At 40.8% G+C, this 72,089-nt stretch overlaps 1 protein-coding gene across 3 annotated transcripts; it reads right to left on the reverse strand.

Annotated features, from left to right (window-relative positions):
- Positions 1-7,257: 7,257 nt before the first annotated feature.
- Positions 7,258-33,538, reverse strand: VLDLR (very low density lipoprotein receptor). 3 transcript variants are annotated; one of them, XR_009280680.1, is made up of 20 exons: positions 33,173-33,538; positions 29,081-29,200; positions 28,004-28,126; positions 27,016-27,138; positions 25,342-25,713; positions 25,113-25,235; positions 24,905-25,027; positions 24,327-24,446; positions 24,124-24,249; positions 23,576-23,747; positions 23,051-23,275; positions 22,778-22,896; positions 22,261-22,400; positions 22,006-22,147; positions 21,545-21,691; positions 20,536-20,625; positions 20,067-20,144; positions 19,786-19,955; positions 12,792-19,465; positions 7,258-10,559 (listed from the first exon to the last, which is right to left on the reverse strand). XR_009280680.1 is itself a non-coding variant. In XM_058864207.1 (19 exons), the coding sequence occupies exons 1-19, from the start codon at positions 33,384-33,386 to the stop codon at positions 19,430-19,432; spliced, it is 2,763 nt and encodes a 920-aa protein (XP_058720190.1). In that variant the 5' UTR covers positions 33,387-33,538; the 3' UTR covers positions 7,258-19,429. The 3 variants fall into 3 exon arrangements, 2 of the variants coding, with proteins under 2 accessions (XP_058720190.1, XP_058720191.1); XM_058864207.1 differs by having other exon boundaries at positions 7,258-19,465; XM_058864208.1 differs by lacking the exon at positions 20,536-20,625 and having other exon boundaries at positions 7,258-19,465.
- Between the last annotated feature and the right edge of the window lie 38,551 nt (positions 33,539-72,089).

Genomic DNA, 72,089 nt, shown 5'->3' on the forward strand with positions numbered 1-72,089 from the left:
CAACTTATCCTTGTGGCATTTTTACTTGTTGCTTTGAGAACAGTTCTCCCAAAAGGTTTTAAAACACTTAAGTGACTAGGTAAAACATCTCCAGGTGTGTAAAATCTAAACCATGCAGCAGTCCAGAAAAATGAAGTATAATGTCTTTCATTATCCTACTGTGCCATCCTGTCAGTTGGTATGTGTACCACCAATTCAACAGCCAAGCTGAAGTACCCTTGTAGGACCTGGCTATCTCGAGACTCCATATGGCCCTTCCTCCTTCTTGCAGCACATAACCTAAATATGTAATAACTCATTCACCATTACACTGAGAATCTGTTACTAGAGTGACACAATTTCTGCAGAAACAAAAGGCGTTTTGGGGACTTCTGCATGATGTTCCCCTCTGAATCCAGGCTCTCAAAAAAAAAAAAAAAAGAAGTTTTGTTTCAGCATGCCTCATGGTATGAAATAAGTAATTCATAGGAGGATGAGCCTTCATCACTCTACATCTTAAAAATAACAGAGATCTCTCTTCAGGAAAGAAATTTTCAATTTTGGAAAGAGAGTTTATCAGCCTTCCCTCCTGCAGTAAGGTCATCTTTAATCCACTGAATGCTATTAAAGAGCAAACTAAGGTCTAGATTTTTTTGGCTGATGAAATACAGAAGAAAAGGAAGAAGGCATTTCAAAAGGCAAAACTGAAAAAAGTAGAGTGATCAGTGCCTCCCACCACAGGTGCACACTTGTCATTCGTGAGCCTCAGGGTAAGAGGGAGTCAGAAGCGCTTTCAATTTGCCATATTTGATTTCACTTCTGAGAGTAACAATCTGTTCAGGGACTCTAACTGTGATGCTGGAAGTATGTCAGATTTTGGGTTTGCATTCATGAAGGATTTGGAGAAGAGAACAATACAATACTCATCCTAGCAGTGTACTCAGAATAGCCTGCTACAATTACCTGTTTGGAACAGGATTTCAAATGCAGTAATTCTTGAGGTAAAATGTGTCATGAGCAATTCATTTTCTTTGGCCAAAATGTGATGTTCCCTATGTAATTTGGAACCAGGAGAATGCATAATGAAGGGCCTGCAGGGCATAACATAACCTGAAGAATCTTTATGGCTGGTATAGTGCTGAGCAATCTTCAGACAAATCATTAAAGATGAATGATAAACTGGTTGAAGAGAACAATGATTCCAGTAAATGTTGATGTATCAGCCAGAGGAGTTCAGCAGACACCTCAACTATCCTGTCATTTGAGAAAGGATTTTTTTGGCTGTGAGTCACAGAACCATCTAGGTTGGAAAAGGCCTTTAAGGTCACGTCTAACCTTTGACTGATCATCACCTTGTCAATTGGAAAAGCAGGTCAAAAGTTCTTGAAAGTGTGTATATTTTTTATACTCCCTTGAGAACTGGATGGATATGTAGAATTCAATATTACTAGGCTTTCTTTATCTGTAACATCCAAGTTTGAATCACCAGTTTCTTATACAAAAGGTTAGTACAGGAATTACAACATACTTTACAGCCTTTTTCTCTCCTGCCAGCTGAATGACTGAGAATTGTTCAGTCTGGTTTCTGTGAGGTATAAAAATATGATGCCATTAGATCTCATTAATAAGCTGCTGAGAACCACACTCCACAGTAACCAACATCACAATTTTCCCAGGCAGTAAATCAGCACTACTCCATTAAGTTTAAAGGGCTCCAGCTAATTTACACCAACTGAGGATATCATGCTGTAAACTTAGGCTCCCACAGTGTATGGGTTGCTTCATTCATCACAGAACCACAGCTACCTCCATCTGGCAGAGAGCACCTATTCAGATCCTTAACACTGCACAATAAGGCACAGTAAGGCAGGAAATGAATAAGAACATGAGGCCCTTGTGGGACTGTATGCTGCATGAACATTTTTTGAACATCATATGGACTTCAGTCAGGGTTTTCACGATTCAGCCACTGTGTTTGGGGATGGAGTAAAAGAGGTTAAAATCTCTGCAGGATCATAAGTTACATATAATGCAATGATATATCTAATATAACTATAGGCCAGTGTAGATCCTATGTTAGTCCATTTGTGCAGCTTTTGAAATCTGTCGGAAGTTTAGTACACAGTATAAAAGATTTAAAAATGCAATATTGCAACATTTCTGGCTGTTGTAAACCTAAAATGAAGGATCATATTAAAACTGCAGCTGAATGAGAAAGCATTTCTCATTAGGCTTTTTGTTCTCCTCTAGCTTTTTCAGGGTAATTTAGTTATGCTCAGAAAAGAAAGAAATTATAATTCAAAATTTATATAAATAACAATTATTTCTACTGAATTAAGGCATTTCTAACTTAGATAGTAAATTTTTCTAGTTTCTAGCCTTTAGTGGGGCTCCTGCTTTTAAAGATCAGTATCACTACCCTGAAGGAGAAAGCCTTAATGGAATTTAGAAGTCCTTGTATAGACCATTTAAACATCTGTGAGAGAATACAGATATACATATGGGCCAACCAAAAATTTGTCTTTGTCTTCCACTTGCCCAAGTTTCAGAAACCAGTTCTTAACAGAGCTGTTGATACTACTGTACCCAATCTCACCTTTCCAGAAGGGCTGGTCCCTGCTGCTTTGCTCATCTGTGATAACAGGGCAATACTACCTGGATAGTAGGCACTGAAAGTAGGCAAAAAAATTAACAAACGGAGCCTCTTCTGCCACATTCTTGATATAAGTTACATAGAATACATATGACCCAACTACTGGGAAGTTATTTAAGAGAATAAGGAAAGGTTCCGGCTGTGAGGAGGAAAGAACTATTTCTTACCTTTTTTTTTTTTTTTTTTTTTTTTTTTAATAAAAAGAAAAAAAAGTTGTCTAATTTTTGAAGAGTTTTGAAGGCTGAGATTTGTGAGTGGAGTAAAAGGTGAATCCTGGCAAAGGGGTGGGGAGGGTATAAGACATCTATGTGTGGAGTTCCTACTAGGTAGTTCTTTGTTTGAAGTATGAAAAGTGAAGTGGTTGGTATTTACAAAATCAAGGTTTTCGACAAAGAGACTAAAAGAATTTTACAGATGAAAGTAGCAGGGAAGACAGAAAACTTACAAGGAATAATGCAATAAAAATAATCCATTAAGAAAATACTATGTGGCATACAGCATCTGTGACCTTAGTGTATCCCCAGGAAGCTTAACAGCAAATCTTAGGTTCTTAAGTCTAACACCAGTAGGACACCAGACTGTCCTCAAGGGGCAACTCTATTCTAAGCTCCAAAGGTCCCATTACAAATGGAAAGAGAGGATCTTGCTGCACCTGCAGGTAGATTCCCTGCTTGAGCAGCAGATGTTTGTGAGACACATTCTTAGTAGTTATCTCATTACCAGTCCTGTTCATTAAAATACAGCTGCATCAGTACTAATATGGAAAATTCATTATTTGATTGTGCTATGGACTCTTTTGGCCTGATGTTGAAAAATGCTTTTCCAACTTTAGTTTCTGATGCTTGCTTCAATACTATGGCTGCTTTGGTTCCCATTTTTCCTGTTATGTTTTGACCAAAAGTATGCTAACTTATGGACTCTTTAAAAATGACCATAAGTCTGCAAAACTTCAAGAGCACTATTGTCATGTTTTTGCTGGGGGAAAGAAGCTTGGAGAACTCCTAACGTGGGTGCCCAGCTCTGCCCCTCCCCTCCTGTCTTTGGAGGAAGTATTTTAATATTTCTCAGGACTCTGGTGTTTGGAATGATGCCTGAAGGCTTCACTTTGTGGCTCTAAGGATTGTGATAGGCAGTTCAGTTAATAGATCTAGTCCTGAGTATGGAAAACATGACTATTATTATAAAGAAAAAACCATCTTTTTCAAGAATGTTATGATTTTGTATTTTGCCTGAATGTTATTTTTTATATTACACTCTGTTCCAAATGGACTGGAAATCCTCTAAGGTAGGATTACTTTTCCTGTGTCTATCCATTATTTAGTACAATGTAGCCCCACTTTTATAGCAGATTTGGGTTATGCTGAAATGTCAATAACATTAAAAAAAAGATAATATTCTTATATTCATTTTCCCTGCTATTGTGCAATAAGCTGAGAACTCAGTTTTCAACATGTCCTAACTACCTAATTGCTGATTTCTGTCTTGAAATGAGCCTCTTCAAATTTACAGACTTCAGATGTGCCTCAAATTAAGATGTACAGTGGCCACACAGCAACATTAAAGTGATAGGATGTGACAAAACATTTTTATCAAGGTGAAATGCAATGATTAATGCTGAATTGAACAGGAAAAACAACTGTGCCCTGCTACAAAATTCTCAGCGATATAACTTAATTTTGTTAAGAGGAATTCCAGTGTGATTTCTCAGCTGAGAATTGTCTACACTTGTGGGAATAAAAGTTGTACTCTGACTCTGGACTCAGGAGTTCCCTGCTGGCTTGCCCTCTGCAGAACTTTGTCAAATGTGAATTTCTCATGTGAGATCTCCCATTCAGGAGTTGTTTAGACATGTTATTGAGTCTAATTAAAGGATAAAAGGACTGGCAAGACAGGGAAATGAATGAGAGGAAAATGTACATCCTGTGATTTCCAGTTCTCTGTTAGCTACTAGTCGGAGTGCAAATGGCCGCTGGCTATTCAGTGATTAGACAGTACCCAAAACAGACAGATTTCACAGCTTACAAGTTCTGTTTTAGGTTGTATCACTAACACAGATCTATTCTGACTCACGCCATTAGCACCTAAGATTTCATGCAGCCGCTGTCGCTCAGATGATTGCTGCTGTTTCCAGAGTTTGAACCAGGCAGTTCAACCCCTGTTCCTGGTGCTCAATTCTGCTGCCCTTTGCAGACAGACAGGAGGGTGTGAAGGCACTGGGCCTTGCATAGCTGAGGCTACAGGTGCTGGAGATGTGGCACAGATTACCAAATATTATTTATTATTATATTTATAAGGAAACAAAAGGCTAAACTCGCAATGCCACACAAGGAAGTCTGATAGCTATGTAGATAAATAGGGTTGACTGAGTTTTGTAAGAAAGATAGACTTTGACTTTAGCTGTATGAATATGTGGTAGGCAAAATGGCTCAATAACTTTAATAATAGGTCTGTACAAATGCAGTATACTCTTTCCTTGTTTTCTTTGACAGCCACAGGCTGTAACCTTAGACTAAGAGTTAACCACAACATTCTCTGGGGCCCTAGATGTTCTTACATGTGATGCATCCATAAAATTAAGTTTCAAGACCAGAAGAATTTTTAATGATCAGCTTTTGTACTGTGATAGTAGCTACATGAAACTCAGCTAAGGAATAGGGGCACACTGTGCTTTCCTAATATTTTAAAACCTTTGGTTAGGGATACATCAACACTTTTCAGTTCTGTATGTAACTAGCTGTAAAACTATGATTTGCAGAGGAGGATGAACAATTTAGATTACTTGATATAAGCTTTGGAATCTCTTTTCCTATTTTCTGCTCCAGTTTTCACGATGGTCAATTGTGGAGTAAGAAGTGTTATTATTGCTACTACTGTGGTTTGGCTATCACTGTGAAAAAACAAGTCAGCAGCAGAATTTCTTATTTGTGATGGTGCTTCAACACTCCAGCATTCACCAGAAGGTGCAATAATAGGCACTGACAGCAGAGACCCTGAAGATTTGGCTGCCAAATCACATCACTGGAGTGATGAGACGAAGTTTACAGCAGAGGAAATGACTACTTTTTACAGCTAAAATTTGGGTTTTTTTTTTACAAGCCTTATATTTTCTTGGTAGAAAAATGTCTTTTTAGACGAGAAATTATAGCCTGCAGAAAACATGTGCTAGTAAGTTGATTAATTAAAGATTACATTCCCTGAAAGCAACTGTTGTGTCAGTCAGATTGGAAATGAGAGAATATAGGAAGTATGGCTGAAAGGCTGGGGGATATAATAGATGGTGGATACAATTGATGGTAGATATAATTCATGGTAGTAAAGGTTTCTGAAGGGCCTGGATTTACTTGAACAAGCCACAGTGTAGCAATAGGCCAAAAAATTTGGAGATTCTTCTTTTTCAGTAACCCAAAGAAGTTTAATTCATTAAGAGACAAACAAAGCCATCCTGGGTATACAAGTGTGTAATTTTCCCGTCAAGTGTCTGCCAGATAGAAAGACAGACACCAAAAGCCAGTGTATTACAATCCCCTGCTAAAGCCTAACATACCCTGGGTCTCACTGAAAGAACCATGGCAGAGGTTTTAAATCTTGCCATTTGTACTGTGCTTTCTCAGGTAACCTCTGGGGACTGCTGCTTTTCCCCAGGCAGAAGTGATAAACCAAAGTGTCATTCCCAGGCCCCCTGCCTGCAGTTGGAAATGGCACAGAGAGCCCTGAGCCCCATTAGGGAGGGGCCATGGTGGAGCATTCTCCTGCCTCTGCCTTGAAATGTGCCAAGCTCCAAGCTCTTACTGCACCCATTTGATATTCCAGGGTTGGCTTAGGGGAACCTAAAAAAGTCACTTGAAACTGCTCTTTGTGTGTGGAGTCAGCCATGGGGATCTGTGTTTCACACCTTCCTGGGCACCAAGTTGCAGTGTGATGCTAACACAGAAATGCTCGTCTTTAACGGCATGCTTGGATGGCTGTTCAGGAATTGCAATTTTTCACTAGGTGTCCTGGTAATTAAGAAACAATAATGCTGGGAGATTTATAGCTGATGAGGTCAATAATAATTGCAATCCCTTTCTCAGGCTGCTGCTCAGTGGCTGAGGGCCACTGAAGCCCCAAAACAGGTTGTATGTAGTTATATGTGATGAGCCAAAGATGTGTGTGTTCTCTTGAATCTTTCTCTCATGATAGAACCAAATAGAAAGAATCCAATAAACTTTCTGTCTGTAATTATGTGGATAAATAGTTTCACATGTGGAAATCCCTCACACACTTTCGCACCTGTCAAGGGACACCCACCCTACTCTGTCAGGAAGAAAGTATACCTACTGCCTCCCTGAGGGACTGAGATTTGCAGTAGCAAAACAGCTCATAGATTTTCTGCTTCAGGGTCTTATTTGCCATCTTTGAATTCCTTGAGCAGAAAAACTCCTTCAGCAGGAAAGCCTGGTTTTTATTCAGCTTCATAGTACAGTGTTTGGCCTCAGTTACCAGTTACAGGACCCAAACCCCTTTTGTTAAAAAAGTAAAACCTCAGTTTAGCAACTTTACCTCAGCTTGTCTAAGAAAGACATATAATCACAAGAGAATCGACCTGGTACAGAACAAGCTCTTGAAAAAGAATGTACAAATATAGGAACAATGAATATTGAATATTTTAATTCAAAAAACCAATAACTTACTATATTTAAAACATAACCTAAAATCAAAATAGTAGAAACCAAAATAGGATGGTCTCTTTATTACAAGTAGCACTTGGTGAATCCCTTTAAATCACAGGAAAGAAAATATGTTTGTACACATGGTCTTTGGTGAAAAAGAGTGGAAAATGGTCTAACATCCTCTGATGCAGAATTAAGCATACAGATTAACACTCAAGCATAACAGTTCAGAGGAAGTATTATAGGTTGCCCCACAGCATAAGGTACATCCCTGAGCCTGGGAAAACCCATTAACATGAAAGACAATGGAAATGCTAAACTAGGAATTTATTATCTGCTGCTTTTCTTTCCCTTCTTTCTTATGGTGGAAAATAGAATATTAATGCAATATATGAGAACAAATTGAAAAGGGACAGACAGAAAAAACTATTTCCAGCTGTTCTAACAGCACTAATTTACTCATTTGTCGGCTTGGCTCCCTTTAAATGGAACATTCCAGCATTACTTTTGAGCATGACATAACCACACTTAGTGTGTGTGTGTGTACGTGTGCATGTGCACGTGGAGAGGGCACATTTTGGAAGCAGCATCACACTGCAATTTCTTGATTTTTTTGGCAGCTGGAGCGTAACATTGCCTTTTAAGTAGATTTTCTTGCATTTAATTTGTTGGATTAGCATAACTAAAATGGTGGTCATAGGACAGAAAAACATTGTGTCTCTGTCTTCTTTTCTTTCTTGGCTTGCCCTCTGACAGTATTGTATTTCACTGTCTGCCAGCTGGATGACAGACTGCCTTATGAAAATTTATCATGTTGCCCTCCATGGTGGACAAACAATGTGTCATGAGGAAAGTATCCATGATGTCATAGTTTTAGCCTCTGGTGGATCTACAGCACAAAAAAATAAAGATATAGATATAAATAAATATACAGATATTTAAAATAGATATAAATAAAGATATAAAACAGATACTTACTTCTCTGTGCAAGCTTCCTTGCTCCTGTCAGCTGCTGGCTGACATTGTTATATTTGTTAATTTTTTTCCATTAAAACATGTTACTCTGTTACATACCAAAAATTAAATCATATTCTTTTCTTACAACAATCATTTGCTCTGTTTCATGGGTCTTCATATTCAAATACAGGGGTTTTTTTGGAAGCCCTGACATGATAGTTTGGAAGAACCATGATAACGTCTCTTTCCGCTTGTTAAATAGATGTATTGCCCAAAACAGTTTATGTCTCATAATAGTGCTGGACCCACATGTGCATCTGAATACATCAGAAGATAAAATTTTGTTTCAAATTATTTTTTTTAGTTTCCTTTTTCTTTTTTAAAGTAACACAGATAATTCTATCCATTTGAATATTTAAACCTATGAAGTTGTCCTTTATCACTCAGGGCAGTTTGAATTTTAGAATGTCACTATTGAAATATGTCATATATGTTTTCTTTGCATAATTTCAAGTAAGAGAATTCCTTCTGGCATTTGACACCATGTGGTAAAAATAGATAACTCAAACCAAAAAACCAAAGAAAACTCGCCTTCGTTTCTTAAGGGTGGATCAAAATTATCCTTGAAGAGAAGGGCTATTCTAAACTCAGGGTGTGTCCTTAAAGCTTCACTGGTTTCTTAAGCTGGTATAATTGTGGCAAACCCTATCGACTCAAGCAGATTAAATTGTTATGCAATAAATATACACTCCAGACCTTCACAGCATCACAGACATTTTCTCCTCATGCAAAGACTGCTGCTTCCTGCACAGAGCAGTCAACAAGACACCTGAGGCAGAAAAGCTTTGCTGTTAATTTAACCAATTAATCTCAGTAAAATCTTCATAACCACTACCATTTAGGCTATTCTGTTCCTGGAGATTTTTCTTCTGTAAAATATTTCATGCTGAACTTAGTTAATTTTTACTTTCAGGCTATTGCTTTGGCTGTGAAGCTGCTACTTTGAGGAAAACAGGTTCTAGTCCCAGGGTTCCATCTTCTTGTGAATGATTGTGGAAGCACAGTGCTCTGGACTCCACATGATCAAATCTCACACGTAGGGTCTCAGACACAGAAAATTATGTTCTTATACTGTTAAAAAGGAAATTGTATCTAACTCTGAAGCAGTAACCAATTAAAAAACCTCCTATTACATGGTACTCCTTTTTGTAATCAGTGCCATTCCTTTTCCCCCTGTATCTAAAACTAATAATTTTGTTCTCATTTTGTTAAAAACAGGGCAAACTTCCATAAAAATTCAGGAAGAAAAAATTGTTCTGCCTTAAGTGCTACACCTGATGCCAATTGTTGTGCCTAGGTACAGTCATGCATGTATCTCAGTATGGGGCTCTCCATCTTTAGTTTCATGAAGTGAATTTTAATAAATTGTAGTAAGGATGCGAATGACAATACGACAAAATTTGCAGCTTGTTTTACATCAGATGAGCTATTCTGTTTTGCCTCTTGTATAATCAATTGTCTGTACACAAAAGATAGAAAAAAAGCTGGTCAAGGTTTTAGTGCTGTTCAGCTGCCCTTTCGCATGCCCATTAAATTACTGCACAAAGCAGACAACAATGCAGATTCAAGCCCTGAATCTTGTGTTAATAACTTGACTGCATAAATGGGTCTCCAAGTTTTGTTCAACTGTTTTTAAAGAACCACCATAGAGTGATGAAGACTTATTTGGGTGCTGGAGTGCACAGCTGCTGCAGGGAGGAGGGGGAGAGACAGCACACTTCCTCAGAGCTTGTCTGTGTCTGGCACAGGTCCCAGCTGCAAGGGAAGGAACCGAGCAGCTGTACAATCTTAGTGCTCCTTTGCTTATTCAGGGCTGTCCCAATCCCCCAGCACAAACAGGACCACTCAGCACAGGGTCTGCCAGGCTGCAGCAGTGCTCTGGGTGAGTGTGATCTCCTGCCACACCATGCTCCAAATCTGTTCAGTTCTCCTGCAGGCATATCTCTGCTCCTTTTGTATTACTGCAGAAGGGAAAGGGGATAGAAGCCAAGTTGTGAGTGGTCTGTCAACTTACCAGTGAAATTTATTTCTTCAGCACATGAACTTGAATGCTTAACACTGTTTGCAGAGAAGTAAAAAAACCTTTAATTGCTTTGATATCATCAACTATATAGGGGTGACATAGCTTCCAGCAAAAAGATGTCTCTTCTCACATTACTGACTCTGATGTCTTGCTTCCTATGTCACTGATTATCCAGGACTGCTCATGTTTGCTAATTACTTCAGGAGTCTGTTGAGAAGGAAGATCAGCACTGTAGAAACTAAAAATGAAAGCTTCATGTGGCAGTATTAACACAAAAATGAAACATTTCTTCATGACTCTTTTAAAAAAGACCAACTACAGTGGAAAAAAATGCCTACTTCCAGGGAGAAAGCAGTGCAGGATTGGAACCAAAACAGGCAAAGACAGGGAACCATTTATTTACATGTTCAGTACTACAGCTTTATCAAAGAGCTAACAAATTACTGATTTTTTTAATCAATTTTTTTTATGTCACCAGTCAATTTTTTAATAGCCCATTTTATTCACTGTCCTCCTTTAATGCAGCAAAGGATGGACAGGTTGATACAGTACATCCAGCTTCTTTGCCTAAAGACAAAATGGTATAGGGATACCTGTGTTGAACTGATTTTCACTTTTTTTCTTTGGGATGAATAAGCTAATCAGCCCAAGACACTTTCCTTTTCCTCTCCTTTAACTTACTTAATATTTTGATAAATTCTCCACCTTTTTGGGACATAGATGGTTTAACCCTATCACAATGTAAATATCACAATCACAGCAAGGTATTATAATTTCTGTTAAGTTTCAGAAAAATTTTGACTTAAAAAATATTCTTAGTAGCATAGTCCTATAAAACTGAATGGAAAAAATTGAAGGTTGGCAGCATTACACCCTCAAGGCCTTTTCTCACACTATTAGATAGATGCTTTTGAAAATGTATTTATGTTATGAATGCATGACCATTACAGTATGCATGTGTATGAGACTTCCAAACAACATAAAATAAATTCAGATTATTGTTGAATTTCCCATATTTCCCATGTAACCTGAATATATGCAAAGTATGAGTCTTGGAGCTGCTGACTGAGCCTGTATGTCAACAACAAAAAAAAATCAGTCTTTATATAAAGCTAACAGTCAGATTCTGAAACACATTTCTTTTTATTGAAAGCATTAGGCCAGTTGTGCCAAAGAACTCATTCTTATTCACTATGATGGCTGACATCTGCATTTGAGTCCGTTTCATTTTTCAAAGAACAGTGCCTTATTTTGTGTCCTTGTACCAGAAAGCCTTGTCAACTTATTGCTAAAAGAAACTAGCATCATAAAGATATGTTAATCAAAACTGAGTAATAAAGTCTGATCTAAGCTGCAAACTCAAAACTTGCCCAGCCAAGCAACCTGATTTAACTTTGAAAGGAGCTTTGCTCTGACAGTAGGCTGTACAAAATGACCTCCAAGGATTTTTCCATGGTTATTTGAAATCCGGTTAATGACACAATATTTTGTGCTTGCTCTGTTTCTTTCAAACATGCATCTTACTAGTGCAGTAAGTCTAGCAGATTGGATGTATACACAAGTGATTGGATTAAACTCCATATATATGGAATTTCTATTTTCTCTCTGCTTTTCAACAGCATGTTTAATGCAAAATATTAAAACAAGAAAGTAAATATCCTTATGGTGCACAGCTGTCATTTAGGAATGGTACTCCACAATTCAATGCCCCCACCGAGACTCTCCCAAACCACATTGCCATTCACTCCCCTCATTCCCCCTTCCCCTCCCGCTTCCCACTACAGCAGGATGGAAAGGAGAATCAGAGGCACAAAAAGTTAAAATTGGGTTGAGGTAAGAACAATTTACTGGAAACAGCAATGAGATAAGAAAATGAACAGTAACAACAATATTGATAACAAAATGAGTAAGACAGAGAAATTATATACATGGAAAGCCCATGAAATCTCAAACAGCTCTTCCCCACCATGCTTTCTCCCAACCAGAAATCTCACTCTTCTTGGAAGAGAGTCCCCTTTGCCTGCTGCTGACAGTGATCTGAGGTGACACGTAAAACATTAAGGCCTGGCTACTCCCGCTCTCTGCTATTGCCAAAGATTAACCCTGTCCTTAGCCAAAACCAGGACAATCACCTACACTGCCAACCAGAAAAAAACAGAGGCAGAACACCAGAACAACTCACCTCAGGTCTTTGCTAAAATTTGGTTAAATGATGGCATTGGGCATGTTTAAGTGAAATCTGCTTGTACGCGTGTGCATCTGTGTATGAATACAGCTATGCACATGCACCCACCGCTCCCCATGAGCTTTACAAGCTCTGGTTTATATTTGCAATAGCCTCATGACTTGGTACAAGCGGGAAAGAAGCATAGAAGAAATTTGCAGGAAACAGGAAGCAAACAGGAGAATGAGTGCAACACGCTTTCCACTTACGTAGCACATGAGATGTGTAGTAGTCTTTCATACATACCTAATCTGAAGGCAGCTTCCACTCCTTACCAAGTGCAGGACTGTATCAACTAGTCGTACTTCCAAGGTCCATGAGGCTTAAACAATCAAACACGATGGACTGGCGTACAGAGACTCTGGAGTGCCAAGGGATCCTGTGACAATTCCTCTTTGTAGCTGTGTCAGCTTGTATGTTTAAGATAAATTGCTGAACAAGGCATTTTCTTCTGTCCCAGGCGGACGATTTCTCCGAGTTTTGTTTCCTCTCTCAAATAAACTGGGCTCTCTGTCAGTACACTTCTCTGTGTACTGCTTCTAAAAGCAAACCGTAAGCTCCTAACAAGTCAAGCTATAAATTTGCCAAGATGAAAACGCATTGATTTGATTTCCTTCCTATTTGTAATAAATACAAAGAACCAAAATTAAATCATTGGTAATGCATATTCTGTACTACTGCCTGGTAATGGCCCTTTTAATCCCCATCATTTTCAGAGCTGAGCTGTGCCTAGCTGGTCTTCTGGATTTTCATTTATAGTCACACTTGAGAATGGTATTTAGTACAGCTCATAAGTTAACAGCTTGCACTGAATAGGAGTCCTATGCAAGAAGAATTAATATGGCAGCTTCACCTTTGACTTAAACTGACTTTATGCTCTTGTCTTCAATGTATTGCTCCACTTTTAATATTAATTTCTGATAATCTTAAATAACACAGGATATCTTTCTGCCTGATTATCAGTCCTTGATCCTTTGTTTCAACAGATGGATGAGGCATTGCATGCTGCCCTCAGAAGAGGGCTGGAACCTTTCCAAAAGACCCAGACTTGCTGGCAGGGACTCCTTCAAGGAGCACCTAAGGATGTTGCTGCAGGCCTAATGGAGGCCTCCCAGACTGTGTATACTGTTTTGGTTGCCCTACCTTTTGCACCGTGAGCAGTGGGGGTTCTGCATATCTTACTTTTGTTCTTGGATTTACCCATGCAGTTGCTTCTGATTGCTATGAATTTGGGCCAGGTTCCATCCTGTGAACTATGGTTAACACAAAGGCCTTATTTTATGGTATTTTATTTTATACCTTATTCTATGAGTCTTCTAAAAACAACTGAAATAGGAAGTGCAGGCAAAGCGGAAGCTGCCACATAGCTAAGCTCATCAGAGGAACTGGAATATTCTCTAGTGAGGACTGAGCTCCTCCCAGCAGACCCCTGGCTCAGCCTTGCCTCTTCAGGCGGAGTGTGAAGCTTCACTTCTTCCCTACAGGCTCTGGAGATAATTAATTTACACAAGTTGTGATTATTTCAAGTCTTCACTGATTCAATAATGTGATTGTTAGGCTCCTAATGACCAGGCTGTCTGCTTGACTTCCTTCTATTCTGAGGTAATTTAAAGGCAGTTTTATTTTCTCAGTTGCTCCTACAGTACCACATAAAAAACTGCTACTTAGTGTTAAATTAACTAACTGCTACTGTAGTGTCAAATGAGAAGAACAAAATGAATGTCAGGTCCAATTATTAATGCTACATGTCACAGCCACTTGCAGAGGCCATACTCTGGAGTGGATCCTTTTAACTACTGAACACCGAAAGAAAGTGTTGGGGTAGTTCCTAGTGAAAGTCATGCCTATCATGCTTATACAGGGAGCACTAAACAGCCTTCTGCTATAGATTCTTGGTGGTCAAGAAGGGACCCTTAGATGCTACCATGTTACTGGGAACATCCACTGCTTGCCTGTGACATCTGAATTACAAAGACAGCTAACAAAATGTTAGTTTTCAGCAGTCAGTGGGTATTTGCATCTGAAACTTAAGATGGTGAAAAATGGCTTTTTTTGAGTGGTTTTCCTCTCAGATGGATGCACTAGATCAAATAGAGAAAAGCAGATCTCATGACACCATTTGAATTATGCTCTCTGTAAGCAAGCAGTTTTACAACTTTTCTTTCTCTGCATTCACTTACATAAATTAAACTAGCAGTGCAAGCTGCCAGAAAGACAAAGGGCTATGAAGAAATAATTCTTCTTATATGCTACAATCTGCCAGCTATCCACTTCTGTCCAAGCAACTCTTCAAACTCCATTACTCAGACAAGATATATCTATACTACAATTACAAAATCACCAGGTTTTACCTTGCACCAGGAATTTGATAATGTGTATGGATCACAACCAACACCTTATACATAAAGTTCTATGGACATCCTCCAAGTCCCTCTGCCTCCAAATGACTTCAACCTATTCTTCCACCAAAAAAAAAGCTGGGAGAGAGGGGCAGTGGGTTGAACACTGCCTAATTAAAGAATTATCAGTGCTTCTTCTAGTAAAGCTGGAATGACCAAGCTGCTCCAAGTTGTACTGAGGCTTCATTAAGGATCATTATTTGTAGAAAGTTGATGGGATGAACTTTTTTTACCTCTAGAGGCACTAGCCAAAAACTCAGAAACCCTCAGTATTTGTCACTTAGGCAGTAGCAGGCACAACACGCTATGGAATTACCAAACCACAATCTAGCTTTCAAGGAAGTCTTTATTTAAATGCTCATATGAGCTCTCATATATTTAAGGGCCTGGAAAAGGAGTAAGATGTCTAAACCACACTTCTCAGTTGCATCTATCCACAAAGGGGACATTAGAACATGCAGCACTGTTTCTAGATGGTTGTGGCATTGACTGTACACAATGATCAGCCTTTCCAAGAGGCCTTTCAAAAACACTTCCCACTGGAAAGAAACAAGTCCTCTGAATGTTAATCTTTTTACATTGCTATCCAACTATTAAGTTTAAGTCTATGCACTGGCAGTACGATAAAACATTCCATATATTTTGAAGTTTTTCTCTAGGAAAGGATGTCTAGGAATGAGGGAAAAATTACCTAAAAACTGTCTACAGTTTCTCTACAGAGGACATCTCCACAGCAAAAATCCATTTCTATGAAATGCGTTTTTCCCAGTCATTTGTCTTGATTTAACGCTTAGTGTTTCCTATCTTCAAGTAATTAATTACCTAGCAAAGAGTGAAGTTTGCCTTCAGTTACCTGTTTAGGTTGTTGGGGTGGAGGGGAAGTCTCACGTATGATATGAAGCATTTTTCATTGCTTGACAGCGGTGTGGAAATGTCCCAACCAGGGCTGTGCAAGAAGAATTAAGACCATCAGTCATTCTTTCCACAGGCAGTCCTTATTTTAGATGTTTAACAGCCTGGATATTCAGTAGCTTAACTGGTTGCGCAGCCTGTCTGTCCCTCCCCTGCTCTAAAGAACTTCTCATTTGATATGGGTAAATTTCAAAGCTCTTTCAAGAGAGGAAAAGCAAAAGCCAGCAAGCCAGGAATGTATTAAGTTGGCTTTTACAACATAGCAGTCAGACTTCTCCAGACACCTTCTTCCAGTAAGTGACAATACCAACCACCATTGTGAGCCAGCTCAAAGAAGGAACAGGAGATATTTCTCCACAGACATGCTGTGCCATATCTACAGGAAGTACTGGGAGGCCTCCACCTGTATCTCGGTTGTGAAGTGAAGAGAGCTTCTGCAGCTGTATGCTTTTTTCCTTTATCTGAGGACCCCCACACTATTTCTTCCAGGATAAGTCTTTGTTGCTGTACTTTTATCTAGCAAGATTCAGCACCTACATAAAAATAGATAAATGCGTCTTCACTTTTTCAGGATAGATCTGATTGGAAAAAAGGTACGTTCATTAGAAACGTAGGCAAATACAAGTTGGGTTGGAAAAGAAAAATTGTAGGTAGCTGTAGAGGAACAAGGTCCAGAAGTGGAAGAAAATCACATGAGCAGCATCAATTCCCTTTATGTTAACTTCCCTCTGAGCAATAATGTAAAATATTTACAGTGCAATAAAAACAAAGGCAGATCAAATAAGAGGCAAAAAATGTGGGAGCAGAGGGAGTGTATTAAGAGAAATTTGCATATTTATAAGGGAAAGAAAAAGCCAGATTCAAATTTAGCTTTGCACTTACACTGGCCAGCAGATACTAAACAGAAATAAACAGTATTTAGAACCAGAAGTCTTATATATTCTTCTGGGAAGCAAAAACTATACCATTACCTTGAATACTAGCTAGTCATCTATAAGCAGAAAGCTCTTCAGAAGCAATATAAAGTCAACTTAACAGCAAAATCTGACCAAAGAGGTTATTAATGTCCCATTGCTCTGGGATACCACAAGACTGCAGAAGAGGAGCTGAGACAGGGATGATGCCTGAGAATTCCTTTAGTGGACACCAGCACAGCCACAGGGTGCTGCTGTAGGAGTGCTCAGTACAGCTGTACCACCTTAACTACACGCCAAAGGAGTCATATGATGAGGAGTACAACAAACACTTCCAGATGGCAGGGGGAAAAAATTCTGTTCAAAGAGAGGAAGGTATTTGTCATTTCAGGTTGGATCAGTTTTTATAGAAGGAATCCCTGACCACTCTCTAAGCCTGCTGTGGAAGTACACAATGATTTCATAATACAGAAATGAAGAGGGGCAGGAAAGAATAAACCTAGTGAGACTAAAAACCAAACAACATTTGCAAATAACTACAGGCCATCTTATATAATCTCCTGCTACTGCCTGATATTCCACACTTCTCCCTCCTGTCATATGAAGCCATGGGAGTTTTATCTGGTAAAGTGTTAAGTCCCCTTTAGAGTATAGGAACAAATTTGGTTTGTCAAGCCACTATATTTTGTTCAGCACATTGGAGTAAGTCAGAAAACTTTACTCCAATTCCTAGAGCCCACAGTGTCTGTAAAAAATACCTCAGGTTCCCAAAACAGACTTAAGTTGCTACCTCAAATAAATATTAACCTCGGGAAGAAAAGTCTTTTACTTACTGGTCTTTCCTTACACCATTTGGTATGATACTTGTAAGAGCAACAAACATCAGCAAAATAGAGCTGCTCTGTACGAAGACTGGGTAGGCAGAGCATTTTGCCCGTAATTAGCTGCCATGTGAATCTACAATCAACCATCTGACTGAGAATTATGTTTGAACACAAATACTTCAGAGTATCCAGAGTTAGAACTGAAAAAGATGAATTCTACCCCATAACTAACAAACCTCACATATTAGGCAGCTATGAAAGGCACTTTATCCCAAAAAGTACATGGTAAAATAGATACAGTATTGCTAGCCAGAAACTTTAGAGGCCCCCTTACATCCTAATCTTTGCAACACAATTTAGTCCACATGAGTTCCAGATATCTTAAATGTCTGCAGTCAAGAGTTGCCAGATATAGATGGTTAGAAGCTTCAACTCACCGAACAGTGTTGAACTTGCTAGAAACAACTTATTTTAAATCTGCACAAGTTGGCAGCTATCCTCATCTGCTAATAAATGAGGCAACAATACAAGAAGACCATTAAGAGAACAGACCCCAGCTGTAACTGCAATGAAAACAGGCATTAGAAGCAAGCCTAGGAACTTATCCAAGTTCTGACTTGATGATTTTCATTCTTATTATTTCAGAGACATTGACTGAGAATGATTTAACATGCCATCACTAAAGCACAACCAAGAAATTATTGCTTCTTCCAAACTACATCTTACCCTTGAAACTGCATCCCTCCCCACCATAAGTAATTTTTTCTTACCTTGAAGGGGGAAGGACTAGCAAGAGTCAAGTAGCATGTCATACTACAAAAGTTATGGGGAGTTAATTGCCAGCAGCCTGACACTGCAAGGACCCACACTCACCTGTCAGACCATGCTCTGACCCATCTCCATTTCACATATCTGTCAATGCTGCCTTTCAAAACCTTGCAGTAGCAGTTGAGTAATTTTAGCCAGCGTCAGTCCTAACTTAGAAGATCAGCCAAGCTTCTCCTTGTGATAGGAGACTCACTCTGTCCATTACTCTGCATAGACTATCAGTCTCAAGAACAAACATGCCACCTGGCAAGTGTCTTTGCTGCCTAGAATGCTGCTGAAATAACTGAAGAAATACTTCATGATCTAGCTAGCAGTGGTAGTGCAGCCTACTAAAGCTTTCAACTTAGGAGATACATCCTTTTACTTCGATGCTAACATAATAATCAAGAACAATATTTCAACTGCTTGACTCATTTTATTTTTATCCCCTTGGCTGCATTTGAGTTTTACAGTGGTTTCTTAAAGATCATTCATTCTTGTAGGCCTCTAAGAGGTAATGGACAAGATTGTTTCAATCATACATATAAAATTACTTTTGTTTACAAATTTTTGGCAATCATAGTAACCCGTTTTTTCCTATTGCCATTGCCCCAATCAATGAAAAAGAGTGTGTACAATAATTTACATCTGAAGTATCTCAAAGTGCTTGATAGTGATTTTCCAATAGTTATTTACAAGTGGCCTATAGACATATGTACAGGTGTTACAAGTTGTGGCTGGAATATGGCTTTCTATGGAAAGTGCTTTATATTTGGTCAGTGATGTCACTGACTAACCAACCCAAGGGTTACTGATAAAACTGTAACCGCTAACAGCTGAATTGTTGTGGACAGGTATTTACAGAGTTGTTAAGCTGTAGAAAATAACTATTTACACAAGTGTTCCATAAATACAGAAAGTATCTTCTTTCTTCCAAGAACGGAGGAAGTCCTTCAGCCACAAACCTGGTTACTATCCCCAAAGAACATAAGACACAAGTAAACTGAAAGTGATTGCTGATCCAGTGCTCACGCCATATCATCATCTGTGCTGACAACAGATATCTGTAAAAAAATAAGTACAAGTTGGCTACAGTTGCATTAATGAAAGACATAAGGCAACACACATCATGGCTAATTCTGCAGGCTAGTGACCACATTCAGCACAGATTACTCCAAGCTGGGTACAGACACTAGCTACCTACCACAACTTTAACCTTGATTATAGGTAAAGTTGTCAGATGATTCACCCCAGTAGTTTGTCTGCAGCCAGGAGCTTTCAAAGGCAGAGACCTCTCCTAAACTCAACTCAGATATCCTTTGGCAGTCTTTCTCAAAGTATTAACCTGGAGTCTCAGGCGTAACAGGTTAATAGGTTTACTTACTGCAGGGTAGGTGTGTCCTACTGAACCACTGTGTCTTCCAATATCAATTGTGAGGTCCTCTTCTGTAGTTTTTAGGTAGACTGGATTATCAAAATTCATACTTTTCATGTTCTTGTGCTGCCAGTTACGCCACATGAAGTAGCCAGCTGCTGCAGCCATCATCAGCAATACTACAGGAAGACAGATTGCAAACATGGAGTAGAGTCAGGTCAAGCTCCTAAGAGTGCTAAGACTCCTAAGACCCACATGGGGTCCCAAAGCCTAGTAAATGTTGTACTCACCAGCAGGAAGAATGATCCAAGCTGCTGATGTTCTTCCAGCTGCAGCTACTTCAGAGGTTGTACCACTAGTGTTGAATCCTGCATGAGAATTTGCCGCAGTGAGTTTGTGTACTGACAGGCAGGCAGGCTGTCATATGCAAGCATTCCCCAAACCCAGAAGCTCCTATTTGATTAGCTTCTCAGTAGCACACTGCTAGAACAGCCTAACATGCTTCATCCTGTATTAGTTGGAAGCTTTCTTTATTGCTTGCCTTCTCTGAGCACTCCTGGGATTTCATGGAACCCACAGGTTCCACATTGTCCTGTGAACTGAATCTATGTAACACATGCTCCAGCTGTTACACTACACAAATGATCTGGTCTGTGTTCTCTACTCGCATGCAAAGGAGAAAACTTCCAAGTAGGCTAGTTGGTCAGTTTGCATTTAATTTCTCTAATGTTTAGCAGTGTGAGTTATTGGGACCAGTACCTCCAGGAACTAGTCCAACAGTTGGAGATTTTTCTGTTGTGCTGGTATCTTTAGCCTCAGTGTAAGCCACAGTTGTTCCAGTACCTGAAACTAATTATAGATCAAGAACTAATTATAGATCAGTAAATCCTGAAGTTCTGCAATGGCTTTGCTATGAGAGCCGTGATAGTGAAGGTTTAGCAGATGGCAAAAATGATCATGCAGCTTGTTAGCATCACTGGGAACACTGACATTAACTATTTCACTAGCACACCCTCAGCAGAGAGTTCTTAATGGCAAGTAGTTCCAAGAACAAGGCCAGACAGCTAATGAGAAAATAATTACAGGCATTTAAAGTCACAACAGTTGTAAGCCATCCCACCCCTCACAAAAGGTTTTCTGAATAAGGTTTTAGTTTTACAAATTTACTGGTTAGGTACAACCCTTGATACCCATATCAACCTTTTAGAGCAGCCAAGGAAGGCCAGCATCCTTGCATTTAGCACTCTGTGGCTGTCAGAATCAACATGCAATATAGTCAGTGGCACCTTGGAGTTTCTAGTTCCACTCTACTGGACAAAGTAAACTTGCTGCTTAGTCAGTGCTGACAACAGTAGCACAGCAGCAAGTTCATCTGGACCAAAAAAGTGGTACAAACCTCCTTGGATAACAACATTAGCTAATCACCTTTTGAACACTGTATTTATATGTACAGCCATGATAGTTTATACCCCTATTTTATAAGAGGCCGAGTTTTGTCCTTGTGCTTGCTGTCTGCAGAAAGTCATGGAGGTACAAGGCCCTATTGCAAATGATGATGATGCAGAAGTAAAGCATGGACTTTAAACAGCAGACTCTGAGGGCCATATTAATGCGTAAGATTCCCCCCATCCAAGATGTAATTACATCAGATTAATTTTAGCAAAGCTGTCAGCCTATAGTACTGTATTTCCTTCCCACTAACAGGTTCAATACTCTCCAACTCTTTTCCCCATTCATCCTGGGAAAGATCCTAGTTGTGTTACAGTACCTGTACATCTCAGACCATCCTCCTGCAAGAAGTACCCAGCAGGACATGCACACGTGTACTTTGGAGAATGTTCATTTATCTGAGGAGCAGGAAGGCACAGGTAGCTACACCCTCCATTTGCCATGTTCTCTTCACACCAGTTCCTACCTGTTGGTACAGCAATTAAGGAGTGAAATAGAGTGAGCCTTCACGCTCCAGGTCTGCAGCAGAACTATTTGCTCAGCAATTGTTTTAGTAGAATTACTCCTCTCAGCTGGTTATAGATTTGTATCTGCTCTGCCCAAGAAAGGGCAATTGCAACTAGACCTCTCAAACCCCATGGGGCTGCCTGTGTTAGAAGCTCCAAGCAAAAGTAGAAATGGACAGCTATACAGTGAAAGGATACCACTTGCCACCATCCAAGGCAGGGCAGACTTCCTATAAGTATACACTGACTTAATTATAGATTGTATTGAAATTACCTGAAGGCTGAACAAGTTCATGATACACAATGATGTCCTGTGCATCATTGAGGTTGTTCACTAGGGTGATCAACTCGGTTCCAGTAAATTTGTTGGCACCATAGACTGCCTCATTCTCTCCGTCAATCCAGTACACACGGTCCTAAAAGACAATGTCATTGCATCCCATCACCTCCATGATACCATCAGCCCCATCATTCCTGCCACATACCAGCAAGAGGATCTTTGACAATGACTATAGGAAGTCATTCTTACCTCAAAGATGGTTAGAGCAAGAGGATGAGGAAGGAACATATGTGATTTCAGCACAATTCTACGATCCTGGCCATTCAAGTCCACACTTGACAGCATGTGCAATTTAGAATCAAGCCAGTACAGGCGGCTTTTTACAAGATCTAGGAGGGGGAAAACACCAAATATATTTAGTGCCCACATGGAGGAAACCTCCAAAACTTGTTGCAAGAGCTAAAACATCCACAGGTTTGAGAATAGTGGCAGTGCTGCCCTAGTTTCTTACCACTCCAGGATACAGAGGGCTGCTGCCGTGATGCCTATGTGGCCTGTGCCTCAACTACAATATAGAGCAGTTCACGGAAAGTTACTATTTCAGTATCTGAGAAGTGCTGATGCCTGTTGCAATGCCTTCAGGCATACAGAAGCTTCCCTTTCTCAGAAGCTGAAAATAGTTCTCTGAAGAATGACCTTGGCTTTTTTAGCAAAAAAATTGCTAAAGCTCCAGAATACCTCTGGCACAGAGACAAGTTCAACATACCTAGAGCAATTCCATTAGGCCATTGGATTTCTGTTGTCACAAGCTGCTGTCTGTCAAATCCATTCATTCCTGCTTTTTCAATTTTTGCTGGCTCACCCCAGTCTGACCAGTACATAAAGCTGTGAAGCAGAATTTATGTTGTATGATGCACTATAGTACTGTGTAGTATCACTCTTTATTATGACCAATAACTAACAAAGGCCACCTAAGTCATTTATCAGAACATGTAGTTGGTAGGTCCGCTCTTTTAAAAGAACCTGGACAAATACTCACCCAGAGATAGGATCTACAGCAATAGAAGCTGGCTCTCTCAGCTCAGAGAGAAACAAAACCTTTCTTTTTGTGCCATCTAGGGTAGCCACTGAAATGGTCTTGGCAGTTGAGTCAGACCAGTAGATGTTCTTATAAACCCAGTCAACAGCAATTCCTGCAGGGCTGTGTATGTTGTCCAGGATTCTGATGTGAGTTCCAACTTTATCACGGGTATCAATAGAAGCACTGGAATACAAGAATTACTCACTTTCAACCACTTCCTCCACAGATACTATCCCTTGGCACACCACAGCAAATACTGCCAAGTTTTCAGGCAGAAGATGTATGTGGGACTTTCCAGAGTGCCTTTTGTACAAATGTAGCAGCAGTTACTAGGAAGCAGTTACTAGGAACTTGCATCAGCTGTACTTTGTCTTTAGGCCACCAGGAATCCAGTTTTCATTACCAGAGATTAGGGAAATAGCTTGGGTAAAACACTGGATGGTTTAGGGAAGTACACTAGGTTAAGAAGCTAAGCCTATTTACCTGAAGATTGCTTTTTGGCTGAAGTCTGCCCAGTAAAGTTTTTGCTCAGCAATATCAGCATCTAGAGCTATAGAGTTTCTTAGCTGTTCTACAAGCTGAATGTATTCTTTTCTCTCAAGGCCAATCTTCCTGATGTCCCGGCGGTTGGTGAAAATTAGACTTGGCTCTTTCCCTGTGAAAAGAGTTTAAGTGTTATCTGTACTTCTAGATATTCAGTCACATGCTTTTCTTTTACAAAAAGTTTTAAGTCATCCTATTTAGTATTTGCCATTCCACACTTGGTAGCAGATGCTGACAGAGGTCTTGGCTGTACCATACCTCATCCTTTGCTCCCTCCACAACTTGATGGGGAAAATCCTCCTGCCCAGGGAGCAGATACAAGTAGTTTATGTAAGTCAGCTTTAAGAATAGTATCATGGCATCATTCAAAGTGTTAGTAATGACCAGTAACACCACAACAGCTAGTGTAAAAGCCACAGTACTATAAAGTGCATCACGTGCTCACTTGTTTTAAAGTGGGGATATAAGAACCTTAGGTCAACACTCACCAACTGCCTTGCACACCCCAGTAGCAAGATCCATCTGATAGCCACGGCTACATTCACATTTATAGCCCCCTTTCAGGTTGATACAGATCTGACTACAGATACCAGGGTTCTGACATTCATCAATGTCTGTAAAAACAAAAATTTCATTTATGTTCACTTCCATTATCATCAGTAGAGTCCATGTTAAACTACTAGATACTTGCCTCCACAGGTTCTCCTGTCCAAAAGCTCAAACCCAGCTGGACAGTCACATTCATAGCCAATAATGAGATCTCTGCAGATATGAGAGCATCCACCATTGTTCACCAGACATTCATTTACATCTAGAAAAGAGAATTGGCCACTTCTGAGAAGGCATGCATGTTTAGTCTTACAGCCTTAGCCATAAAACATTTCACCAGGTACACATCTATTTCCTAACAATGTCTGCCGCATCTGATAAACTATTCTGGCACTTGAATTCATATGCAAGAGAACCATCTGAAATTCACATACACTCAGCTGTCAGCACCTTCTATGTGTTACAAGCAGGCAGCAATAAAGATTGAGGCTCCTGAAGTTTCAGTGTTTCTAATGCATTCAAGTGCCTTCTTGGCTACAGAGAAATCATCCTATCAGCCAGTTTGGCTAGGATAAAATGAGCCTATTAACTAGGCTGGTCTCAGTTGTAAGTTTGTCATCAAGAAGTGCCAATGGGCATTCCAGCTGACATCTGACAACTCAGAAGCTATATCCAAGTACATCTAGTAGTCAACATTGTGCAAAGAGTTTATTCACTTACTACACTCCTTGAGGGGCTCATCACTCCAGTCCTTGCAGTCTCTCTGCTGGTTACACACTTTATTGATATCTATGCATTCTCCACTTCTGCACTTGAATTTGCCAGGTCCAGCGCACTGAATAACTGACATAATGAAGATTGTAAGGGTGATTACCAGCTTCAACAGATATTCTGCAAAGATTTTATTCTTGCTCAGTTCCACACCTACCATTGTTACAATTTGCTTCATCTGTGCCATCGAGACAATCTCTCACACCATTGCACTGCCTACTCCCATGGATGCAGTTTCCATCTTCACATCTGAACTGGTCTGGTCTGCAGGTCCGAGAAGCTGAGGACACAGCCATTAGAGACTTTTACTCCTGAGATTTACTGAAGCAAAGGAAATCAAAGAGGAATCAAGCAGTACCTCCTAGAGAAGGAACAAGTCAACTTACGGCAGTTGATTTCATCACTTCCATCCTTGCAGTCAGGATCTCCATCACAGCGCCACTTTTTGTGGATACATTCACCTGAGCCACACTGTACCTCACTGGCAGAGCACTTCACAGAAGGTGCAGGCTGACGGCCACATTGCTCTAGAGACTCATCTGAGCGGTCAGAGCAGTCAGCATCATCATCACACACCCAGCTGAGTGGGATGCAGGTCGAGCTCTTGCATTGGAACTCATGAACTCCACAGGTAGGAGGTGCACACTCCAGCTCATCACTACCATCACTGCAGTCATCTTGACCATTGCAGACAAAGCTCTTGGAAATACATTGCCCACTGCTGCATGTGAAGTCTGCTGGACTACAAGTCACATTGCCTGGGGTAATGGGAGTAAAAGAAATTAGCACATTATCACAAGAAGGCTGACTTTTGTGTGAAGGTATTTTGTTTTGCAGCTGTTAGCTGATAGAAGATCAGCATCCTGTATAAGGCAATAGGGAAGCTTAAATGACCACCTACAGGACATTTGGGTTCCACAGACCAGCCTCTTTGCCATTGGACATTGTAAATCCAATCTGATAGGCGTCAGATTTGAACTACTGAGTGAAAATTATCTTCTGAAGTAGCTAGGTTGTCCTACTCTTCATATTGCAAGTCTTTCAGAGAACAGGGTCTAACCTTGTCAAAGACAGAAGGTAAGAGAATTGCTAACTCAAGAGTACAGACTAAGATTAAGGTAGTCTGATGGTCAGCATGTACTGCAGTTTGAAATGAAAGTGTTCTGAGCTGGTCCTCAGGACAGCAGTGACCCATTTGCCTGGACCAGTGGGGATAACAAATTAAGATCTTGCCCGAGGTGATCCCATGGTTAAGCACACGCATGCAATTTATGTCAGTACAAATTATGCTGGTTTAATAGCAATGTAGCTAACAGCTCAGTATGCCTAGGCTCACAGTTTTATCAGCTTCATTAGAAACACTGTCTGTAGATTTACTTGTAGATAAATGCATTAGTTTGCTGAGTAAGTTGGCAACGCCACAGACACATAGCAAAAGTCTGGAGATCTGTGTCTTATAAGGCCACCCAGGTAAGCTGGTTCTAATGGAACCCAGCCATGTGGCTTTGGTTACAACAAATATTTCTGAGGACACCTCAGAAAACTCATATATATGCAAATTCTTTTGAATAAGCCAGGAATTCTGCACTCTAATGCTGTAAGTGGCAGCTCTACTTGTGTACCAGCCTGAAGGTTCTCCCCCGTTGCCACTCAAACACCAGAAATCCAGCTTCACAGATATTTCAGGATAGGCCTATAAAGTATATCAGCTATGCCCCTAGCTAAAAATTGCTCCTCTTCTTTTAGGAGACAATTTGTTAATGTAAGCAGCAATTTCAGAAATTCTCCAGAGAACAAGGTCTGACAGTTGGCTTGCCAGGTGACTAAGCCTACCTATGGCTACTGCCAAAATTAGCAAAGAAAGACACACATCAAAAAGCTGACATTATTGTAGCTCTTAACTTTGCAGGATAGAGGAGTATTAGAAAAAGTTTGCTTTAAGTGTCTGCAAAACAAGATGAATGTACAAGAGATACTAATACTATCAAAAATTCATCTCCCCAGCTAGCTCCTTTCCAGATAAGTCAATTTCAATTAACAGCCACGATTTCTCTCCTTACCACAATTCTGTTCATCTTCTTCACTGTCACAGTCTTTTTCACCATCACATTTCCAGGACACAGGGATACACTGAGTTGACTGAGGACCACAGCTGATTTCATTTACCCGGCATGTTCTCGTATCTATTAGAAAAAAGCTTAAGTTCAATCTAAAGGCTACTGATCTTGGGTTTCAGCATTTGTGCTGAAAACTGAGACTGAAAGGCTTCAGGTCTGGACAAAGTTGCAGTTATTTAGATGCCTAAATAATGTCTGTATAAATTGATGGAAAAGGCTATTCTATTCTGTAGTGTTTAGTTAAAAAAGATATTTCCAGTCCCTAAGAGATAAGTATTTTATGGGAACCTTTGTTGTGGTAGCTTTGTGATTGCACTCTAGTTATACTACAGCAGCTTGAGCTACAACAAGTACTAGTAGGGAGGAGTAATGCCAAAGTGCACTACGACTTGGAGCGGAGTATTCCCTACCGTGGCTCCTATTGATACAGGAAAATGACATTTCCTTTATTTTATTTGCTTGGTGAGTTATGATACTTCGGACCAGAGTTGCTAATCCTGGGACCTCACAGTCAAGCCTCTGCACTACTGCTTCCCACAGCCAACATGTAGTCAGATACTCAGTCCCTATGTTAGCTTTGGTAGTATTTGGACTGCAATTGCCAAGTAGCTGCCTTGGAGAACAGTAATCACTTGGACAAACCACAGTGATGGTCAGGCCTGCCATGCTCTACTTGCTGCTTCTGACTGTGAGCAAAACCTGGTACTTGTTATCTCTTACCAGTACAACTGCAAGACTGCCCACTCAGTTCTGCATCTTCTTAAGCAGTGAAATGTCTCCTCAAGACCCTGACAAGGCCAAGCACTTAGGAAGGTGCTCCCCAAGACAAGTTCATCCTTGTTTTAGGAGGAGAGCCAGACTGCAAGCAGGCAAGAAGTCAAACTGCTCCTCCTCACAGGCCTGGGGACACCACCATGCCAGGTACACTTACGGCACAGTTCGGAACTCTCATCAGACCCATCCTCACAGTCCGGATCCCCATCACACTGCCATCTGTTAGGCACACACTGACCACTGAGGCACACAAAATCAGATTCGGCACACGTCTTCTTCACTGCAAGGGAGAAAAAGACACTTGTTTAGAGACCAGAGCTTAGCTTATTTATTGCTAACAGGGATCAGCTTCATGGCCCTAGAAAGTTATTCAATATCTTTGGTTCATGGATGCCTGGTGTTGTCCCCTACCAACCCAGCAAACAGTGCTGCTAAACACTTCCTACAGAGTTATTCTGTGCACAGAGAAACATTTATATTCATCTAATCAGGCACTGAAGGACCACTGTTGCTAAAGAGACTAAGCAGGTTAGTCTATATTAGCTGCTGCTTTGAACAGACTTGAGTTAAAATAAGACCTATTGATATTAATATTTGGGTTTTTAACTCTGAGTTTATAGTCAAGGCATTTGATTTGTCATTACAGAAGCATGGTACTATGTAACTCTAGGGTAATAGTTTAGATCTGCTTAAAGAGACTGGCCCTTCAACCATACCAGTGATGGATATAGAGCATGCTTTGCCTGGTCTCCAAGTAAATCTAGTCATCTATCTTGGCTTCTATGTCTGCTTAAAGCAAGGGCTGGCAGCCAAAGCTAGACTTAATGTTTATAGGAGACACAGCAGAATCACTTGCACATATAAAACAGGACTTTTAACCATGGAATAGCCAACAGCAGAGCGCTAATGGCAAGTATTTTCTATTATGTATTCAAGAAACAACTGAGAACAGGCTTATATTCTGTTCCTGTCAGTCATCACTCTCACAAGTGAAGAATTTTGGTCACAAGCTTTGTCTCAGCTGCCAATTTCGGGAGAGTTAGATAACACTCAGGAAAATTCAATTGCCTCAGATGGATACAAGGAATCAGAAGTGATTATTCTAAGGAATTTGTCTTTGAAGTCTGACTGCCAGAAGTGCTGGACAGGACAAGCATCTCTCCAGCTATCCAGTGTTAAGTCCCCACTTCCAACTAGCACACACTACTACAGAGGTATTACATTGATTACTTACCACAAGCACTTTCATCACTGCCATCTGAACAGTCTTCATCACCATCACATTTCCAGATTTGAGGAATACAACGTCCATTACCACATGCAAACTGGGATTCTTCACATTTTGCTCTTGCACCTTCAATGAAAAAAAGAACCTAAGCCTTGATACTGTTAAGCAGTATCTTTTCACTTTCCCCACTGATCAAGAAGCTACCCAGCCTAATAAAGAGCATAACATCCACATGAAACCAGATCTGAGCTCCAAATTTTGCAATCACCTTATTCAATCATGAAAGTAGAGCCAAAAGCTTTCCTTCACAGTACAAGTGCAGAGTTTAAGCACCACAACCATCCACCTGCCAAACAGCAGCAAACAGTCTCAGTGTTATTCTTACTGTTTTCTTCTTCAAGACAGGGTGAAGACTTGAAAAATGTGTGCCCACAATTACTTCTGCTGCCTTGCATCTAGCATCGCATTCTCAAAACTCTTCAAACTTTAAGCAAACTGGGTTTAAATTTGATTAATGCCAAGCTGGATTAGCATTTCAATGCTCTGCTGCTAACACATTACAGCAGAATCCCCACGACATCTCTAAAGGTAGCTTAGATAACTACTTTGTAGCTGAGCAAGTTTTCATGCTTTATGTTACTCCTCAAACAGCAGCACCCAGAGAGATTCTCACACACTAATAAGAAGTGTGATGCTAAAAGAGCAAAGTAATGTAGCACTTCCTTCTGGACGAAAGTCCATTGTTTCACAACTGGTAAATCTTGATTTGTTAGTACGCTTGAGTAAGGTACTGCTTTCTGCAAGATCCTTGGAGTGCATTTTCCAGAGTATCTTCAGCTCTATAACTGTATGACCCCCATCCCTCAAGGGAATATGCCTTGTCTTGGAAACCCTGTTATAACTGTCACTAAAAGCAGCAGCCTGCATCTTCAGCAGCTAAGCCAGAGCTGTTCCACTTAATGCACGCAGGCAAGTGTGTAAGATTGTGCATCAGCATTGGCTGCACATGCCTAAAGCACGATGCAAGACTCCTGATTCTTCTTGGTTTATCACATCATTTAGTGAGGGTGCTTTGTCCTGGCGTTCCAGAGCTCAAAGGACATCAGATTTTAGTAGAGCATTATTTGTTATTTTATATCCTCTCTGTATGACATGCAAAACGCAAGACAGTTTCCAAGCAGAAGGAAGGTACTCAGCCATTTTACATTATATTGGCTAGCCACCACACATGAGGCACTCACAAATGCTGGACAGTATAAGCAAGAATAACATAAGAGCAATTCTATCTGCTGAATATCTTCTATAAATCCATGATCAAGATGTGAAACAGAATCTTACTGAGTTCTGCTAATGTTTAGTAGCCTTACTGGAGAAGTAAAGCAGTAACCCAGTTGTTTGAACAGCTAGCAACATTTTTCATGGCAAGTGTGTTCAAAAAGCATCAAAAATCAGAACACCAGCTCTTGTGTATACTGTTTCCTTTCCTGGTTGAGAATTACACCAGCATGTGCTTTCTAACTGTGGTTTTGTAAAGCTACTACTACTGCTTGGTCATGGTCTGTCAATCATTTGGCTTTCCTTGTGCAAGACAGCACACTGCAGCCACCTAAGAGTGGGAGTAGATGCCACAATTAGAAGCTTGTTCTAAACCTAATACCTTGCTGTCCAGAAACCTCTAGAAGGTTAGAGTTGTGAGCCCTGGTCATGTATTTCAAGTTTTACTGTACTACTACATAAAATATACAACTGATTCCTGCTAGCTTTGGGACTTTCTCATCTAGGCGCTCAGAGTCAGAACAGTCAACCTGCCCAAAATAGCATACAGAGATATTAGACTAAGCCTGCCTCTAAGGAGACCCCAAAATAACTCCATGGTCCTTAGTTAATCTATTTCAAGCTAGAATAACCAGAAAAGGCTTGCTGAGGCTGCCTAGTGCATTGTAACTTACAAATGAAATATCATTTTGACCAAATGCTACAGGGAAGCTACACACAAACTGAAACCACAGAGCTTGGAGTAACAGCTGTAACTTTACAATTAGAATCCTAACAACAAGACATTGCTTCTGCAGCTGACACCAAGTGAAATGTCAGAGCAAGTCCTTTTAGTCCATAAACAAGTAAAAAAATCGACAAGACCTAACACCCACACAGGTGCACAAAGGTAAAGGTCAGCATCTGCTACTGGCTCCTGAAGATGTCTGTCAGACTCTAACAACCACTTGAAATGAGCTTCAGTTAAGATGGCTACTTACAGTCAGTAACTCTGATTCCCTGTTTTACACCAAGCACCGTTCTATGTCATGTAACCATTTAGTTAGATTAGATACTACCAGTCTAATCCACTGCTATTTGAAGCAATGGAGTCATACCACAGTTGCAGTTTCAGTCACTAGACACCTAATGATTTTTGGATCAGCATCAATTAGCTACTAATTCAAAGCCTCCCTTTATGTGCTTTTAACATAGTAGAAGCACCTCCACACATTTTCTCTTTCTTTGGAATACGTCAGAGCCTGTGATTGTTAAGATATTATTTTACTGTTCCCTAGGTAACTGCTTACTAGAAGTTGGCCCATAAGCAGCAATGGGTGTGGGGCGAAGGAGCACAGTTACACTGACTACCCAAGTTAAACTACCTTTCTCTGTATCTCTGCTATCACTGCTAGTCTCAGCCCCTTAAGCAAGTTGCCAGATTACTTGTCTGGGCAGCTTCAAACATGTGACACTTGTGTACTGTCATCTGACACCAAGTCCCAGAAAAGCTTCCAACCGTGATTGGGAAACGTTGTGAGAGCTCACACAGAACTAGCTTAGACTTCTCCCAGACCCTGGCAATTGCAACTATTAGCAGAAGAGAGCTGATGGGGACACTAACTCAAATTGAAGGAACAATCAGAATAACTTGGCTAGCTAGCCTACTAATTACCCTCCACTGTGTATCTCTTGCAATGATTCCTGAGCACAGGACAGTAGCAGCTTCACTGCCAGCCAGCTTGGTCCTTCATTCCACAGCTGTTTAACCATGCCTGTTGTGGACTAGGCATGGGAGTAATCTACGTGACTGGGAGACGAGAGGTGACTAGGCAGACATTTCTTCTCTCTTTGTATGAGGACTGGATACAAACAACAACATGCTGGCAGTGGTCTACCCGACATACCTGGTGTCTGAACTATTCCACACTTATAGGAAACACCGCCAAGATCACTTACACCTTTAGAACAACAGTCAGGAGATTTAAGACCCATACGACAATGTAGACCTCAACTGACCTCCTCCTACCTGGGAGAGCAGGCTGGAGCTCAGCTTCTCAAGGAAGAAAGGAGGCAGACAAATGACTACCTCAACTTAAGAGTAAAATGTTTTTAAATGACCATCCAACTGGCTCAGTGTGCAGGACCCCTGCCAATAGGGGCAACAGCTTGTACGCCGGGAGGCAGCCCTGGAGCTGGCCACGAGCAGCGCTACTGGCGAGCGAAGCCCCGGCAGCGGAGACCCAGCGCCGGCAGGACTAAGCCTGGCCACCAGGTGGAGATCCCTCACGCTGGTTACCCCGGACCCTGAACTAGAGCCATGCCAACACCGCTGGGTAACACAAAGCCTAAGTTGTACCGCAGTTTGACAGCACCCTTAGCGCCGCGAGTTTCCCAAGCGCTCCTCTTTCTCCCCCCAAAACAGAGCCCCAATCCTTCCCGACCCTCCGCGTCAGCCCCAGCCCTCAGACCCTCCCTCTTAGCATCGATCAGGAAGCCGGGCCCCTCCCGCAGCAGGCGGGTGGCTCCCGGGGCTCGGTCCCCCCTCACAGCTCCCGCCGCCCCGGGCCCCGGGGGAAAGGCGGCGCCTGGCCCGGCACGCGGGGCGGCGGGGCCGGCGCGGCGGCAGCGCCCCCTGCTCACCCGGGCCCGCCCCGCTCCCCCTGGGACAGCGGGCCGGCAGCCCGAAAGAGCGGGAGAAAATAATGCGAAGCAAAACGATAGGGTGGTAGGAGACGAAATCGCCGCGGCGGGCAGCGGCGGGCAGCGGCGGGCAGCGGCGGGCAGCGGCGGGAGGTGCCCCGGCGATCCGCGCCCCAGCCCGCTCCCCAGTCCCGCACTCACCGTCGGCGGCGGCGCGCAGGCAGCCGAGGGCGAGCAGCAGCAGCAGCGCCCAGCAGCGGGGGACCGCCCGCCGCCCCGCGCTGCGTCTGTCGGCTGAGGCGCTCGGGTCTCCGTGCTGCCGGTCCAGCCACATCGCCGCGCCGGGGACGGGGTGCGCGGGCAGGCAGGAGCTGCGGGCGGAGAGCCGAGGAGCAGAGGCGGCAGCCGGAGACATGCACGAGGGGGGAAGGCCGTCCCCGCGGCGCTCTTATAGCAGCCGCCCGGCCGCCCTGCGCGCCCGCTGGTGACTCACGGCGCCGCGACGGGCCCCGGTTGGCTCCCGCCAGCGCCGCCCGCCCCCGCTACCTCCTCCGCGGCACCTGCGGCCGCCGCGACGCGCCCGCACACCGCTCGGCGCGGCTCGGCGGGGCACGGGCGGCGCGGTGAGTGGCGCTGCGGCGGCGCGGAGCGGTGCGGTGCTGCGGGCAGAGCCCCCCGCGCCCCCCCGCCCGGCCCTCCTTCCGCAGGGCGGGGACGGGCACGGTGCGACCCTGCTGCCAGAGCCCGCACCGGGGCGGCGGAGCGCGGCAGTCCCGGCGGCAGAGGGTCGGGAGGCGCGGCGGCAGCGGCCGCTTTGTTTCCCTTGCGTGTGCCCAGCGCCGCTGCCGCCGGCCGCGGGGAGGGGGTCCGGGCGTGCCGAAAGCCGCGCTGCGCCCTGGCTGCCTCCGAAACAGCGTTTCTTCCAGGCGGTGCCCGCCGCTCCATGCTCACATGCTCGCGTGTTTGTGCGGTTTTCCCTCCCTCTGTAGCGGAACTTGATTTAAAAAGAAGCAGGCGCGGCTCTAGAGGAAGAAAAACACTTCTGCGTAATCCGATCGAGGGATCGTAGTTAATTAGTAATTTTACAGAACGCTTTGCCAAAGTCGTGTAATTGCGAGCTTAGCCTTTTATTTAAGGAGGACAATTGGTAGTTTTATACCACGTTTGTAGCGTTTTATACATCCAGTTATGTCTCGGTGAAATATAGATCGAAGAGAAGGGCTGGTAAAATGCAAAGTTGCGTTTGTACACGGGACTCTTAGAATTCGGAATTGTGCCTCCTAAAATATTGTGCTTTTTGAAAAGAAGTAGTATTATAGACTTGCTAGTTTATGGTGGCACTGTGTGCTGTGCTTTTAATACTCTTGTGCAGGTATAAACCTCAGCAAGCATCTCCATCCAAAAATGACGAAAAAACTGGTTGCTATTTCTTCCCTTGGGAAATGAAGTCTTGATTATTTAGCCTAATACTGTAAGTCTTTTTCAGTAATATGAATGATTCCTCCGGTGAAGCGAGTATGTTTGATTTTCCATGTTTCCTCAATGCCATAACATATTTCTTTGTATGTTTTTTGCAGAGTGAAGCTCTTTTTGATTCACATCCAGTTATATCATGGCTACACTAAAGATGAATCATATTACTGCATGAATAACTTTGGAGTGGATTATCTCTTGCAGTTCATGTAATGAATGACTTTACATGTCATCCAAATGGGGAAAGCGTTGATGTATCAGAGACTTGTTTAAAAAGCCAAGATTTGATTTCATGTAACTGAAATACATCTGGGTTTTATATTTCTCACATGTGTGTAAATATGAAGAGAGCAGTTCTTAGTGTTTGCCTTCCTACAGCCCTTCCACCTCATGGCCTCAGGGGCAAAGACTGCTTTCCCAGCCTGCCTGGTATGTGGCATTAGATGCTACAGCCATGTTCTTGCAAACATAGGCTGCTTCAAGCAAGAAAAATCTTTTGTGTACACGGGGGTTGACTGGGGTCCTCAAGAAGGTGGCTCAGTGTAAGTAGTATGTTGAAAACATAATTCTCCTTACAGATCTTCAACACAACATACTGCCTTCAGTTTTCACTGCTGCATGGTTTGCTGTGCTTTGTTTGAGCTGAACAGCATTTTCATAAATGTCCTGCTGCCATTACAGAAATATTTTATAAGCCATATACTGAGTGCAGCAATATACAAGAAGACTCCAGTCATGCAGAAATACAGAGCTGGACATACCTTGGTGTATCCTAGTAGCTGATGGCCTTTCTTGTTTGTCTGTGGAAGACATGGGTTTACTGGAGGGAAAAAAAAGATATTCTTTGTGCCCTGCATTATGGCTGCTTCATGAGCATCTGCACCTGGCTTTGTGATGGGAGTCCAGCTTTCTATCTGGGATGTATCTAGGTCTTTGTATACCCCAGGATTTGGACTCCAAAGCAGACCTTGGTATAAAGTAATTTTTACAATTTCAGCTATATTGAAATGTTTAAGTAAATTAGTGCATGAATCTTATAATCCATGGGTTTTGGTGGAATCTCCATAAAGGGATCTCAGACAGGAAATTTTCTTCATGCTTCTCCATGGTGCTTCTTAGCATCATCCTTACAGGAATTCTGTTCAAGAAAGGGGCAGGAATGCTGCTGGATGCTATGAGATGGTCTGCCGATGGGAGCCATCTGCACTGGGGTTTCATGTCTTTGCAGAAGCTATAGCCTTTCAAAGGCTTGCATCATGTGGGAATGGGAAGGTATCTGGAGGGTCTGTAGTGTGTATAATGAATAGAGAGTAATTTGTTCATACAGAATATATCCACAGAGGAGAATAGAATAAAATTGTGAGTTCCTGTCTGTTGGAAATACATGCACGTGGGGGAATAGCAGCCCCACTGTGCTAGTGATAATGTAGGAGCAAAGCACCCAGGATGGTCTGAGGTTTGGGTAGGGCGCTGAATTTTGTAAGGAATGTGAGTTGGCTCTTGTAACTGTAACTCCTTTATTAATTTTGTTGGGGAAAACACATTAACATTTGCTTTGTTTCCAATAGTGACCTGCAGTCTTTGTTTTTTGCGATATGTGTTTGAGTTAAACTTCTTCAACTTTTGGGGAGGTCAGGAAGCTGCAGACAGCAGATGGATAAGAAAGTGCACAGCCTCAGTAGAGAGGGGGAGTGTGAAAGGTAGCCTGGCGTTGCCACCTCAGTTGAGCACGTTCCTACAGTCAAGTTGTATATGGTATTAAATATTATTCATAACTGTTTTATTACTGCTAATTGTTTTTAGGGAAGTCTCCAAATCTCCACCCAGTTTTCTGGCCATAACTGGTGAATAATCAAGAATTTGATTATGTGATGTTCCCTTGAAAAAGCTGGAAAGTACTGCCAACAAGCTAAGCAAACCACTTAGGCATTGCCTTCACCTTAAAATATGACACAACAAGAAGAGGCATCATCTTACCTTTCCTTTTGGGAATTGTGGCAGATACTGGCTCCCTGAGAATTTCCAACGTCAATTCACTGGTTAATACATTTGGACTTATAAAAAAATGGATAAGCGGTCTCATCCTTTGGTTTGGATCCTTTGGGATAATTAATTTACTCGGTTATAGAGTGTAAAGTCAGCATCAAGAAAAAATAAAGAACAAAAAGGACCTTCTGAAGTACATGTAACATGAATGCAGTGTGTTTTGTTCCTTTTTCTTTTTTTCTTTAACGACCACATAGCCTCCATTTCTAAATGAATTCCTGAAGTACTGGGATTACTAATTCAGCCTCAGGTCTTAAATCAGTGTGACTTTTGCCTTTGGCTCCTTTGCTGAAGGACATGAAGTGAGGATGTGTCTACAGTATTCAGCTTAATCTAATAAAGAAAAGGAAAGCCTCATGGGTAGGAAAAGCAGCAACTATGTATTATGGGATAACACCTTGTGTTAGGACCAGTTGCAGAAATATTTTCTTCATTGTATGCTGGCATTAAAGACATAACTGCTTATGAGATTGCATGCCTGAACTTACAGTAAATGGAGGAGATGTGTTCACGGCTGTATTTTTGACGTGCAGAGCCAGGATCTCTATTACTGTCTTCAGAGAAGTTGTACAGAGGATGAGAAAGAGAGAATGTATCCTTTGGGAATAATTTAAAATAGGTATGAGCACGAGTCCTGATTCATGTGATTGCGTATCTGTATCTGTGGGTTAAATTGGCCTATTTTTTTCTTTTTTGAAGGCTTCCATGCAAACTGGGTGAAGGTTTATACTCTTGCTAAAAAGTCCTGCTCATGTCCATATTTGTCTGCACAAAAAGAAGGGGAGCAAAGAAACACATACACAATTTTCCAGTAAAAATGCACCATTCCTGTGTTCTTCAGGATATCTAGGAGTGAATCAGGAGTCACAGCAAAGTCCCTTTCACCCACCATCATCATCTGAGCTGTAAAAATGAGACAGAACTTAAGTTTCACTGGTGATTTTAATGCACTCAGATTTTTTTTAATTGTTAGTGGTACAAGAAATATTCATCTCTGAAAGAGGCTAGAAAATACTTATTTCTTTTGGCTGTATTCTTCACAATGGCTGAAACAATGGATACAATTCCCAATATCAACACCAATTGGAATGCGCTGCTGTTTTCTGTGAGGTCAGGATTCCCTCCTCTGTGCTACAATCTGGTCAGTTTTCTTTGTATGGTCACCTATTAATGCGGCTCCCCTGTTTGTGAGCATGTGTGATATGGACACAAATGCATTTTTTGTAGTGTTGCAGTATTAGAAAACTTCATAATAGCAATGTCATGTTAGGAACAGAACCTTGGAGCATTTAATTTGTTTTCAAAACACAAGTTCACATTTCGTTGTTCAGTGTGCAAGCCCGGAAATGAGAGAATTGAATGTAAGTCGTGCTTTGAAACCAAAATTTTCTTCATTTTTTTTTTCTTTTAATTGTGAAAAAAAAAGCCTCCATTTCTGTCAGATGTGGCATAGACTGTGGCTTCAAAATATACACTTACCAATTTTGCAGATGTGCACTTTTAATATTTATCTTTAGAAATTAGAAACTCTTTAGAATATCATGCCCTCATGTGACACCAATTCCATATGCTTAGTAATAAACCAAATAAAACTTGATCTTCTTGATACTGCAAGATTTATTATACATATATTCTGATCAGATTTTCCTGTGAGAAAATCTGCTAGGATGAAAATGTATTAAAATTCCATCAGAAGTGCATGTTTGTGAAGTTTTCTAGTGGAATAAGAGGAATTTGAAGCTTTTCTTTAATGTACACTGTAAAACAGTCTATATGTTCACCTTTGTGGAAGTACACATGCATGCATATGGTAAATCTGACATTTGTGTTCCAAAAAACTCTACATTGGAGAAGAATATTAATATTTGTTCTTTACTAAGGATGAAAAATTATGTGGTGTACGTTAAAAATAAGAAGTGTGATTAATTAAGTGGGTTAAAACTTCTGATTGTGGTGTTGTGCCTGTAAAGCATAGAAAACAGGGGAGCAACACATTACTAGTAACCTTGGAGTGGGTCATGATGCTCTTGCATTATTTTGGGAGTGTTTAAATTTGGAGGATAATGTGGAGACGGAATACAGTGTATTATCCTGAATATAGAAATTCTGGAATATGCTCTTGGTTCATACCAAAGGTAAAAAATGTTGCAGAAAATCTGTGTGTACCTCCATGTGAGGATAAGCAGCAGAGAACGATGCTGGGGAAATCCTCACTGTTTTGTTCAGATAGACTGTGGGACTTGATGATCAAAAAAAAAGAACAAACTAAGGAGAAAGTGCGAGATCTGCCCTGGGCTCATCAGTTATTTGGACTTGGATTGTGTTTTCCATATCCCATAATTCTTGCAAAAATGATTTGCTGTTACATTCTGCATTGCCTACTCACATTTTAAATGCAATTATCATTTTCATCACTAAGAGTGTTGCAAACTTGCAGTTTTCATTCATTAGCCCTTCCTCTTCCCCATATGTTTAAGTTTCACAGTCTTTTTTTGGATACTCTTGTTAGGGAAGAGGTGTAATATTCGACAGGCAAATGGTCAAGCTTGTCTCTGCTGCAGGTGGTGTTTGGCAAGAAGTGGTAGACAGATTTATAAACTGAGGAAATGCAATATAACAGCACTCCCTTACATTTTAACTTACATTGAAATTGATCAGTACTGATGCCTTTGCATCTATCTGCAAGATACTTTTGTTCTGCATACTGAAATATCATTAGATTTTGCTTACAAGGAAATTGCTTCTGTAAAATTAAATGATGCCATGAAATACAGTTTCTGAATCTATTTCAGTAGTATAATGTGTATAATAAAATGTGACTGCCTATAGCAGTACAGAGAGTCCAGCTTTAATTCTGCAGGTTGAAACTCAGCTTTCTTAGGCCTGGGCCATCTTAGGACATACACAGATAGGCTAGATATAAGTATATTCTATCCTTTTAAGGTCAATAGTTTCTTTGTTATAACTGATTTCGAAGGGAAAAGGAGGGTTTCTTGATTATTTTTTGCTTACAATGAGACATTTACTGTAAAGCTTATCAAGAGTACCCTGATGTCTCATTTCTGCATTACTCAGTTTAATTCTAATTTACACCAAGAACTTGTTTACTCTGTTAGTTTTGTTCCTTTTGCTTCTGAGACAGATTTGTGTTCAGTGACTGTGCCTGACATTCTTTCCTGTCCTCTCTTGCTCTCTCTTTTCTAAGCTAAACTAGCCAAACTCTTTTATGCTCTTCACTGCTGAGAGACTATCCCTCTAACCATTGTTACTGGGACCATCGGGCCCTCTCCCAGTTTGAACTCACTTTTCCTGGGCTTGACTGAACAGAAAGGTGGTCAAGGGCTCCAGGGCTCGAAGAACTGCACAGGAGGACTTTTTCAAGTCTTCTATGCTGACATTAAGCTGACACTAATAATTTTCCTTTCTGGAAGTACCCTGACTGATATCCTGTGCTCTCCCTCTGGCTGCATCAGTTGGTGTCATGGTTTCTGGTGTACATATCCACCTACCCATAGTATTTATCTTGAGGAGCAAGTGTACCTTTATAATAAAAGGGGAGAAATGGACTTTTCTGTGTGGCCATTCAGAGGTGTTTATACAATTTCTCCTATTTAGTTTATATGTCTGTTAAAGTGTGCTGTCCACCTTCATGTCCTTAATTTTGTTAACCTCCTAATTTCTAGATTGCTAGTGATGATGTTTAAGATTGGTGATAATACTATTTGATAAGTCCCATGGCTGTTCACCTCTAAGTAAACTCCTTTATTTTAAAGTTTTCTTTTCACCATTATTCCTCATATACCCTTTAAGCTATATATGTTACTCCGTCTGGCAACTCTTGTACAAATTGCGAGCATCTGCTACTTAACTAATAGTTTCCTATGTTCATCTCATTTAGATTCTTTACTGAGTGACATGTGAACTTGATCTAGCTAATTAGTTGAAAAATTCAGATGACTTATTGAAAGAAAGAGTGAAGTTACTTGGGTACAAGCAAACTCTGGTAAATTCCAATGGCTTTCTCCTATTTTCCAAGCACACATGAAGTTTATGAAGTTTTCTATTCTGTATTTGTTCTAAAACTTAGTATATTATTGAAGTTGAGACTGTAGGTAACTGGCTGAGCAGTTGGAGAAACTTACCCTGTTGTCTCCCTTAAATATAAACAATGTTCATTTTGTTCTTCCAAAGCACATCTTAGGATAGACACTGGTTTTGCCACTGTAAGACCTTTGGAGTTTCAGCTGTGCTCCACTTGTATTGTTTCCTTTTTTTCTTTTAACCATTTTACACTTGATGACATTGTCATTGTTTTGTTGAAAAGTGAATCAATTATTAATTTAGTTACAGAGTTATACTTAGAGGATCTTTGACCTTAGTATCATATTCAGTATCTCTATGTAATGGACTTTCTTTTTTGATTTATTAATACATTTGATGATCATTTGAAGGAATTGCAAACTCTTGAACTCTCTAGTTCTCTCAAGTTTTTAAAATTTGTTCTTTTACAATAAACAATTTAATTAATTTGATTTAAAGTGAGTTGGCTGGTGATCATTCAAATAATATTTTACCAGCTCTGATGTAGAAAACCTAATCAAAAAACACCCTCAACTACAGTAGTGTTGGTTTATTGGCTGGTAGTAGATACATCCATCATTCATGTGCTGAAGTAGCCAGAACTGACAGCAATCAGTAGCACATTCTTCTATGTATGGAAAGCTCAACTGAAAATACAAGGTTCTGACATATCTTTCAGCCATGTAACACTGTAGAGGTGTGCCTGCCATCCTGTCTGGTAGCCCATATCAGACTCCAATTCTATCCCATTAACGTTTCTGTTCCAGATCGATTTTGATATTTTTTTTTCCTGAAGACTGTCACATTATTAGTATGCAAAACCACTGCACAGTCATAAGCATTATTTCATTTTATCCCAATTTTTAAAAATATAGGTAAGTATCTTTTCAAAGCTGTGTTTTTATGATGGTTGCAATTTTATCATGCCTCCGTTATTCCTTGGAGATCCATTTTATCATGATCTCTGCAGTTAGTTTCTTTGTCAATACAGCATAGCTTGTCCTATTACAAGAAGCTAAATCTGATTTGCATGTAACAAGTGATTCTTTAGGCTTTTCAACAACAGTTACCTTCTCTACCTTGTTTTTTTTCCCTAAGAATATTGCTGTGAAGATACTGAGCAGCAGCCCAGGATGTCTAGATTCAGTTTATGGTTTGGCTTTGTAGGAATATCTTTCAATGTTCTAGTGCAGATTAGTTTCGTGATGCCTCTTTGTCCAGTAAAATGAAGGAAAAAATGTCCCCCTGTGTCAGAAGGCACTTCCAGGGGGTATATTTATCAATGCTTGGCAGGGCTCAAGTAATTCAGTAGTAAATACAAGAGAAACAGTGATTGGGTGGTTTAAGCCTCAGAACAGCAGTTAATACATTGCCAGATTTTTTTATTTTTTTTTTCAAAAATGAAAGCTTAGAAAAATTTCAAGACATCAGCCATTTTGTAGAATAGATGCCATCCATGCCTTTCCCAGTAGTTACTATTAGTATTTCAGCTCTAGTCTTATTTTCAGGTAGATACACACCACTATTCAAATTTTAAATTTACATTGATATATGTAAAAGGGAATCATTGTCACTTGGAGAAAAGGCTTTGTTAATAATTTCTATTATGGGATCCTTCTTTCAGACCGATGTTCTCATTACTGTTCATTAATTTAGCAAAAAATTGCTTTCTCTTGTATTTTTTACCATATAGTTGAAGGAATTCCATATTTTGGGTATTCATTCTGAGAATTCTCAGAGCTTTGCTTCAACACTCCAAGTTTAGGATGTGTGATTTGCCATTTGAAAATGAGGTTGCCTGTGCTTTTTCAGTCTCGTTGTCTCATAAAACACACTATCTTTTCTCAAGTAATAGATTTAAAGTAATGAGTCTCTGATTCATAAAGCTATGATTTTCCTGCCGTTAGAACGGTGAATTCACCCAATACCCCATATCATAACCATTATTAAAAACAGAGATGATACAAAGCCAGTAATGGATGATGATAGAAAAATAAGACCACAGAAAAAGACACTGAAAGAACTGTGTTAAATGGAGGACTCGGGAGATTTATAGTTACAGACTATAAATAATTGCAGAGATAATAGTATAAATGAAAGAAGGGAGTTACCCACATTCTCAGAAGAAAGAAAGACAAGGTGCAATGGCCTGAAGCTGAAACGGGAAAATCTCAAGTCATAAGAGAATGTTTTTTACAATGAGAGTAATTGTGCAGTGAACTAGAGTGCAGTGGCACTGCAGATGGGTTACTGGGGCCATGAGTGTTCCTGCAAAGTGGAGCTGGACAGATTAGGTGATGCAGATGAGCTTCTCCAGCTGGTAGTTATTTCAAGAGCTTAGGAAAGGCCGTCTGTTTCTCTGCATCATCTTCATAAATCCTTCTACAGCTGCCAGTCATGTTGTGCCAATGGGCTATCATACTGAAATGCATCTTTGCAGCCAGGGTTGTGAACCCCAGTGCCTTCAGTGAGATAAGGGTCTATCTCAGCTCATTTTCTATTGAAATTAACTCTGCTTTCTGTTCTGGTTTTCCCAGCAGGCCCCATCTTTTTCTCACTGTTGCTTACTCAGTGAGTAAGTTCTCATTATCTTCATTGTCCTGCTCAAGTGCACTGCAGTGCTTTATCTATTGTGTAAGCATCAGCAAAAGTGTGCAAGAAAGGTTGAGTGTGACCCTAACCTGTTTCTTCTTCCTATGTATCTCACTCTATTTGTTGCTGTGCTAGTGACACCATCTATTTCTGACTAATTCCAGCAGTTCAATACAGCTGTGGGGCTTATCTAGGCTTTACTTGGGTTATTTGGAGGAAAAAAATGAGAGTGAAGGTCTACTTGCATTTGGCTTGGGTACAGCAGAATCCAGCCTTGTGGAAGGTTGTGTTTTCCAGGGAGAAACAAAAAAAAAAACTTAGGAAAATTCCTGATCCCTTTTCCTCTCCTGTTAAGGATTTAAAAATTCTAGGTCCTCATTAGTGCAAATTGCTGAGAAAAACCAATCCTGTTTTATCTTTGGTGGTTTTGTTAGGTAGTCATTACTGTGATGGAAAGAAGCAGGAAATGTCATAAACTGGTCGCCAGGCTGCCCACTGATATCACAACTGCTACTTGATAGTTTGCCCTTGTTCATAGTTGTTACACTGCTCTGAGCAAGTAACAAGCAGTAGGACTACCTGCTTTTAACCTGAAAGTTAGCTCAGAAATGCTGTTAGGCTCCAAATAAGCAGCCCCAGCAAGAAACTACAGCCTGGGAACATGACTGTTTAACTGCAAAGTGGGGATGTGGACAGGCTTGGTGCTGCATGCTGCTTTTCAACTGGAGTTGGAAGGCCCATCTGCAGGGTTAAGATCAGAGCAAGATTCAGCCCTTCATCAGCAGGCTTTAAGTGGCTGAAGGATCTACTCTCTTTCATATGTATTTTCCAGGGAGAGCATTCTTTGGTACCTCCTGACAAGCTGTGCTTCGCAGATATCAATAATTTAAGCTTTGCGACAGTTCTTTGAAGGAACTCGTGCATATGAGCCTGAGGGACAGCCACAGGACTGGTTCAGCAGGAAGGCAATTGCCATGTTAAGCTGCCCTGATTGTTTATCCACTTCTTACTGCCTCACTGCGTCATGGAGTCCTTAGCCCTGTTTTATTTGTTTTCATGTCTTAGTGCAGTTACTGTCTCAGAAGTTGGTTCTGGACTAGTGGTCTCCAGGAGCAGTGAATCTGAGGGGGAATGCTTTGGATTTGAAAAAGTGTAAGCACCTAAATCTTCCCAGACATCCTGAGGCTTGTCAAGCAGGGGCATCTCTGTGTTTTGGGGCCAGTTCTCCCTGGATAGTGAAGTGCCAAATGTCTCCTGTGCCAAATGTATGACACTTTCCAACTGAGATTCTATCTCATCCTTTTTAAAGAAATGTTGATAGGAGTATTTTCTATGCAGTTTTAGATGTGCTTTCCTTCATTAGTTCAATTTGAATCCAGATTCTTCGATAAGGTCAACACATACGTGCTTTGTCTTGGGGTATAGATTCTTTATTTGGACCTTAAATAGAAGCATCTTGCTACTCACTCTGAAAGCTTAAGAATTTTTATGTAGTTAACTGTAGGCCTCTGGTTCGGTCAACATGTCTGGTTTTCTGCCTTCTGCCCCTACGTAACTGGGGGCCAAAAGAATTCTCAGAGCAGCATCTTGCCAAAGGCACACCTGACAGCTGCCTGGTTATAGCTAGCTGCTGTGTTTCTGATTTTAGTATGGTTATAAATGAAGCAACAAACTTACTTCCCAGGCTCCAATTTTGGCTAAGGATGTTGTATTATTTAGCTTTGCAGTAACAGCTGGGGAAGTGCTTATATGGTTGCTTAACTAATTAGTTTCACTCTTATTTTTGAAGAGTTTACTGATAGTTCAGTGCACCACTTTAATGAAAAGCATTCATAATATCCATGAATTGAAATGGTCTGTCAGTGTTGTAAACATGTTAGTAAGCAACTGCATATCTGCCTACATGAAGGTAGCACATAACATTCTGTGTGTAAGCTGGGGACAGATCACCCCAAGTGAAGAATAAACTTCCAAAAAAAATACTTGTACAGATAAAGTTCAGTTATTCCTTAGAAACCCCAGGTATAATCATGTGAATCATCAGAGAATTGTATTACCACTATGACAGAATTTACTCAAATATACTACTATTTTATAGCTTTTAAAATTAGTATTTTTAGAATTAATTAATTATCAATAATAATTCATGTTAATTACATAATAAATAAAATCTTAACATCTTCACGGAATTTTTTAAGATTTCCAGTGAGACTTTTTCAGACTCAGAGGTGAGCAAAGGCTGATGTTAGTATTTGCCTTTGTAAACTTTCATCTGGCTAAGTGCAGCTGGTGGTGGGTAGTGCAAGACAGACCTATAGAAAAACTGGGCCAGAACTGCTCCTCCAAAGTCATCTGATCCAACTCCTGCCTCTAGAGAAGGCTGATACTCCTAGGTTGTTCTTGACATGGGAAAAAGCATATCATAACATGTTTTTAAAACCTTGCAGCAATGGAGACTCCAGGTCCTTTTCTGCAACAGCAGGATATTATTGGCTTCTGAGTTTGTTATCTACAGTTTTCCACCTGACATTTAAGATGCACTAAGCCTTGTAGAGAGGAAGGTAACTGTGCTAAGGATGCAATATCTGTGCTATGTTTTGGACAAGATTGAGAGGCTGTGAGGGTATCTTTGCAAATTCAAATGACATTGTTTTATTCCTGGTTAAACAAGCCAGATGCTTACAGCATGCCTGTCTAATGCATGAAGAAATTTTCAAAGGCACTTTAGCAGAAGTGAAAACTTCAGTTACAGCTGTTTTGTGTGCCGGAAGCAGTCCTGGGATTAGGCACAAATTCATCTGATGAGATGATCTGAATGTGATTTGCAAAAGCTCCTACCAGAAGTCAAAAGGATCTGAGTCCTTTGAATAAAATGCTCAGTGTACACACTGCCAACTGGGCTCCTTACTTGTAGCAGTCATGACGCAGGTGGGTGATGAAATCTACCCTTTGCTAGCCAGAGGGCAGGAAGCAGAGAGCAGGATGGCAGCCAGCAGCTTGCTCCCTTCCCATGTGCAGCTTGGCCCCCTTCAGCCTCTGACTGGTGAAGGGGAAAGAGCCAGACCCCTCTTAGGCTCGTGTCCCAGTCCTCTGCTGTTTCCAAGGCAAAGTTTTCCATGACATGGTACTTTTGCACTTGTGGATTGCAAAGCAGGAACAAAGTCAGGTGACATGTACCCGTGTACTAGAGGCCTCTGCAAGCTCTAGACAATTATTTTGAAGTGGTTGATTCATGTGGTAGCAGATAGGGTTCCATGCTGCAATTCCTCTGTGCACCAGGCCACAGGGCAGAGAGCTGGTACAGTATATAAACATCTTGCTTCCCTCTCAGTCCCACCTTTTCCATTCAGTAGCTCCAACATGTTCATGCAGAAAGGCGAGTTTTCTGTCGTTGAAGCATGAATATCTCAAAACTGTGTTTGCAGGGGTAATGTGGTAAAACAACGTTCATGGCCAAATTCACTTCTCCTTTCTCATTTCTAGAGGTGAACCTCAGACTTCTGATTTGAAAGGTCAGACTAGGTAAGTTTTTTTAGAGTTTGCGTCACCAGAAAGATGCCTGAGTTTGTTGTATTCACTGGTAATATCAGAAGTAAAAACTTATTTGAGCACTTACTGATGTAGAATTTATTGTTTCTTTACACTCACATTTGTTAGACAGCTTGACATAAAAAGTATAACATTCTACTTCCACCTAAATTCCTTGATTTGAATAGTTATCAGCAGCAGAATTGCACAGGAGAGCACATGTTATGAGAACAATGCCTCCATTATGACCTACTAACACTGTAATCTAATTTGAGTTTAAAGAAAGACCTACATATTAATATCCTGTACAGTAGGATAGCTGAATTTTTATAATACAGAAACATGGATCTCTGACAGAAAGTCAGAGCATTTGTGTTTCAGGTATTTATGCTTCAGTGTTATTTACTTTGCCATTTTTAACTAGTAAAACATTTCAGTTGAATGAATATTTGTCTCCTTAGATAGGCTTTATTTTATTTATTTTATTTATTTGTTTATTTTATTTGTTTGTTTTGGTTAGTTCGTTTTGTTATTTAAATGTTTACAAGTTTAAAAAACATGATGCTGAAAAGACTTTGTTAATTAAGGAGTAATTCCTTATTTGCAACCAAATTTGTGTCTTGAAATACTGAGGACACAAAGGAGCCTTAATTTTCTCATAATGGCCTAGATTAAGGATGTTGTTGTAACTGCAGTGATCATTCATGGCCTATATCAGAAGCTCATAAGCTCATAGGCTCTAATGTATTTCCCATCAGGGCAGGCATGGGAGTTGGGATGCTCTGTTACCTTAGCTTTACAGGCTGAGGGAGCCCAAAGCACAAGAGATTAAATAACCTTCCAAATGTTGTGGCAGGACCTCTGTGACAGTGCAAAGAATTTGGGTAGCAGCAGTTTCTGTCCTTTCTCTCTGAGTGGTACAGGTGGAGCCCTGTAAAGAGCATGTTCCCATATGGACTAGATTAGCTGCATTGCATATTGAAAACATGGCCACAAGCTATTTTTTCTAATTCAGGATGCTGCACTGGCGTAATGTGTAACTAAGGTACCTTAGCAGGAATTTCTTACCATCAAATGCAGCTGAACTGCAAATCTTGCAAGAATGTTTCTGTTTGCATGTAAGCCGAGCTCTTACCCTCCTTGGAGGTGATGGAAATCCCTCCATTTATCCAGTGAGTTCTTCACTGTGCTCAGATTTCCCTCTGTTCCTGTCGAAGACATCTCCCAGGGGCATATTTAAGTGAGTCAGGGTAAAGATACCTGAGGGGAGTTTGAAGTATCAAGTTTAGCTTGCTTGTTTTAACTCTCACTACAAACACTTATGCTCCTGGATCACGTAGGCAGTTAAAAAACACTCCTTGGTCATTCTTATGCAAATTTGAATACTGGTTCTTGAGCCAGATCTCAGTTATGTGTATATATGTATGTGGCAAGTGGTACTTTTTCCCATTCCCAGAGGGGAAAAATATTGATTGTGTATTTTTTGCTATTAGATTTTTGAGTAACTGAGCTGTTTTCTTCAGTGCAGGCAAACTGTATTAAGCCATCAACTATGGCAGCTTAATTAAATAATTAGAAAATTTCTGCTTTCATTGTGCTAGTTGTTATGCTTAAATACATATTTTTTGGTGCCAATAGAGTTTTTCCAGCTGTTTAATAACACATAAATAATGGTACCTTTTTTAATAGAAGTTTTCACAGTATCAAACTTGTGAATCATGCTTCCTAATTCCAATTTAAATAAGGTATTATGAATACCAAGATGGCTGCAAGATACATAATGGGAAATAATACAGGCAGTTTCTAAAAAGATGCAAGCAAATGCTTGCTACCAAGTATGTGGGAAATTAAATAAGTCCTAACTGGCCTTTCTTAACCTCAGATAGCTGTTACACAGTAAAGGTGCAGAATTATGTCATAACTTAGTCAGGAAAAAATCTCTGAATTTCTTTTCGAGATATTACATATGTTAGTTGTACAAGCTTACTTCTCAAAGGAAATTACAACATTCATCCAGCATGCAGATATTTGCCAGACACACCTAAGTTGTCAGAATAGCTGCCTAACATACATGGTGTACCTATTCTCCACTTGAAATACCACATTTTGATTTCTGCCTCACTTGCACAATAGTAGGCCTATTTCTCCCTCCCATTCCTGTTCTGACTTTTAGATTACATGTTCCTGCTGGAAGTACTCTCTAACATTTAATTACAGCTGCCATTTTCTGCTCTATACTTTGTACAGTCTGTTATTCTTATGCATAGACAGAGAATAGTCTTGCTTTTCAGTTTCTTTTTCTACATTTATTTTGTGTTCTGTTTGCATAACCTTACGTGTTTTCAGATATATGGAGCTTTAGGGATCCAGCTTTGTCAACAGGTCTTAGAGAGAAAAACAGGAGAGGGGGGATGAAAGAGCTAAGTTCCAGTTGTATTAATAAAATAATGCAAGTAGTAAAAATACTTGCTTTTGTATCAGTGGTGATGTGGTAGATAATTGCAATATCCCTGCTGAAGTGTGCACTAAGAAGTGGGTAAAACCAATGATGGCCAAGTTAGAAAACGTATTAGCCTTTATTTATGTTGAACTGTAATTGAAGTAATGTGAACTAAAACACCCATGAACTGTATTCCATGGTCATAATTTGTATAAGTTTATTGATGTCTTAAAAAAAAAAGCTTAGCTGAACATGACTTTCATAATTCATAGTTTCTTGAAAAAAAATATGGCCAAATTTTAGGTTTGTGAGACATAGCAGTTACAAACTGGAAGACACATCATGGTGCCCTGAATGTGCTGCAGAAAAATGGTAATTACAAGAATATTTCTCAAACCACATGGAAATGGGTGGTTCCTGCAGCAAGGAACAGCCAAGTCAATCCTATGATTTATTAGGAGTAAACAATGCCAGAAGATGACTGGATAGCTTGTATAGTGCAGAAGGTTCCCATTCCCCCGAAGGGAAGGTTAGGTGAAATACATGGCATGTATGTTGAAATCTAGAATAGAGGCTTCGCAGATACTGAGATCTTGTGGAGAGAAGCTGTAGCCTGCAGTCTGATGACACTGTGAATATGCATCCAGGGTTGGCTGAGTTCATGCACGAATGCCCTCTGCATGTGTGCTCAGCTTCCTGGACACCAGCCAGCTCCAGTTTAAAAGCATGTTTGTGAAGCCCAGCCCAGATCATGCAGGCTCTGCATATAGCTTATTAGCCTGGGCAAAGTGTCACCCTAGCAAGGTCACAAGGGTTTTCAGTTTGGCGCTGGCTAGAGGCCCATTAGATTGGTGTGCCGGCAAAGGGAGCTCCTGTGTACTTTTTGTAGCTCATTTATCCACATCCCATAAGAGCTTACCAGGATAAGCAGTAACACAGAGGTTAAGAAGAATGAATAGAATGCTCTGGAGCTCTTCTGAACAAAACTATTTTTATTAAGCAATCTTGTATATTACTTGTAGACTGGGTCATTCATATGCTTTTAGAAGCCATGGAAAGGAAGGCTTTTACTTAAAAGGCAGGCTTACACACACTTAAAGTACTGCCTTTTCCTGTGTAGGGCTTGCAAGCACACCTGACCTGCAGGGTGGCTTTACCCACCTGTAGCTCGCTGGCTGCTTAGTCAGTGCAGCGCAGGCTGCCCCTGCAGAGATCACTGTGCCTGCCGCTGTGCCTGACTGCTCCTTCCCATGGCTTTCTGTTCCAAGGATGAGTTTTGTGCATAGAGAACTGCGCTGGTGGACCACCTGGCTGAGCCCCTAGTCGTTTCCCTGTTGCTGGCATTCAGTTGAGCAGCTTCCAAGTTCCATCCCCTCTGCGTGGCCACATGAGTGATGGCACGGGCACAAGAGGAAAAGTGGCTGTGGGCAGGGAGGAGTGGGTGAAACCACTTATTCTAGTGCAGCACCAATTTTCACTGTTCTTTCTGGACAGCTGTCCCTGCCTACCACTGCAGGAGTATATAACATCAAATTACACCCCTCATGAGGCACATCATTGCCCAGGTGCTGCTGGCACTGCTTCTGAGTTCCAGTCTGGCTTGCGGTGGATCCAAGCACTGGTTTGCAAGAAATAGGAATAACAGGAATCTAAGCTTAATTTCCACTACAATTTATCCTGACAATATCAGTGTGGTGATGTTTTGTTTTGTTTTTTTTCTCTTGTATAAATACTTAGTTTTATAAAATGATGTGTTGGGGGCTCTTTGCCTGGTGTTACTTTTTCTCAAGTCCTGAAAACTGTATTAGGCCCATCATAGGAACTGAACTTTGCCTATGGGGGCATTGAGAGTGAAATCTTTTGTGGGGAAATGACCTTAATATTTCCCAGATGTAGTAGCAGGAAAGGTTTGGGTTTTTTTCAGATCATCTTAAAAAAATTAAAAAGTGGATTTTATCAGAGAATAAACTTTTAAGACATATTTTTGCAGAAGAGAGTAGAAGGCTCACTCATGGGAAGCAGCTCCACATTTTGCTGCTCTGATGTGTCATCAGTGCCTTTTCTGAAAGTCTTATGCTTTGACAAATACACATTGGTGGAAGTTGAAGATGAGGAAGTATAAAATAATTTGATTGTATTTTGATGGATGGTCTATCAAAAGCAGGCACAGCCTTAATGACAAACTGTGATTGTGGTATCTTAGTAGCTGGGAAATAAAGTTTATTCTCTAGTGTAAAATAATATGCTGAACATACTATGACAGGCATTTTAGGCACTGTGTATGGTTACTGTCACAGTTATGCTGTGGAATAGTATTTAGTTCTTCAGTAAGAAGTATCCCTTGAGGAAAAGAGGTGAAGCAAGACTAGAATTCACATCATTTTAAGTTACACATTTTTCTATAAATAGAGTGCCTATTAAAATGAAGAAATAGAGCACCTATTGAATCTGCCATAGATTTCAGTGGGAGCTGAAGTGGGTCATAGGTCTGCATAGAAACTCAAAAAAATAATGAAATGTTATGCATGGAAGTGCCTTCACCATGCCCCAGATTCTTTTTCAGGTTTTGTACTGTTCTTGTTCCACATAGATTTGAGTTCCTGCAGTGACTCTTGATCTGCTAGTGTTCGTATTTATAATGTGTTTCAACAAAAAGATGTGATTAGCCTTGTGTTCTGGATATTGGCTTGTCTCTGGGGGTGACTTTTTTCAGCTCTTATTATTTATGTCTTACCCACAAGCATAGAAGTTGCATAGTAATCAGCCTCACTGACAAGAAGGTTGCCTTATATCACTGTGGCATAGTGAAGGTGACAAGGGACACACCTGAGTTCTGTCAAATTCTGTTTACAACTTTTGAATTACGAAGGTTCTTTATGTTGCCAGTGCGGTGTAGGAGTGCCAAGAAGAGATGGAGGACTTGTGCCTGCACCTGCATTAGCGGAGGGGAAATGGGATTAGCAGCTGACCACAATTACTAAGGTACTGAATAAACAAAGAGTGAGATGGTGACACACACCAACACTAGATTTCCATAATTTTTCATGGGTTACACTGTGCTAGAGATATCTTTTACAAAGCAAAACTTGATGTTCAGTTTGGTATGGAGTGTGGTTTTGCTGCTCGCTTAGGTGACTTTTTATCATTACATCTGGATCAATGAACCATCCATAAATATTTTGTGTTGCAACCAGAAGCATGGATTCTATTTCTTGTACACACAAGCCACAAGCAAAATCAAAATGAATTAAGGGCTGAAACTGTGACATGTTCTCCACTATCTAAGGATGTTCCATTTTGGTTAAGATTATTAGAATTCCTGAAAGCCTGTTGTAAAATATGAAAATACTCTGACTTCAATAGATTTTTTTTAGTTTACACAGTACTGGTGATGACATATAGATGTCTGCTTATGTGCCAACTTAGTTGAAAAGGTCTATTTATAATAATGCCTAAATATGCCTAAAATTTCACATTGCCAAAAGGCCTCAAAAGAAAAATAAATATTTCTGAAATATTGCCTAGGTTATACTATTGTAAACATAAAGACAAGAGCAACATTAAATACATTCAATACTGCCTTCAAAGTGTAAGATTATATGTCTTGGCATTGCAAATCAGGTTATTGATTCCAATCATCATCATCAGTTATGATAGCTATTATAGTTTTAAAAGACAGCTGTTCTTGTCTGCATCTAACCAACTGTGCAACAGGACTACATCACAGAGCAAATTCCTTCCATGAGTGATCAAACTGCTTATGCCAGTAAACGAAATTTCACTGTCCTTATCATGCTTCTTTTGTGAACAATTGGAAGTTCTCAATTTTCTCTTATTTCTACTCAATAGCAGAAACATGCTGACGTGAAATATGTTGGTAGGAGAAAAATAAATGTAAAGCAATCTATCTTGAATGCTGTTGTATCTAGATATGAACATAAACCTATGACAAATACATGGAGTCTATTTCAGTCATACCTGATGTCACTGGCAGAATTTTAGCAATTTGTGAAATCTCCCACCCAGATCCTGAGCTTTAGGCTGTATTCAACAGAGGAGCCAGGAGGCTTACAGACCCTCTCATCAACTCCTGAAACCATTAGTGACCACAAAAATATGAAATGTTCTCTCATTCAGATTTTTCAGTTCACAATGTGTTTCCTTTGCTGCAGTCAGTTTCCTAGTGATTTTTAGTAGCTCAGAAGCTGTGGATATTTTAGCAATGCTCATTCATAGGCCAGTTGTACCAGACATTCCAGTTGGTTTCTCTAACCATAGAAATGGGGTAGACTAGGTGAAAATGTGGAAAAGTAATGACGGAAACAAGTCAAAGGAAGCTCTCCTTTTTGTTTGAAGATGCCGTGTGCTACCTGCTTGGCAATGTGTAGCCTGTTATTTAATGGCTTTGCTTAATTAAACTCTGAAATCTCCTGTATCCCATTTTTCAATTCTCTGTAATTTTTAATTTTACTAAGCTCTGACAAGTGGCATTTTGCAGAGTTCACTGCAATGTAGGTTTTCTCTTCACCCACAGAAGATCTAGTTTGTGTTCTCATGGCAGTTCTATAATTTATGTTGATCTAGGAACAAAATACACTGAGTGTTTTGTCTTACAGTGTCAAAGCTTTCTCTCTAAACCACCTCTTCACCTCCTGAAGTCAGTGGGCAGGGAATGGGCAAGAGGTTGGGAGGGCACCAGCTGGGACGGCAAGATGCAAACTGATTGCAGGGATGTTTTATTGTACCATATGGCATGATGGTTAGCAATAGTGACTGAGGGAAAAGAGGAGGATGCAAGGGACACTTCCACTCATGACATTTGTCATCCCAAACAATCATTACAGGTATTAAGCCCCTGCACTGGGCATGTGCCTGGTAATGGGAAATAGTGAGTAAATTCCTTTTCTTGCTTTGCTTCCAGATGCAGCTTTTGCTTTTCTTACTTAATTGACTTTATCTCAACCCAGGTGTTTTTTCAACTTCTTTTTGTCCTCTCTCCTGCTGAGGATGGGGGGGCTGAGAGACCAATTCTAGCTCTTGCCAGTGCACCATCATTTTACCTAAGACTGTACTTTAAAATGATACCAACATAACCAGTCTCAATAAACAGGTTTGGCACACTTCATTATACAAGATCATATTCCTGATGTAGGTTCTCAGGCATTAAGGTTACTTTTATTCACACAGAAAATCATTACATGACTAGGTGTTTTCCAGTGTAAAACCCATCTGCATAGCCTGCATTTACAAAGAAATGTTACTTTTTCAACAGAGAGTGATCTGCGGTTTGCAAAATAAAAGATTAAGGATTTGACGTATGTTTAAGACAGTATCATTGTCCAGGCTTTCCACGGACCATGTCTTCACAGTGATTCAAAGACCCAGAAGCTGTTAATACATTTGATAGTCAGGATGGTTGCTCACTCTACGAGTAGAAGAGATTTTGTCAGTGTGAAACTTAGCTTCAGATGATATTTCCTGCAAAGAGAACTGTGAGATGATGGTATTTCCTATAGGGAACTGTGAAAGTCCACAAGAAGGGAATGGGGAACCAAACAGAAGGAAAAATTAATTTGATGTAAGAATGGTTTCTCTAATTTGTTGCAGGGAGGACAATGCACGAGAAAGTGAGGTAAAATATTGGTGAATGTTATGAATAAATGTAACTCTCCTGACAGCCATTTCTTTGACAGTACAGTCCTGATTCTCTCAACCATACAAAATTACAATTAGTCATGTCCCAAACTCAGCACAGCTTACTGAATAGGCTGTTTATATAAGATCCCTGTAGCTGACTTAGGAGTCATGGCATAGGAAATGAATGCTAGTATAAAAAAATCAAATATATTTTCCTATAAGAAGTTGTATCACTGTTTAAATCTTGGGGTCAAAACCAGCCCTATAAAGATGAAAGAGTCATGTGCTGTTTCAAGCTACAACTGGACGGATTTCTGCAGGTGAATGTGGTGTTTGTGCACACTGCACAAAAGCTGCTGTATCCACTACATGATGCAGCAGGAAATCCTAACCCCACAGGAAGCCTTGGCATGCATTTGACAGAATTATAACTTTATTAATCACTATGGCTAGCAGAAACTGGTGAAGCAAGGGAGTGTGATGACTTTGAGATCAGCTGACAGGGTATGAGCACACATCTTTTTGCAGGATGCCACAGACAGATACACAGTGGTTTTTTGTAAAAATGACAGCAAGAAGCCTCCTGATTTAGGATGAACAGGTGGTAAGACTTTGTAGTTCAATGTTTGTGAGCCTCCAAATTGGAGCATGAAAACTTTGCCTGTAAAAGGCACATTTTGGAACATTTTCCCAGAGCTTATTAAGTATCAGAGCTGGATATTTAGCTGGAAACAGACTTCTTGCTTAGAACCATTCTTTGACATTTCCTGGGGAAATTTGTGATGAGAACATTTAAAAACCAAAGCACTCAAGCGAGTTGCTTAACTTTTTTCCTGACTGAATGCGTAATTGAAGCATGCAAAGCCATGCTCCTGTCTACAGTCATGAATCTTCCTGTTCTGCTTTTATGGAACACCTTACACTGGGTACTGTGTGCAGCAATAGAGCTGATGTGTGTTACAATAATACAAATGGTAAATACAGGAATAATCAGCAGCAGATGGGATTTTCACACAGCTTTTGCTGAGGAGTCTGTAGGAACATCACCCCAGTGCAGCCCCCCACACAACAAGGGACAGGGGAGCAGTCAGGATGATTCTTATAATTGAAATTTAACTATATGTTGTTTCAATTAATTGTTCCAATTAGACTCTTTTCAGTTACGCCTTTTTGTAACAATGTCATCTGGGATGCTGTGAGAAATTGAAAATGCCCTAATGGTCAGAATGCTCATCAATTGAAGAACTTTCTAATTAGCTCCCTGAGAAGAATTTATTGTAAGAATGAAAAATTTTATAGGTGGAATGGGTGAGAAGTTGTTTCCATTACAAGACCAATTTTCCTCTCAGCAATAACATTATTTCTCTTGCCAAAAATAATTTTTAAAAGACCCTCAGTAGAAAAACAAAGAGACAGCTGGTTTGTTTCTATGCAGCAAAGACTCGACTTGTGAGCTATCTTCCACAATAGTTTAGTAGCAATCAATACAACAGCTCTAAATCTCTGTTTAAGAAAAAAAAAAAAAAAATCCGAAATAATCATGCACATTCATACTACCAGAGCTACTTTTTATGAAGTCAGATCAGGAGGTACTCTTTCAAATTTTTTGTCAGTGAGACATTTCCTGACAAATACTGCTTAAAAATGGACAAGTTCTGGATTTGATGAAAATATTTTTAAATTTATATATTTTTTAAATGGAAAAATGAACTCAAAGATGCAGTTTCAAAAGTTCATTTTCTTTTCCCACAGTTTTTCTTTGCACAGTAGTTCACACAGTACAGGAAGCAGTTGCCAGTGGTTGTTTCCCCTGAGGCTGTAAATGTAAAAGGACAGAAAGCTCTGCCTTAAAGCATGGCCCAACAGATGCTTTCTGCCACAGCCTGTAACCATCTCCATATCCAGGTGTATCATACTGCCTTGATGTGCTGAGATTCAAGGAGAACAGTTTTTCAAATAGAATTCTAAATATGGGACACAGCACACACCTTAATCCAGACCTCAAAAGCGTGAACACTAAGCAAAGGCCTTCATTTTGAGAGTTTATCCACAAATGGAGCTATTTGTGACTTTGTGTAGGGTTAATCTGTGTCTAAGTACAGTTTGTGAATGATTGAATCTTCTGACTTTCAGATGGGAGGGCTGCCCAGGAAGCTGTGGGTTTTTTCCTGTTTATCCTCCTTTAGGAATGCTGAGACAGCACTCCAGAGCTATTTAGTTGAGGTGTTGCTTCAGCTCAAAACTTCCAAAGAAATTTTGTCACATAGAATTGACAGAAATTAGGGAAATGTGCTATCTTATCTGTCTGCTTTATTATGTAGTATGAACAGATGGCACCTTTATCAGCTCTTTCCATGGTCATTAAAGATATTTCAACAACAGGACTTAATGCAGGTTCTTACTCCTGCTCAGTAAGATCTCATTCTGGTCTCAGCCCAAGAGAATCACTTACCTGTAATCACCACAGATTTGAGCACTGGATTTATTTCTCTATATGTGTATATAGTCATATATACATATATATATATTTGTATTGATGCACACACATGTACATATATATACTCCTTAGTTAAATTATAAACCAGCTTCCCCATTGCAGTCTTTGCTTATGATTTCCATGTAAAAAATCTGTGATTAACCAGAATGCTAAATTAAATGAGGCTCAAAATTTCTCCATCCTAAGCCTTGTTTATTGAAGTTTGCTGATACTTTTGGAACACCTTAGTGGGAATAAGTTAACCACCACCTGAAATAGTCCAGTTTTGCATCTGCCAAATTAATGATTTTTTGCCACAGCATTTAAGTGGTGTTATAAATGCAAAGGCAATTTTTGGATAAAATTAAAGAGAAATTTATTAATAAACAACATAGGAAAAAACAGAGAGAAAAACCACAATAAAAATGATCAGTGCAGCGCTGGGTGGACAGGACCTACACCCGAGGTGTAGGTTTCCCAAGTCCACGTCTGAGCGCTCTCAGGCTTGGGGTTTTATAGGATTTTTAAGTCCTCAGGCTAAAATTCCAGGCCGGTTCCATTCACCAAGTGTCCTTGATTGTCCAGTGAATGGATTTCCTGGCATAGAATAAAGACATTAACTACTGTCCGGCCAGAATCTCCTCATATGTAAAGGAGTTTCTGTGTGTGTTGCAATGTTAGGTTTTTCATGACAGGGTGGTGGAATCCGGGCTGGTGCCGATGGGTATCTCGGCCGGGTTTTCTCCTTTGTCTCCCCTGATTGCTTTTTCAACACAGAAATGTTTAAGTCTGGCGAAGTCTTTCTTTTTGGAACTTGTCTTTTTCACTGATCAGTTTCTGTACCCACTGGAATCTGCAGGGCGTTGCTTGGGTCCGGAGGTAGATAATTTCCCGAGCCAGTTCCATTGTCTTCTTGATGGTCCGTGTCCTGTCTGTTTGTTTGAGTTGATGGGCCGGTTTGGGTTAGTTATCTTGGGCGTTGCTGGCAATCAGCAACTCCTTGGAGAAAAGCCTCATCCTACTTTGAGGAGAGGCTTTTCTATGCTTTATATTTTGTTTTGTTCCTACAAAACATATCTTTCTTATATACACTCCGAATTTTTAATACAACAATAATTTATTACAGTCCCCCACCTAATAATTTATCACATTTAAAAATTCGTTACTTTCACACTTTCTTTTAAAGAAAAGTATCCTTTTCTTACTCTTTTTCATTATCATTTTTTTCTTTTATTTTACTTTCTGGGTCTAATCCTTCTTCATCTTTTTGAAAAACAGAACACTGGGTTAAATTGAAGACACGAGTTCTCGTCATCTGACTTCAATAGTTCCAAAATTATGGGTTCATTATTGAATGTCAGCTTTGCCTCGTGTTTCACATTCTTCCCTTCCTAGTACAATTTTCCCCCCATCATGCATGGTTTTAAGTTTGCTTTACTGTAGCAGGTAGGGTTAACTCGGTGGTAAGCCAGAAATGTCGAGTGTTTCTTTCCCCCAATTCAGACAGTTTTATTACACTGTTCACAGACTTCGATTGGGGGAGTTCCCTTTATTTCTCTTTTGTTTCGGAAGTGGGTCATTGCAACCCCTATTTCTTCCAAGTTCCGAATGGGTTTTTCCTTGATACTTGCTCTCGAATTCGAGCACCAGATTTTCTCTTTTGATTTACACAATTTGAACTGAGTGCCGTTTAACCAACAAATACCTGCGTGTAGTTCTAAAGGGCACTCGGTCAAGCGCTCGATTTTTGTGGCAGTCTGACACTGCTCACACTTCCCCTGGGGACTCTCCCCTGGGGGTACCTCGGGCTCTATTTTCTTGATCGAGCACATGACTAGGCTCAGGGACATCAGGATTCCCCACAATTGCATCCCTCTGCCATTCCCTCCGCCCGTACAAAAGTATACGGCGGGGATAACCATCTTCTCGGCAGCAAGGACTGTCTTCAGGGGCCCTTGATGTCCTGATGGCAAACCTCCGCTTCAAGGTTGCCCACCGAGACGCTTTAACCGGTTCAAATCTGCACGGTACTTTCACGGTCTTACGGCACTCAATTTCCAAGGGTTCTGCTTTGCAATCAAGCTGACCCCCTAATCCTTTTTGATAAAACAAGAACCACTCCGGAGAGTCTAGTTCTAAAAGGCCCGCTCGAGTTGCAAGTATCAGGAATCTGTTTGTCTGGTCTAGTTCTCTCTCGTGGCACCTAGAGCACAATTCCCTCGGTTTATTACCCCTTATGCAATGAGCTACCCAAATCTGCTTACAGCAAGCACACTTAAAATGTATAATTTTGACAATTGTGATTTTAATGTTTGATTCATCCTTTCTACCTGTCCCGAGCTTTGAGGATGCCAGGGAGTGTGATATTACTATCTGATTCCCAATGCTTCTGACAGTTGTTTAATGATTTTTGAGGTAAAGTGAGTACCTTGATCTGTCTTCCAATCTTCGGTAATTCTGTGAAATCCACCTGGATTCTCTCAAATGGCCTATACGAAAGCGGTCGGCCACCCCAATTTGTTTGTTTTGAATTTGAACGGTTTACTTTCTGGCATATCACACACCCCTGTACCTCTTGCTTGGCAAGTTCAAAAATTCCTTTACATCCGAAAAATTTTAAAAATTGTTCAGCCAGTGCTCTGGTTCCCCAGTGGGTTTGTTCATGTAATCTCCGGAGTATTCCTCTCGCTATACTTTTTGGAACTAGCTCCCTCCCGTCTGGCAACCATCATTTATTTTCTTTGAAATATCCACCTACCTTCTTGAAGTCTTCTCGCTCCTTCTCCGAAGGAAGCACGGATACTTCTGGGGGTTCCTTGGGACTGATCTCGGGAATACTTACCGCCAGCAATGCAGCTCGTTTCGCCTCTTTGTCCGCTAAATTGTTTCCCCTGGTGTGAAACTGCCACCCAGTTTGGTGTCCTTTTACATGGACTACCGATATCTCCTGGGGCTCCCTGACAGCTTCTAAAATTTGTTTAATTATCTCTCCATGTATTAATCTTTTTCCCTTGGTATTTATTAAACTTCTTTCTTCCCATATTTTTCCGAAAGTATGCACTACTTCAAATGCATACTTTGAATCCGTGAAAATCGTTCCCCTTTTTCCCTTCAGGCCTTTGAGGGCTCTTAAGAGCGCAAATAGTTCACAGGCTTGAGCCGACCAGCATGCCTGCAAGGGACCGGATTCAATGATCTGTCCGGTCATACCATTTATGATGGCATAACCTGACTTTCTTTTTACTTCTACTATTTTTGATGAACTATCAATGAACCATTTCTCCCCCCCTTCTAACTCTTGATCTTCCAGGTCCGGTCTTACCTTAGTTTGCAATTCTACCGCTCCAATGCAATTATGAAGTAGCTCACCTGTTGGTTCCCCAAACAAAAACTGCGCCGGGTTTTGGGCAGTAGTTGTCCTTAACTTGAGGCCTGGCGAACTGATTAGCATGGCTTCGTATTTCAGAAGTCTTGAATCAGTTAGCCATTTCTCGGCCTTTTGTTGTAAGATATTCCTTACATCGTGTGGGGTGTAGACTGTTAGAGAGACTCCAAAAGTTATCTTTTTTGCTTCCTCAACTAACAGAGCTACTGCAACAATTGCTTGCAAGCAAGTAGGCCACCCTCGACTGACTGGCTCTAGGATTTTTGATAAAAATCCTATGGGCTTCTTCTTTTCTGCCCACTCCTGGGTCAGAACTCCTTGGGCTGTTTGTCCACTTACATCGACAAATAGCTGGAATTCTTTGCTAGTGTCTGGCAAGGTTAGAACAGGGGCAGTTATGAGTGCAGTTTTCAATTCCTGAAACTTGCTTTCATCCTGAGTAGTCCATTTCAATCTATCCGTGTTTAATCTTTCATACAAAAAAATTTTACTTTTTCGCTGTATCCTTCAATCCACTGTCTGCAATATCCCAGGAGCCCTAAAAATTGCCTGATTTGTCTTTTTGTTTTTGGGGCTGGGAGTACTAGAATCCCGGCCACTCTGTCAGGGTCTAACCTCTTTTTTCCCTGAGAAATCCAATGTCCCAGATATTTTACCTCGGGGTCTGTGAACTGCAGTTTGGATTTTGATACTTTCAAACCCTTTTTTCCCAAAAAATTCAGCAACGATATTGTACTCTTTCTGACCTGTTCTTCCATGGTTCCGGCAATTAGCAAATCATCTACGTATTGCAAGAGCTTTGTCCCTTCCTCTGGAATGAATTCAGTAAGTAATTGCTCCAATGCCTGTCCGAATAAATTTGGTGATTCTACGAATCCCTGGGGGAGGACCGTCCACCTTAACTGTTGATTTCTGTTCGTGTCAGGATCCTCCCACTGAAAGGCAAAGAAATTCCTACTCCCTTCATCCAAAGGACAAGTCCAGAATGCATCTTTTAGATCAATTACACTGTACCATACATCCTCAGGTGAGAGTCTGTTAAGTAAAGTATAAGGATTTGCCACTACCGGAAACCTGGTTCGGGTTCTAGCATTTACTGCCCTGAGATCCTGAACCAGTCGGAAGCTCCCATCCGCTTTCTTTACTGCCAGGATGGGGGTGTTATGTTGGGACATGCAGGGTTCGAGGGTACCCCCTCTAAGGAGGTCCTCAATTACTAATTTTAAACCTCTTCTCTCTTCTATTGGGATGGGATATTGTTTGATCCTTATCGGATCCTCTGGGTTTTCTATTTCAATTTTGATGGGGGTAATATCTAATTTCCCCACCTCCCTTTTTGAATGCCATACTTTGGGATCAATCTCCCTTTCATCTCTTGGAGTTAAATGGAATATCTTTATTACTAATTCAGAATTCTTTACAACAATGTTTATACTCAATGCGACAATCATATCTCTTCCTAATAAATTGTAATCGGCTTCTTCTACTAATAATAAATTTCCTAGGCATATTCTATTTTGAGATTCGATTTCCACATCTTTTATTACAGAAACTTTGAAGGGATCTCCTTTAGCACTAATTACAACTACTTTTTCTTTATTTGCCACGCACCCCCTGGGTAATTTCTGCAGGGTGCTTCTCTCAGCTCCCGTGTCAACCAAAAATTCTATTTCTTGGTGATGGGGACCTACTTTTAATTTTATCAAGGGTTCTTTTGCTGTTACCATTCCTATCTGAAAGAGTCCAAGACTTCTCTAATCTTCTTGAAATACTTGTTTATCTTTTAATTTCTGACGGCAGTTCCGCTGAATGTGTCTTACTTTCTTACAGTAAAAACATTCTGGGGAATCCTTCCGCGGGGCGGAGCCGTCCTTTTGAGACTCCTGCGGCTTTTTCGGCGCTGTTTTAAATTTGCCCTGTGCCTGTTCTTGTTTTCTGAGCCTCCTTTACTGCGGCCACTAGTATTTTGGCCTGGAGTTTCTGTTTCTCATCCTCTCTCCTCATGTAAATCTTTTGAGCTTCCCTTAGAAGCTCTTGGAGACTTTTCTCTTGCTACCTTTTAATCTTTTCTAATTTCTTTCTAATATCCTCCCATGACTTTTCCCCAAATTGGTTTTTGAGCAAAACTTCCCCCACTGAAGGGCTAGGATCAGTCCCAGAATATATCTGCAGACTTTTCCTTAATCTCTCTAACCACTCAGTGGGTGATTCCTCTTTTCTTTGGCATTCCTCAAATACTTTGCTAATATTCTGTCCTCGGGGGACTGCTTCTCTTATTCTTTGTTCACTATGCTTCTCCTACCTTCTTCTGTCTGGCCGTTCCAGCTCGGGTTTACGCTAGGCCATTTTTCTGCCTGGCATCCCCTGTGGGTTACGCCGTTCTCAATCCCTGATACCAACTTGCTTACTACTTCTAAAAAAAGTTCAACCTCTCAGTTACCTCAAACGGGTCATCTAACAATCGTCCCATCTCTTTCTTAAACGCTCGCACATCCCCTGAGTTTAGGGGTACATTCACAAACCCAATCACTCCCGGAGCAGTAGGCACTTCCCTGAGAGGGAACATTCTGTGCCTACTCTCATTCTCTTCACATTCTTCACTTATCTGCCTAGACTTAAAACGAGTCCTGCTTGCGGGGGGGAATAGGGGTTTTTGAGAGTCTGGTCCTTTATTACTGATGTAAAGTCCGTTGCCACCAGGTTATTATGAAGGATTCCCCCTGTCAAATTTGAGGGACCTGGCTGTGGCAGCGGGACGGGCAATGGGGGATAAGGAGATCCCCGACCTTGCACCACCATGGATTCTGGAGAAGCGGCGGCGGCTGCGGTCCCCACAGGAGGAGCCAGAGGGGGGGGCCACCGGAACCACTGCTGGTGCCGGCTCCCCTGTTTGCGATGTGTGTGCTTCACCTGGTTGTGCCGGCGAGCTCGTGGGAGCTGATGGCACCACTTGATCCACCACGGGAGGTCCTGCCGGCCCGTGGTACGGAGGGGGTAAATGATCAAGGGGCTCCCAGGTTTCTGTTTTTGTTTCGCTTTTTAGTTTCATTGGAAATAGCCCTACTCTGGCCTTTAGCCAGAGTTTGGCGTATTCCTTCTCCTCAGAGTCTGAGGAAACCTTGCTCTCTACATAAGAGAGCAATTCATTACACGTCCACCTTTCAAACGTTCCTAATATTGGCCAAATGAGATGGGGTCTCAGTTCCTGCTCACCCCAAACCTCGGCACAATAGTAGATCATTTTTGCCTTGGACTTCTTTTTCTCTCAGGGCAATTTTCTCAATATTTTAACAACCAACCTAAAAGGACTTTCTGGTGGGATGTCTAACAATTCCTTCGTTTCTATGGAAGGATTCTTCTTATCTACTGGCTTTTGTATTTTACTCTTTCTCTGTCCCATGGTGAAAAAGGGAGTCTTACCTGTTTCTCTGCGTTGTGTTTGTGTTTTGAGAGACAAAAGTCTGCTAATACTCACCTTCGCGGTTTGCTGTACCGGGGTCTTTCTTAGCGCTTTGATCTCTCCTCCGGACCTCTCCTTGGGCCCTGATTGCTAGAAGAGTTTACTCATTCCCGAGCTCTACTGGACGTCCTCTTCCTCTTCCAGCCCTTTGTGATCGGTCCCCCAGAGCACCCCTTTGGCCCCAGGCTTTACAAACGCGTAGAGAGAGCCCTCTCACACCGATTCGCTTCCTCCGTGGCCGGCCAATTCCCTCGCGGGAGGATGGAACCGCGGCTTTGGAGTCCGCACTCGCTTCGTGATCAGATCACGTCTCACACACGCTCGCCCAATCACCCCGCTCAACCTCGCAGTACTTACAGCAATTTTCTTGCGAGGATGTCTTCGTGCACGACTGACTTTATATGAGCTACCAAGCCATGGCTTTTTCCCGAGCTCTTCTTGGATCCGTATCCTCTTTTATTGTGGTTTTTACCTCAGCCTAAATTTGGTTCGGATATCGGAGTGAACTGCGGAGGTTCTCGGCTTCCCAGGCCGCTGAAATCAGCGGGGGTACCCCCCTGGACAGCGAGGTTCTCCCACAGTTTTCCGATCCGAGTCCACGGCACCAATCTGTTATAAATGCAAAGGCAATTTTTGGATAAAATTAAAGAGAAATTTATTAATAAACAACATAGGAAAAAACAGAGAGAAAAACCACAATAAAAATGATCAGTGCAGCGCTGGGTGGACAGGACCTACACCCGAGGTGTAGGTTTCCCAAGTCCACGTCTGAGCGCTCTCAGGCTTGGGGTTTTATAGGATTTTTAAGTCCTCAGGCTAAAATTCCAGGCCGGTTCCATTCACCAAGTGTCCTTGATTGTCCAGTGAATGGATTTCCTGGCATAGAATAAAGACATTAACTACTGTCCGGCCAGAATCTCCTCATATGTAAAGGAGTTTCTGTGTGTGTTGCAATGTTAGGTTTTTCATGACAGGGTGGTGGAATCCGGGCTGGTGCCGATGGGTATCTCGGCCGGGTTTTCTCCTTTGTCTCCCCTGATTGCTTTTTCAACACAGAAATGTTTAAGTCTGGCGAAGTCTTTCTTTTTGGAACTTGTCTTTTTCACTGATCAGTTTCTGTACCCACTGGAATCTGCAGGGCGTTGCTTGGGTCCGGAGGTAGATAATTTCCCGAGCCAGTTCCATTGTCTTCTTGATGGTCCGTGTCCTGTCTGTTTGTTTGAGTTGATGGGCCGGTTTGGGTTAGTTATCTTGGGCGTTGCTGGCAATCAGCAACTCCTTGGAGAAAAGCCTCATCCTACTTTGAGGAGAGGCTTTTCTATGCTTTATATTTTGTTTTGTTCCTACAAAACATATCTTTCTTATATACACTCCGAATTTTTAATACAACAATAATTTATTACAAGTGGCATAAACTTAGTTGTTTTGCAGGTCTCTGTACTGACAATATGATTCATTTAATAACTAACCTCTAACATTGACACAGTGGGAACTGTGAGATCAGCTTTTCGTAGACTATCTACAAAATAAAATACTTTTCTAGGAAACTCCTGACATGTCTTCTTCAAACACTTGTGTCTTCTTATTCATTGACTTGAAAAGAACTGAGCAGAAGAACCACAGAAGAAAATAAACCTAAAAGGCTCAGGAGCTGTAATTTCCTCCCGGTTGTGTCACACTGGTGAAGAGATTTATGTAACCAACAGTGATTTACATAGATATATACCCCTTTTACATTTCTTATTATTTACACCACATTGATGTTCTTGGAGGAGCAAGGAGGAGCATTAGATCTGAGCAAAGCAGTGTTTGGCAAATGATAAACTATGGCATCTCAAAAGACAGTCATGCATTTCTCTGTTTACAGAGTATTCCTGGAGTGACAGTACAATGGCCCTATCATTAAGCAGTGTGCAAGTTCACAATGGTCTCAACTACCAGACCATACATTCCTGTTGCCTCTTATGTGCTGGCATTAGCAGCTACCCTGGCTGTGTTGTGAAAATGAAGCTTTTCTTTTTTTAGTGGGAATAATGTTATGCAACATAAATGAGCATTCCACACTGCTTTGGTTATACTGATTGTGAACACACCACTTGTGGGATTGTGAGAGAAAAAAGAAGTGTCTGTCAGTACTGTGAGCCCATATTTACAGTCTCTTTCATCCTTGTTCTGCATGGGAAAGGAGGACCAGCCAAAAGTAAATCAGTCAGAAAGGTACATAAATGGCCTAAGGTTATTAGGGCATGCTGTTGCTCTCTGCTTCTCTATTTCCAGCACCTTCTCCACTGAGTTGCCAGTGATGTGTGTGTTTTCTGACAACACTTCCCAAGTGTCCTTATCCATGTTCATTCTCTGCATATCAGCTCTTCTTTTTCTTAACATCGAGCTCCTAAAATTCCTACTCTGTCTGTATCATCCATTTCTAGCTGATTCTACTGCATATAACAGGATTGTACAGACACCCTTTTCAGAGGTGAAGGAACTTCACCATTTGCTTTTGTCAGTCAGCATGCCCTGGTAAACAGTTTTGGGTACCTTGCAATACTGGACTTCAAAAATTTTAGTGTACTGGGTTTTGCAAATGGATGATTAGACTGTGTGGTGATTGTAAAAAGGAAGAAGAGGGATTACATCCTTCACTGTAATTAATTGTGGCAGAAAGCTTCAGAGTACTGTTTCTAGGTACTTAGTATATTTATTTATATTGGGATAATTTTTATTTTTTACTTTTATAAATACTAAAATCCTCTGCCTTGTATGTGGAGAGGATTATGAGTTACAAAACAAGGTGTCTCTCAAAATAAATTTGGTTTGTGCTAAACTCAGAGATACTCCCACTGGGCTGTTTTCAGTGAATTGAGAAGTGCCGGCAGGAGCTGAGCAGGACATGCCAAGCAGGCTATGTTCTGGTTCAAACATCCATTAACTGAGATATTAAACACCCTTTACAGACAACCCTTAGAGAACACAGCATCTTGGCACCATCAGATTAGACTAATTATATAACTATATATGCACTCTTGAAGGGGTTTTCTACAGGTTTCTTGTGGAAGAGCTCTTGTTCAAAAGAGACTGCATGAGCAAACATACTCTTTATTTATCCACTGATGGGGTATTTTTTTGTGCGATTCCAGAAATCAGTGTGTGAAAGATTATAAAATTCATCAAGTGATGGTAACGTACTTTAGTAGCCTCTAATGTCTGAATGGGAACCATAAGCCAAGACTAAAAACATATTATTTAATCAATAGTCTCCTGATATTCAGCATTACAATGTGTCTAACACTGTACTACCAGTCTCAGCTTAAAAAAGGGAGAGTTGACTTCTCCACCTCTTTATCCAAAGCACAACTTTTGACAAATCCCCTTCTCTTGACTCAAATTTTGCCTAACATCAACTCTTGTCGCTATTATTATTACTGCCACAACCACCAAGATCATCATCACTAGTAAATAAAACTCCATCATGTACATCGGCTATTTATGGCTATTTTCACAAGGACTTTGAGACAGATGTTACGTGCAGTGTGCTGCAGACTTTATCTAAAATTACTGTTTCAAATGTCCTTTTTTTGTGGACCACTTACGAAGGATGCAAATGGTTGCAGAAAAAAAATCAAAGACTACCCTCTCTGTTTTGTAGGGGTATCTGGATAGGCACTGAAGACTCTGAAAAGCAGTAGCCAAGTGTAAGCCTGTAAGGAAATGGTGCTAATAACACACATCACTTTCAGCACTGTAGAAAAGTGTGACATAAGATACAGCCTGTGTGTTTCTGAGTGGGGTAAGCTGTAAAACAATACTGTCTTCAAGCAACTCCAAACTACTCACTCCTACGCTCTCAGACCAGTTCAAGGGCTTCCTTGACCTGAGATGAGAGGAAACTCCAAAATCAGGAGAGCAACCATTGCTCTCATGTTTGACAGCTCCTAATGAGCTCTCAAAGAAAAGCAGAGAGCTAACAACAGAGTTGAAAACTGGTGTAAAACAAACATCTTTGGCTTTATTGTAATCTTCACTGAGTCTTTGAAATATGGATTACAGAGTCTGTCTCTCACTGTACTTATTTAACTAAAATCATCACACATTCCTCAGTTCTAGTCATGGTGGTATGGAATTGGCCGGGAACTGATTATAAAAATATCTTTCTCTTTTGACTATAAAATTTTCATCTTCTAAGATTAAGCCTTCAGTGTTAGGATTATTAACAAATTATTAACTTCTGGGAAGATTATCTGAAGTGTGTAGTGGAAAAGGACAATTCCAAGAGCAAAACTGAACAGGCCTGCAGCCAAATGGCATAGCATTATCAAGAAAGGATACAAGAATGCACGTGAATGATACAGAGCTGCAAGATGATGCTATTGAAGGTGAAAAAGCATTAGGGTTCCTCTAAACTTTTCCAAGAGCTAAGGATAACTCCACCAGCATACTAGGTGGACGAGTAAAGCAAGAGGGCATTTATACTGCTTCTCCTGGGGATGCCAAGGAAATCACAGGTGAATATGTTTTTTTTCTGCTAAAGAAAACACAACAGGTCACAACAGCTGAGCTACAGATTAACAGATTAGTGTACTTGAGAGGAAAGTAAGACAGCAATTAAATTTATTGAAATGCTTTGAAAAGACACCTTGCATCTTCAGATCTTCATCTGGGACACTTTTGATGTGATATACAATCTGTTTTGTGATGGGCCGGTCTGTTAAAGTAGTCACAGACAATGAGCAGTGCTAGTGTGAACCAAAGTGTAGCTACTTGGTTTCCATTTTGTAAGGTTTACATTACATAAGTAGCATGTAATGTAATTCTAACTGATAGGAAAAATTAAATTAGTAATTAATTAAGCACTTCTCTGGAACAAATGGACTTCTGGCTATTCCCAAAACATATGGTACAAATTAGTGCTGATCAAGTCATAGTGTTTGCATTTACCTCATGTACTGTAACTTTCAATCAATCGGGGCATGGCTCAGTGCCCACACTGAGTGGGTGCCCACAGCTTTTCCTGATAGCTATCTTCAGTGGATATCCAGAAAGCTGCTGAGAATGCTGTCAAGAGTGACTGATGAACATTACTAGATTCTTGCACTTTTAGGGACTTTGTGTTCAATTCTCTAGCTACAGACCTTAAGGATTTAAGGAATTTTGGAGATAGCAATTTTCTGGGTCTGAGTCAGACAGTCCTCAAGGCCTGTATTAATAGGAAAAGCTACTCGGTGAACTTCTGTCTTCAGACTTAATTTTTCTTCCTGAACTGTTGCAGATAGAAGTGTTGTTTCCAGCTCTAAGCAGCCAGGATTCTAAGCCCACTAGTTTATAATATTGCTGAGACCTCTCCAGCCACTTTGGATTTGAAGTACAGCTGACTGGTGAGGCTTGTTTGCTTAAGAGAAGTGACAACAGTAGTCACAGCTACTTTGTTGAGAAAAATTGTAGCCTATGTAGAGAGATTTGAGAGATTTGATTCTGCTTAGGAAAGAGCCTTTCTGACTTCAGTAACAGAAAGGAATATAGACAAAATGTGTGTGAAAATAAACAGAAGTCTAGGAATAGCCTCTGCTACCTTTACTTCTGGAAAGGCAGAGAGGTGGTACCTACCACTTAGTGAAGGGTGTCTCCCCACAGATAAATGAAGGTACTGTTAGAGTGTTGTGCTGGTTTATCTGTGCCAAATAGTTTAAGATAGCATAGATAGAAAAGAAAGCAAGGCACACCTGGTGGCTCACACATCTCCTGAGAGCCAGCAACTTGGACTTCAGCTGCTCAGGGAACTGGGCTGTGCATTCTCTTCAAGCCCTAGCCCCCAGAATTGCTTGCTAACTGTGTGAGCAATAGCACTGGTTAGCTCTAAATATTCTTAATTTCCTTTGGGAGTCAGATAACAGGCTATCTGAGATTTGAATGTCCTTGTGGAGGGACTGCTACTCAGCTACATCTGGCAGGCTCTGCTTTACTTCTTGTTTAGCAAAATTAATTTGTTAGGCAGAAAATTTGGCAAAATGCTATTGTTTCTTGGGTATTTGTGACTACACAAGAGGAGATACACCTTAAAGTCTACTTCTTCTTCAGTAAAATTGAAGGATTAAAATTACTTATACTGAACTCCAAAGCATGTGGTGTAGGAAACAGTAGATTCATGGTTCTTTTTGAATCCAGACATAACAGTTGTCTTCTTATAGCACCCTTTAACTTAAAACATCCCATAACCACCTCTTGTTCTGGTGTCTTTTCCCCCAGATCAGCGCAACTCCGTCTTCAAAACATATAGCACTGCATCCCTTACTTAAGGCCCCTGAAATCCTCCTCACAGACCAAGTAGGAGCCTGGGTACAGGGAAAGGCTTTGCTGCTCATTTGTGGTATGTCAATGTGTGGAACTAGTATCTCCATTTAGTAGTACCTGCTGTTGACTTGCCATGGGGTTTTTATCTTGCTTCTGAGATGTGCAAAGAACATTCACAGGACCGACATCTAAAACAATTGAAATCGTGAGAGAGAAGGAAGAGGAAAACCAGAAAACACCATAGGTTACTTACATAAATGGGAATTTTGAAGGCAACAGGAGAAAGTACTCAGGTAAATAAAAAAAGATTTAAAAAGGAGAAGGAGAAGAAATTATGTAAGATAACATTTGGGTAGCAAACACTATGTTGCTGGAAGTGTTACCTTAAGTCAATATAAGCGGCAGCTTTAGCAAGAATGAGATTTAAGAGGTTCTTTTGCAACTTCTTAATTTCATCTGAAGCACAAGATGCATTTTGAAACCAAACAGGTTTTCTGGACCTGAAGAGATATGTTATCTACTTGGAAACCATCCATAACACCTTTAAAGATGAAGTTCTTAGCTTGTGGTCACAAATGTGGATTCTTTCACTCAGTGAAAGCCACGTACTTCAGTGTGTATTAAGCCAATTCACACATAGAGTTGAGAGATTTATTAATTTCATGTCTGTGCAGAAATGGGTGCTAGGTGCTAAATCAACAAAGCTAGCACAGCTTTGGTATGACTTTTAAAATTAAAAACTGGCATTTCCCATATACCTAACAACCTAAAGCTGTGGTCCTTGGCTTTGCATTCTCCAGTGTGCAGCTATTACATGGCACATGCTCTACAAGGAGGAGGCCTGTGTGAGTATAACTTATGGGCAGATATTCTACTGTGTTAGCAATTAAGATTAGCACAAAGTTCAATTAAATTGATTCTTTACTTTATCAACAGTTTGTTTTCAATAGTTTGCCCTACAGTGTCTCGTTCTTCTTGAGTCATGGTTCTTCCTTCTCTTTTAATAAAATGAGGGAATAATCTATTTATCCTGCACTATACTTCAGCAAATTTGGAACTCTCTCATGATACTTTATTTCAATAAGCTTGTGTATCACTCTGCCTCATGCCCACTGTTTCACCCTTGCAAACAAGAAGGTGTCCTTCAGGCATGGTAGCCAAGGTAGATGATTTTTATGCATAAACTTCTGTTTATGTCCATTATGGACACGTTTATGTCCATTGTAAACTGGACAGCTACTAGAGATCCTGGTGATTCTTCCAAAGAAACCAGCAAATCTATTGTGTGCCAACAGCTCGGGACTAGTCATAGGCAGGTTCTGTCAGATGCTGGATGCCCTTACCTGGTGCATCTCAGCACCGATCAGCTGGCACTGGGTTATGTGGGAGAAGAGCTCTAGTCCCGGTTCAGGCTGCTACTCACCTACCTGATTCCACTGGAGTTCTCTCATGTCCCTAGTGCAGAATAATTCCCTTTCGAAGTTCAGAGGTGTCTGTCATTGTGTGGACAAATCCACACAAGCTTTGGAAAAGACTATGCAGTCTCTGAGGATGAGATGCTGTTTGTTTTTAGGTGTTGGAATAACTCCAACACCATGTGAGCAGAGAAGTTTTCTTCTGAATGTTTTAAAATTTCCTGAAAACTGTGAGCTCCTAATTTAACTGTATTTTATAGTGCCTTATTCTTGATCTGCATCCTTTCACTTGAGCTGCTCT

The sequence above is a fragment of the Poecile atricapillus genome, chromosome Z (assembly GCF_030490865.1).
Source record: "Poecile atricapillus isolate bPoeAtr1 chromosome Z, bPoeAtr1.hap1, whole genome shotgun sequence".
Classification (NCBI taxonomy): domain Eukaryota; kingdom Metazoa; phylum Chordata; class Aves; order Passeriformes; family Paridae; genus Poecile; species Poecile atricapillus.

What these genes read in the sequence shown, in the direction of transcription:
- VLDLR (XM_058864207.1), bottom strand. Translation starts at nt 33,386, where the DNA reads ATGTCTCCGGCTGCCGCCTCTGCTCCTCGGCTCTCCGCCCGCAGCTCC. An exon ending in GCCTAATGGAATTGCTCTAG is followed by an intron (nt 22,401 to 22,777) that starts GTATGTTGAACT and finishes TCCCCCTCCTAG; the next exon opens with ATCTTGTAAAAAGCCGCCTG. An exon ending in TTGGATCATTCTTCCTGCTG is followed by an intron (nt 19,956 to 20,066) that starts GTGAGTACAACA and finishes GTCTTCCTGTAG; the next exon opens with TATTGCTGATGATGGCTGCA.